This window comes from Crassostrea angulata, chromosome 6 (genome assembly GCF_025612915.1).
Source record: "Crassostrea angulata isolate pt1a10 chromosome 6, ASM2561291v2, whole genome shotgun sequence".
NCBI classification, from domain to species: domain Eukaryota; kingdom Metazoa; phylum Mollusca; class Bivalvia; order Ostreida; family Ostreidae; genus Magallana; species Magallana angulata.
This window is the reverse complement of record NC_069116.1, coordinates 1,551,194-1,623,282: the sequence shown is the minus strand read 5'-3', so window position 1 is coordinate 1,623,282 and position 72,089 is coordinate 1,551,194. Positions and strand designations below refer to the sequence as shown.

Sequence of the window (72,089 nt, the reverse complement as noted above, 5' to 3'; positions counted from 1 at the left end):
GTATGGGGAACTCTTGTTTTGGTAAAATAACATATTTGAATGTAAAGCTTAGCTGAGAATTATTTGTAACGAAGCATTACATTTGATACATCTATGAACTGTAACCATAACTTTGATGTGTTTATTGTTAACTACCGTGATGTAGCTTGTATTGGAAGGTACGGTGACAACTGCAGCAAAAGTTGTCCTCTCGGATACTATGGACGAAAGTGTAATGACACTTGTAATTGTAATTCCACCGTTTGCGACGAAGTGACAGGATGTTTAAAAGCTACATCAGGCAAGCAATGTTTTTGTTTAATACTTAGCTTTTTTCAAAAAATTATTTTATTTTTTTCCTTTTGTCGAGGGCAATTGCATGAGTTTTTGTCGCGTTTAGAATATTAATCAGACGAGTGTGCACATGGAGTAAAGAAATCTTGTGAATAGAATCGAAAAACTGTTAATGTCTTCACCAACCAACACATAAAACATAAATATACTACCTGATTTCAAGCAGTGTATTCTAATATTGTTTGAATAATTGAAAACCCTAGGCCTGGAAATAAGTGGTGATCCTCAATTCTAATAGGATTGCTTTCTCTGTGAGACTTGTTGAACATATCAATACCTGATTATTATTCAAGAGTGAAAGTGTAGCAGTAGCTAAGTACTACACCAATTCATGGTCTCTAGGTCAGATCACAACGATTGATTAATTTTATGTCGAAAGAAAAAAAAACCCAGAAAATAAAAATGTCAAATTTTAGCATAACTGTTTCATTATTTACGCTGATAATTTAAAATGCATTGTGTTCCTTTGAATATTGAATGTTTCTCTTCTGCACAAGATAGGGTCAGTATGGCATTTCTTACATTTAAACTTTAAAACATATGACTGTGCTTTTTTTACGCAGATACTGTGTTTACAAATCGGTTTTTTAAGAATATTTCTCTGTTTTTATTTTTTCCTGTTTGTAAAACACTGTTTTATTTAATCAAATACATGATCTTTTTTCTTTGATAACATGATTTGAAATTTGCATTCCAGATCAAACTGAATCATATGAGAATATAACATTCAGGGGTATGCCTCTCTCTCTCTCTCTCTCTCTCTCTCTCTCTCTCTCTCTCTCTCTCTCTCTCTCAATGACTTTTTAATACAGTTAAACGTAATGCATAAACTTAACATTTTTATCATTCAGTATTGAAAAGAATGATAAACATCAAATTTTTGGGACTGTTGTCAAAAGATAATCTTTCGGGTTTCTTTTACATCGCAAACCAGTTCCAAGGATTAATTTATACTTTCTAGATCCGTTACTTGTAAATAGTCAAAGTTGTTAAAACAATATTTTTTTTATTTTGGTATAGAATTGGATTTGTGCAAACCAATAGATTCAGGATTGATTATACGTCATACTTTGACCGTATCGGTATTCTTCCTTTCCTTACTGATTGGCATAACTGTAACCATCGCCTACAGGTTAGCTTTGTATTCACCACAAAACAGACGTAATCAATTGCCAAGTCGTCTATCTTGATACATATTTGCAATTTAAGAAGGGGTAAAGTATATGCAGTTTTACTTATAGATACACGGTTTATAATACAAGTACTTTATACTGACAGAATCTATTATTGTCATTTATTCAATATAGACTGAAAAGAAAAACCGAGACCAGAATCCCCGTTGTCAGCACAAAAGACAGCTTATTTCTCGGTACAGTCTCTCTCTCTCTCTCTCTCTCTCTCTCTCTCTCTCTCTCTGACTGACAGTGTACAACAGATTTTAAGCATTACAATTTCAAAGATCAATTTTTTGTGTTGTAGATCGCAATACTTGCGCCTCCTCATCGATCTATATCGATGTGATACACCCCAGAACTACACCAGTTCGGGTCGTGGAACTAATAGACCAAACAGATTACTCGGAAATAAACTGAGGCAAACTGTTCCCATAAACTACCAAAGAAAGAGTCTGAACAGTTATAAACCGGATGACACAACTAAAGTTTCTATTAGATTTAACAAAGAATATGTTTACCACAAAAAATTTCTAGTTGTGCTTCGCAATAGCTGTCACTGTAACATTATAGATATTGATGTTAAGGTGGCTGGCTTTTGTTTTCATTGCGCATGTTTTTGCGCAATATAGTATAATACATGGTACTTATACCTTTTAAAATAATGTTTCGCTACCATTTATGAAATTGAACACAATAATCAAAATATGGCTAAAAATATTAAGATTTTTTAGCGAAAATTTTATTTTTCAAACTTTTTCAAATATTCCGTTGTTTGGTAGGTGACAGTGATATTGTGCTTTCATGACGTTATGGTAATATGAGGATTAGTAAATGTACAATATTAGAAAAAATAATAAAAGTAAAAAGGTTACCTATTGCAAATATCAGAGTTATTGTTCTGTATTTTTTAATAAATCAACCATACCAATTTATATTTGTAATACGCCAAGTGTTTCATAGAAAAAGATGGTGCACTTTGATATTTTGAGAAAACCATTATAAAAAAGAACGTTATAAATCATATGGTAGAATTTGATATTTTTTTTACATATAAGGTAAAAAACGATATTACTAATGAAATATTACAATTTGAGAAAATCTCTATCAAAGCATTTTTTAAATCTGCTTCGAAGTGCGAAAATTGACATATCCTATGAATCATTATTGTAAATTGTATAGATATGTATTTTGATATGGCTCCCCAACAAAACCTAGACGGTAAATTTTCTTGAAACTTTTCAAATATACTCGAGCTTGTGTATAATATTTAATCAAGGTTTAAAATAAAAAGTTTTTCTATAATTGTTGTTGGTACGCTGTCTTGAATAACTGTTTACAAAGTTTTTGTCTTTAAACTGAAACTATTTTATTCAAATTAAATGTGTCCTTCCGATTATTAGCGTTTTGTTTCCATCCTGAATTAAAGGGAATGTCTATCATTTCAAGTTATAAGTTACTTGATAAATATTATAGAATTATAATGCAATAATTTTGATGGCACATTCAAACAAGCGCATATACTGATAAATTACCGAGATTTCTTCAGAATGGACAAATAGTAAATGTATATCCGTTCTTGATATTAATGTTTATAAAACATTCAATGATAAGGAAGGTTGGGTGGTCAACTAACTACTCATTAGATCTAGTTAAAAGATTTAGATAGTATTTCTTTCGTCATAAACATTTATTCAGTTGTGAAGAATTCAAATTTTTAACTTTACAATTAATTTTTTTTTCTATCATCTATATTTCGAGATCTTTCTCTACAGGAGGGTGATAAAGTCTAAAAATGGCCATGACCATCTAGCCTTCTTAAATCTGGTAGTTAGTCTACACTGTACCAGTGCCCCCTTCTGAATACCATGCATCTAATTAAGCAATCCCCTTCATCCTCACCCTCTTAGTGTAATTTATAGCAGTGAATTCATTTCAGGATCACCATTCTTTGAATGGAAAATAAATCGTGCAAAGAAACTATTTAGCTGAGGCGTTAATGACAATTAAAACTGACCGCTGAGATTGGTCACTCTGTGAGGTATATATGCATGTATAATTCAGAATGTAAAACTGATAACATGGAAACTTCGTTTGTTATCTACATATCTACGTATTCTACTACTCTGCATATAATAGCCTAACAAGTCGCTATTACTACACACATGATAGCTAAATAAGCAAACAATATGTCTTATACATGACGAGACCAGGGATATACACTTAAATCCAGACCATTTTCATCCTATCCTCGTACAGCTCAGACTGGTTCTGGTATATGTATTCTGCCTGGGGTACGGACACGGGTCCTGGAGCTGTACTCTGGTAGGTACCCAGTGGTTCTATGTGGCTGTAGGAGGGGTCACGTGTCTCCATCACAACAGCCTGCTGATTTCCGTGGCTCAGCTGATTGTAAATGTCCTTTTCGTTGTCTCTGTTTATCGGTCCATATATAAGTGTAATTAGATGAACATCGGTTTGAATTGGCATCATATTCGTTCTCTTTGCTGGGTTTGTCTGATGCATTGGCAATAGAACGCAGATTTTGGTAATACTCTTTATCAGGAGGGAAGCCATCTTGTCCTACAGCAAAAGAATTTTCATAGCGATTTTCCTGTAGAATAAGGCCGTCGTCCCTATGGCCGCTAGGTTTGTCTGGGTTCATACCGAGACTCTTGTCGATAGCGTAGTCGTACTCACTTAAAATAGGGGGCGCCACTGGTTGCTGGGGAAGAACTTCCTGGCCATTTCCGACATAAGAGTAGACATTTTCCTGTAAGAAATGACAGCATAAGATATATTCCTCCAATGTTACAGAAATTTGATAGATCATTATACAAACATTTTGTGTTGACAAAAACAAGGAATATCTATAGACCATTTACAAAATTTAATACACACAATTTCTGTATTGAATCCCTCGGCGGTGTCACGGCCGCGCTCCATTGTATGCGGTATGTTGTCTCGACTTTTGTCCTTTAATCTATAAAAAAAATACGGCTAAAATCAGATAATTTGAAGACATTTATTTTAAATATTAAGCGTCGTGAGAAAAAAATTAAAATCATTTCAGATTCACTCTATTTAGATTAAATACGAGCTGTGGCAATAACATGCTAGGAAGTTTCCAGTATAACCAAAGTCTCTGCTTTTTTTCTGGAGAACATCAAACATTGGTTACACAGTTGGACTGTAAGTCAAAGCGAAGTTGATTTTTTTTTTATCTTCTAACAATATAAATCTTAAGGCTTACGGCTTTTGTTTTTAAACACTTTCTAACCACAAGTTATAAATAAGTTGTTTATTATCCAACAGAAACAAAATGAGGAAGTTAATTACTTGCTACAGTGTAGCCTTGAACACATATAAACACAGAGAACAGACGCTTCAAAGAGGGCAATTTGGGGTCAAATGTAACAGTTTTTCATCTAGAATGTTTGAGGGATGCGTTACCATAATTTTTCAAAAGACGATTTGATATTTTTGTAATTTAAAATGGACATGCGTATGACTTACACTATAACGTTGCCTTTTAATACTAGTATTACATATTATAAAGACCTTATATCAAATTTAGAATTATAAATTACCTTTGACGTCTTTTTCGATCACACGTGGTACATATTGTCAAAGCGGCCACAACCAGTAGAGCCCCGCCCACCAGAGAGGCACCGACGAAGGCGACCCCCGGGGATTTATTCACGTCATCACCCATGACGTAAAACTGAGAAGACATAGTGATATAGGCCACAGACCAGTATGTCAAATAGTTCTGGTTCAGACAACGAAACGATAAATATCATTGATCACAGAAGAAATATATATCATCGACGTTTGTGTGTCCTATCCCTGTCAACACTATTAAGATCGGATGTTGAAGCTTAATTTGTCAATATGGTAGTTTGTCCTAGTTTAAAGTCCTTACAAACCTTTGCACGTTTCCTACTAATTGAAATGCTCTTGCTGGAACAAACGGTTTCTGTTTAGCAGTGACATCGACAACTGAAATAAATTTATCTGCATGGGAACGTGTACATATATACTGACATGCATTCAAAAATTGAAAACATTATCAAAGGGACCTAGAAACGATTTTACCCCAAGCTTTCCAAGTTTATTTTTTCAATTTTTAATGTCTAGAATGATATGGTTAATATGGGTATTTTAATACCTAATCATTTAAATGTCAAATATTGAGTTATTAGTAATAATTATTATTAATGTTTACATATCTGCTGTATTTATGAACCCATTGAATCAGTTTATTTTGGTTGCCAATTTGTTAAAATTGATTTAATTTCCTTAATGTACAACGTGTGTAAACCATAAATGCGTTTTATTACAATAAGGTTGCTATAGAAAATATCAGAGATTTTTATTACATGCATTTGGGTATAATTTTTTCCAGAACAGGATCATTTGCTAAAGCTAAAAAAAACCATTTGTGTGGACAGGCACAGAAAGCAATGTACAGTGTTATTAGAAAATAAGGTAATTTAATTTACCAGTCGATTGTCAATTTGACTTATTTGATTAAACTGTAGCTCCAGTGTTATTGTATGGGGTGTGAAATTTGGGGTTACAAAAATATATAAGTTATTGAACGTGTACATTTGAAATTTTTAAAATATGTTTTGAACTTAGAAAAAGTAGTACACCATCCTATATGGTTTACGGGGAGACAGGTCGTTTCCCTTTATGTATCAATGTATATACCAGAATGATTTCCTACCGGTAAAAATTATTTACTAACTCTGAAAGCAAATTTGTATCTGTTTTATATAAGTTTTTGGTCTTGCAATATCAAAGGGGGAAAATGTCAAACTCTTGGATTGCAGGTGTTAAGAAATATTTTAGATATGTGTGGTTTTTCAAATATTGGTCCGAACAAAATAAAGTTAATGTAAAGTGGATTTCTGCAATTGTAAAACAAAGGTTACAAGACCAATATATTAAAAAAATGGTCTAGTGAAATTAATGACTCGTTAAAAGGGCAAATTTACAAGATTTTTAAAAATTTTTTTAGCTATGAATATTAGATAAAAATATTGCCACATAAGCTCAGAAAGATTTTTTATAAAATTTAGAATCTCAAACCACCATCTCCCAGTGGAGACTAGGAGATGGCACAGTATTGAATTCCTTTAAACCAAAGAATGTGTCGATTGTGTAATTCAGGACCAATTGCTTACGAATTCCATTATACCGGTATTCTTGAATGCATGTAAAGAGCTTAAATAGCTTGATGATAAATACTGTTCAGCGCCAAATATTATTAATTTTTGTGAACTGATGTCTTGTTCAAATGTTACAAATCTGAAAAAAATAATGTTATTTTATTATTAAAATATACAGTCTGATATGATAGTCTGTCCTCCATTATTATACTTTTTCCTATTCAAGTTCACTGTATATATTGCATATTTATGCCAATTACTATTTATCTACTACTTATCTATTCATTTATAAAATGTACCTCTGACTTTTGAACTTTATATAATGATTTACCTCAGGTACCATTTCATGGTTTGAGCGAATAAACTGAATTAAATTGTTTGGTCCTAAAAATGTTCTCCTGAATTGTACTGAAAGTTGTAGACTGTGGTAAACACTATAATTGTTTTCAAGGTAATTAAGAAAAAAAATTTAGATTTAGAACTGCAAATCGTCACCTTCCCGTAGAAATAGGAAGGTGGAGTAGTGTTCAGATAAGTTATTGTAAATATGTTAGTGTTGATCATGTACCTCATGTACCAATCTATGGTTTGGAGCCAAATAAACTGAACTGTTTCCGTTCAACGATATGACCTCTGTATCACTTCTATAATGTTCAAATTTTGATCAAACATTCAAAATGTCCAAGTACACAATATTAATTTAATATATCAAAATGATGATATCTTTTAATCAATTCTGATCTTGAATCGTGTCGAGGTTCTCTATTTTTTGGTTTGTATCTTTAATTGCGATGTATTATACAATTTTAATGTTTCGAATGTGATGGTTGTCTCAAAAACTGTATGATGTACATGCATTTGAAGTGAAGAAAATTGTTTTAAAAAAGATTTGGTAATAAGACAGCGCAAATGCCCGTTGGTTTCATCGTAAAACAACAATTTTATTTTTTTCCATATACATGTAGATTTATTCAGGGACGTATATACAAGTATATACGTCCCTGATTTATTTGATAATTTTATAATACAAACTAGAAAAAGAACAATTTTAAACTAAATTTAGTTTTGAATATTTAAAAAAATAATGCTTGGTGAATTTTTTCGTGAAATATGAAAGAGTATTTCAAAGTCATACATTTTATGTTATGATAATTGAAGATAAAGAATATGTGTGCCCTTTGTACATGCAGTATAAAAATCCGGAATTTTTCCATTTGTCAGAACAAGTCTTCCTTTACTACGCATTGTTTATTTCCCGTTTTTATTTTCATAAAAAACACGTTGTGAATTTGTTCGAATGCTTCGATTATAATGTTAAAGGAAGGTATGGATAAGAAAGAGAAAAAGGCAAATCCAAAAGCACACAAAAGACTGATAGATAAAAACGTGAATGAGGAAACTGTCAATTACTATGTACGAATAGCAGCGACACTAGATGAGGGGTTTGAAGGAGACGAAGACAGAGGTACGTAAATTGTTGATTGTTGTCGTCAGTTTAGAATTACAAACTCTCCATGAACTCCGTTTATAGGTAAATCCATCAGCAATTTGTCTTTAAACAATATTTTTCAGAAAAATAACAGGCTAAACTCTGTTTCATTTACATGATATAGAATATGATTTGAAGTAAAATTAAAAGGTCCAAGATTGTCTTTTTGGAGGGGGGGGGGGGGTTGAAAGGAAAGAAAACAAATCCTTATAGAATTTATAATGTAAAATCTGACAATTACTTTCAGCGGTCTTGGCGGACCTTAAAAACAGAGAACTTAATTGGAAGCGATTTCTCAATAGAAAATAAAATCTGTAAAAAAAAAATTACAGTATATGTCGGGTCATAATTCCTCAACATAATAATCTGGATACTTTTTTCTCATGGATTTTTTTACTTGAATACCAGAAATACCAATAAGCTTTTAAAACAAATCTTTTACATTTTTCATCCCAGGGAACGGATCTTGTTTGGACATGGTATTTTTATGATATAAAATAAAAATATAAATTTTAGTACATCTATTAAAAGTGAAAGAAGAGAGAGTCTGGGGCAATACATGGTTTAGATTTATCCTGGGCAGAGTCTGGGGCAATACATGGTTTAGATTTATCCTGGGCAGAGTCTGGGGCAATACATGGTTTAGATTTATCCTGGGCAGACTCCTAAAATAGAGTAAATGGAAGTCAATGCTCAAAAATAAAAATACTCTCAAAATGGAGTTTTTACCGTGAGTTTTGTATCCCGTTTTTAGTCACTACACTGTTATGAACAACACTTGATGATTTGCTTAGTTGGCACTTGTAAAAACCTTGTATATATGGTAATTAGTCATATTCTATTTTTAAAATGCCACCTTTATTACCATTATTTCCATCTCCATACTTCCAAGTTTTTACTTGAAGTCTGATTTCTATAGAAATTTTCAAAAAATTGGTAATTTTCTAAATCATGAACACTTGTGAATTTTAAGTTTTTTATTTATTTATTTTTCCTGTTGTTTTCCAAAACATTTCCACATTTCTTTTGAGATATAATATTAAAATTAACTATTTATGTATCATTATGATTATCTATTTTTCCCCCACTTCTGAAAGTTTATACTCTACTTTTTAATCACATTTTCAGAGAAGGGAGGTAACTTACCATAAATTACATTAGCTACAAAATAGAAGTTGAGGAAATTGAAATGCATGACAGTGACAATGTTTTCGAGTCTGCCGAGACTGCTTAGCCCCAAGTACTAAGCCTTTAAGTTGCTCCTTGTAATTATAAATCTCAAATATTTGTATAACTGTACTTTTAGATTTTGTGAGGGGTTTTAAATGCAATGTAATGTTTCTGTTTTTTTATTCGTATCATCTTGGGCATGTTGAGTTACTACCTCATACTTTTCGAACTGTTGGTTCATTTAACTTAAATCAGCTTTCAGTTTACATAATGTACATAAAAAACCCTGCTTATATTATTGGATTGTTAATTTTACTCATCTAACCTAACTAATGGATGAATATGTATATAAACATGATGAATTGTTCATTTTTTGACTTGTCCTGTTAATTTGTGCATACAGTACACATAATTTTTTTTTTGTAGAGCTTTTTTTACGGAATGTATTTATTCAACTTGAAAAAGAGGACATTCACGTGTTTATGCATCCATCACTGCAGGATGTGTTGGTTAAGCTAACAGAACTAAGTAATGTCGAACAAACTATAAAACTCCTCCAGATTCTGAAAGATAACACAGCAGAATTATTAAATGATGGAAAAGCCAGGAAGGTCATGTGTAGTCTACTCCTACAAGTGGCGGAGTTTTCTGGTGGAGAGAAATCTAAGGAGCAGCAGGAGCACTTGGAGGAGCTACAGGAAGTGTTTTTGGAGATTTGTCAGAGTCTGAAGGGGGATGTGGAGAATGTCCTCGTGGTCAAGACTGTATTACAGGTTCTGAGTGGCCATGTCAACATGTCAGCTAAAGATATTGGTATGTCATTTAATGATTCAACTATGTTTTATGATATTGCCACCTTACATTGTATTTAATGAATTTGCAGCAGTTGTAAACATATTTCTAATTCACATACATTGTTTTCTGCAGTAAAAATCATAAGGCATATTGAATTGATTTTAGGAATGAAGAGAAATAAAACAACATGGAACTACACTCCTCCCACAGAATTTATTCAAACATTTCATGAAATGTGTGAGGAGATTTTTAGTTTGGATGACATTCAAGGTAAGAACTTTCCACATGTAAATTTAAGATAAGATGACACAAGATGAAGTCATCAAATGTAGAGGAATTTTATGAATATCATTGTTAATCTGGTATCAGTACATCAGCTTCAATGGAAAATTTTATACCAGGATTTATTTATGACTTGCATTTAAGTCAATACCAATTTTGTTGAAGTAATAACATCCAATCTGAAGCCTAAATGCTATCTAATAACATTTATAAATGATTCTAAAACATTTTGAATTACAGTTTTAACAGTACAAGATAACTACTTCTTTTCCTGTCTATATTGTTGATATTCTTGTTGGGCCAGGGGCAAGCTGGTATAAGAACAGAGACAAGTTGGCAATGTGTGTGGTTGAGGCAGCTTTGATCATGAACCAGAGGTGTACTTGATTACTTATTGAAGACCTAAGGATAGCAATGATACATGAGAAATCTTGATTTGATGGTTATCAGAGATTCTACTACAGTTATTGCCGAGATCAAAGAGATGCCGCGGACATTATTCTCCAATATACCACGAACGTCACCAGTAAATTATCAGATCAGAAATACCTATTTGTCTCGCACTGACTATGAAAGTACAACTTCAAACCATAAAAAGTTTTAAAACCATGTCAGTTTCACGTGTTAGTTCCAGTCAAAACGATGTGTATTGCCTCAAATGTTTATTTTTAAGAGATCAATGCGGCTGTTCCTAGCACCTCCCTAGCATTTTTCACTGCATGTTTTTACATAAAATATATATCGTGTAGTAGTAATAATCGTATTAAATTGCCCTTATAATATAAGGAACATGATTCAAAGATATTTTATAAATAAGATAAGAGTATTAAAAATCCAAAGAAATTTCTGTCGTCTGCATGTGATTCCTTTGATCGATACACCACAGGGGCTTGGTTGTTGGATAGTGAATTTCCTAATTATTTGTTCCCGAAGAAAAAATTGATTAAAATTAGTAATCTTATGTGTATTTCTGTGTATTGCAATAAATAAATTCACTGAAACCCCCCGTTTCAGTCATGTTAAAAAAGTGTATACCACAGGGGCTTGGTTGTTGGATAGTGAATTTCCTAATTATTTGTTCCCGAAGAAAAAATTGATTAAAATTAGTAATCTTATGTGTATTTCTGTGTTTTGCAATAAATAAATTCACTGAAACCCCCCGTTTCAGTCATGTTAAAAAAGTGTATTCAATGTACATTAACTTTTTTTAATGTACATTGAATACACTTTTTTAACATGACTGAAACGGGGGGTTTCAGTGAATTTATTTATTGCAATACACAGAAATACACATAAGATTACTAATTTTAATCAATTTTTTCTTCGGGAACAAATAATTAGGAAATTCACTATCCAACAACCAAGCCCCTGTGCTCGAAATGTTGTTTGAAATATAAAAGCCTCGGCTAACGCCTCGGCTTTTATATTTCAAAACAACATTTCTCGACCTCGGAGGTTATTCTGCAACATTCACGAAAACTCGTACTTTATTTCTTAAATAGATGTAAATCTCCAGACATACTAAGCACATAAAACAAAATATACATGTATATGAGTGTTCTCCAGAAGTGCCAAACAGATGTCTCTTAGTTAATGATTGAATACAATGCACATCATTGAATATGTAATGACATGTTATTGAAATACATAACAATATGGTAAATTTACCATAAGAAATGTTGATTTGCTGGTTACAGAGAAGGTGGAGCACAACAAGGCCAGCATGGTCCTGACCCACGTGTTCCCTCTCCTCCACAAAGTGAAGACACCCACCTGTCACAAGTTCATCAGGAAATACCTCACCTTGTCGGGAGTCCTGACCGACCACGAAAAGTGAGCCTTCTTATTGATAAGTAAAAATAAAGTCTATGTATTTAATGTATTGTGTTAGAATTTTATGGGTTAGTTAAATGTCTATATAAATTAGAACCAAAATAAAGAAATAAGGAAATTTAGCAAACTCATGATAATAAACAAATAATTAAAGCAAACTAATTTTCCATGCTGTTTTCATGCCATTTTAACATAAGGTGCTGTATTTGTTGATTTTTTTATAAAAGCTTTCAATGGCGTTTTATAATACTAATATCTTTACATAAGTTCATAAGGTCTTAGTTGCTTGGTGTAGTACAATATCTTGATACTTGACCAAGTTTCAGTTGCTTGGTATAGTACAATCTCGTTATACTTGACCAGGTTCCAGTGGCTGGTGTCTGACAGCAGAGGGTCGTTCCTGATGCAGACAATCATCGAGTGCTGCTCGGACGAGATCTACACTGAACTATACTCATCGGTCTGTAAGGGGCACCTGCTGAGTCTGGCCGTCCACCCTCAGGCCAACTTTGTCCTGGAGAGCCTCATCAAGGGCGCCAAGGACAAGGAACAGGTATAACTTATGTTACAGTAACACACTGTGTAACAAAAACTGTATGTGAGGAAATAAAATTAATGGCCGTAGTACACTGTGTAACATTATCTCGCAGTGCCATGCATAGTAAACCTCATGTAAGTAATTGATTTACCAGAAGAATTAGATGGTGTTGTTTACATTGCACCTGTATACTAGGAACTGTGTATTATATAAAAAGATATTAAGAAAAAAAAATCAAGTAAAATAATTCAAAGCTGATATTGGTCTCTTATTTTCGAAATTTTGTTTTCAAAAAGACACCTTATTCATCCATTATTTAGCATATTGGTGTGTCAAGCCATCTTAATTTTAAGTTTTATATGTCATTGTAAAAAATACATGATTCTTGTGAATGGTGTATTCACATAAGATTCACAAGAGGCACAGTTGACTGAGTTTGTTGTCTTAACAAGCCATCCCTGTGGTTTTGTTTGTAGTTTGAGGAGATATTTGTGGAGCTGAAGGAGAACTTTGAGGACATCCTGGCCTTCAACCATCTGAGGGTGATCACCAGCCTAGCCAAGGCTGCCTGTCAGCTAAAGACCTGTCAGATGAAGCTAGTGAAGGTAAGATCAGCTCAAGACTAATGAACTCAAGGTAAAATCAATTAAAAAGACTAGCAAAGGTAAGATCAGTTAAAGACAAACAAAGGTAAAATCAGATAAAGACTAGCAAAGGTAAAATCAGTTAAAGACAAACAAAGTAAAAAGACTAGCAAAGGTAAGATCAGTTAAAGACAAACAAAGGTAAAATCAGATAAAGACTAGCAAATGTAAGATTAAGCAAAACACTTGTCAGATGAAGCCAGTGAAAGTAAGATCAGCTAAAGAATAATGAAGGTAAAGTCAGTTTTGTAGACTAGCACTGGTACGATCATGTAACCCTGGGTATTTGGGTCGGTCTTCAGTCCGTTGTGGATATAAAGTTGAGATGTATTCAGTTTACTTCTTTATTTGATGTAATAAATTACAAAAAAGGTATAAATAAACCCTGCAGTGAAATAAATGTGAGTTAGGAAAGATAACTCTTACAAGCATGTAGTTTTGACAAAATATGAAAATATTCCTCTTTACAAACTAGACTCAAAAATATGTGTGTCTATATTTCAATTATCTGCTTATTAAATAAACAATAATAATCACATCTGTATAAATAGAACTGTACGTTATCATGTCAAACTTATTTCACATGAGTTTATAATTAAATTGTAGAAATATTAATCAGTTTCATAATAATACTAATACTATGATATATATTTATATATAACTATACATGAACTAAGCTTAAACCATTTTTAAACAATGCTTACCTCACATGAGGTGTAAAGGTTGATTATGAAAATTATTCAGGATGTAAAAATAATACTGTAGTTGATAATCTAAATTTAAGAAAATAAAATACACTTACAATGCTTTGTACTCATTGATCAGACTGAATTTTACTATTGAACAAATTTTCTGTTATTTAGTCATTTCATTTCTAAGCCAATTATATAATATCTTAGATATCTTTATAAATAATCTCACAATAAAACTGTATTTAAATATAAGGTAGTATAAAAAAATTGTAAATTAACTGACCTGATAAAGAATGTAAATTTCAAGTAGACTTCCAAATAGGAACTGGTTTAACAAAGAAATTTCCCACTAAAATTGTCACATGACCAATAAAGTAACAGCTGACCAATTTTATCCAATAGAAATACAAGAATACAGAAAAAAAGGGCATTCCTTATAAATATAGATTTTGCATTGCCAGAGTTAAAAATAACAAATGATAGGACTCTTACATTAAGGTTAGATAACTGTATTAAATATTTTTGTTAAATATTGCATTGACTAAATAATAATAATATAAAAATAATACACTGTACCAATATTCAAATATTTTCATGTTAGAAAAAGATTTGAACATACATGTAATCACCAAAATTATGCAGTAATACATATAATATAATAAACGTATTTAATTCATGAAATTTTGCTCTACCACAATCAGTTAAAGACTAGCAAAGGTTAGATTTAGCAGAAAACCTGTTGGTTACTGGTGAAGGTAAGATCAGTTTAAGACCTGTCAGATAAAGCTAGTGAAGTTAAGATCAGTGTAAGACCTGTCAGATGAAGCTAGTGAAGTTAAGATCAGTGTAAGACCTGTCAGATAAAGCTAGTGAAGTTAAGATCAGTGTAAGACCTGTCAAATGAAGCTAGTGAAGGTAAGATCAGCTAAAGGCTAGCTAAAGAGCTAGAAAAGGTGAGATCACTTGAAGACTTGTCAGTTGAAGTTACAAATAGTTGAAATTAGAGAGGGTAAAATCAACCGGTGAATAAATTGACCGACTGGAATTGTTTGAGTAATGCTTTTTCTTTTATCTGTCTCTGCATTCTTTTTGATAAATATAGTACACTGTGGTTTATGTATAGAAGTTTCTCTAAGTTTTCATTGACCTAGTTATAGAATATTTGACTTTTTTCCTTAAGTTTTCATTGACCTAGTTATAGAATATTTGACTTTTTTCCTTCAGTTTTCGTTGACCGAATTATAAAATATTTGACTTTTTTCATTAAGTTTTCATTGACCGAGTTATAGAATATTTGACTTTTTTCCTTAAGTTTTCATTGACCTAGTTATAGAATATTTGCCTTTTTTGCTTAACTAACTAACTAATTAAAATTTATTTATTTAACAATGATTGATAAACAAGTTCTACAACTTATATTAATATCTCTCGTTGGCACGGAAGTTAGTGCAAGGTGGTCATTTGTGTGGATTGAAGCTGGAGTACCATGATAAAACCCTAGCGGGCTACCACCATACCCTTTCACATACAGCCACTGTTGATCTCGGGATCAAACTCAGGTCGCAGCGGTGATAAGCAAGTGCATTGGCCAATTTGCTACTTGGACACAAATTTTTTGCCATCTATGATTAACTAACATGAGAAATTGAATGTCTTTGTAGCATTTATTGAGGGCGTTTCACTGCTTTGAGCCAGAAGATCGACAGATAATGTTTGTTCCACTTCTGGCCACCTTGACTACTTATGAAGTGCATTTTGGAATTGAGGAGGGTTCAGACAAACCAGAAAATGAGGTGAATTATCTATGGCACACTGAAGGATCCAATAAAATGAGTTTTATCATCTCTCTGCTTAAAAAAGAAAGTATTTAATTCGCGTTATGGCTTATGTTCATGATCAAAATATTGATTTTACGATCAGTAAGAGTTTCCAACAAATTACAATGTACATATACCTTTTCTTTAATTTCCATTGGGTCATTAAATATTTATTTTTATCTGATTTAACCAACCACTGCAAATCCATTGATTTGTTAATTTTATTTAGAGAATTGGCCATCTGTAGGTATCAGGACTGAGTTCATGTAATGTAAATTTCAGGACTAAATATTCATGATGAAATATCAATGAATACGATCTAACTATAAAGTAATTATTTGAGCAAGAAGCATCTCTCTTTATATATATATATATCAGGGAAATTTCAAATAGTATTTTGAGGCTTATTTTGTGTTCTAAAAGAATTTTCATTGTAATGTTTTTTTTTCAGAATCCAACACTAGGGAAAGTGAACATACATGGGTCTCTCATTTTACAAACATTACTTGAGTTTAAGAATCCAAAATATGTTGTAAACAGTCTACTGCACATGACCCCGAAGAACCTGCAGTGCCTGGCCTGTGACCCCTCAGGGAGTCACATAATGGAGGTTTATTTCAAAAGCACCACTGTCACAGAGAAAAATAAAGCAGCTATGGTTGACAGATTACAGGTAATTACCATAGTATATAGTTGAGATATTATTTATACAGTCCATATTATGTTGAACAAGTTATAAGAATGGCTAGGGGTATTATTATTCATAAAAAAAATCCAGACTCTGATACCTTTTGACAGAGCTTTGAAAGGTATGTGTCATTTGCTTTGTTTAATTCAAATGCTGAGAAATACCATGCCAGTGTTGGGTAGCTGACTGTTGCACTGTTTTACATTATTCAGTGGTCATGGTGACTGCTTTGTTTTACATTATTCAGTGGTCATGGTGACTGCTTTGTTTTACATTATTCAGTGGTCATGGTGACTGCTTTGTTTTACATTATTCAGTGGTCATGGTGACTGCTTTGTTTTACATTATTCAGTGGTCATGGTGACTGCTTTGTTTTACATTATTCAGTGGTCATGGTGACTGCTTTGTTTTACATTATTCAGTGGTCATGGTGACTGCTTTGTTTTACATTATTCAGTGGTCATGGTGACTGCTTTGTTTTACATTATTCAGTGGTCATGGTGACTGCTTTGTTTTACATTATTCAGTGGTCATGGTGACTGCTTTGTTTTACATTATTCAGTGGTCATGGTGACTGCTTTGTTTTACATTATTCAGTGGTCATGGTGACTGCTTTGTTTTACATTATTCAGTGGTCATGGTGACTGCTTTATTTTACATTATTCAGTGGTCATGGTGACTGCTTTGTTTTACATTATTCAGTGGTCATGGTGACTGCTTTGTTTTACATTATTCAGTGGTCATGGTGACTGCTTTGTTTTACATTATTCAGTGGTCATGGTGACTGCTTTATTTTACATTATTCAGTGGTCATGGTGACTGCTTGCAAGCTTGACTTTCATGCTGAATAAGTATGAATGGGGAACATTGAAAAGGATCTTTGCTTTTCTTATCAAAAATAAGAATGTGACAGACGAAAAGCAAAAGATATCTTGCTTAATCCTTATGGTTGGGTTTCTGTTAGTTTATTTAAGAACTTTTTTTGCAATCTGTCCATTAAAACGAGACGTTTGGAATTTTGAAATTGTACAAAAGTTACAAACTGGGTTTTTAATAGCTGCAATAATTTAGCCCTCCCCTGATTTTTTTTTTCAGTAAACATCAGATATAAAAAATCGGAGAGGGCTACATTATTGCAGCTAGGCATTAAAAACAAGTTGAGAGATTATCTCAGCAGAAACAGAGAAAAAAAAAATCCATAATGTGTTGCTTTTCGAAATAACTACAGAGTAATCAACAATTGAATATGTATAAAAGTTATTATTTCCTAACATTGTGCCAGGCTTGCTGTCTGTGCATCAGTATGTTTGTTTGTGTGTCTGTCTGTCTGGCTAAAACCACAGCAAAAGTCTATACAGGTAGATACATCTGTTTATTTACATCTACCAAGTATTATTCCCTCTATTTCTTACGGAAACTTATAGTTAATTGATAGCTCTATAGAAACAGTCAGACTGAAATCTACACGCTTCATGTATTGATTGGTCGAAATCTACAACGACTGAAACTGACAAGAGACTGAAGGGACTGAAATTGGCGCGCCATGTGTATCGATTGGTCAAAACCTACAGCGACCTAAGAAAAATCACGGACTGCACGAAACAATCCTTATGATGTCAAACTCAAGGTCTCACACAGGAGACGATTTCGCTGTTTCTTTTAGCTAACGTACTTATGTACATTAACAGTAATTTAGTGGATTTTACTTACTTTTTATAATCAATTTATTGATTATTTAAAAGAAAGATGTTAACATAAACAATAAAATGCTTTCTTTGATGATACTTTGGTTATGTATTTTTTCTGCAATATCGCTACCTTCATATCTCAAATGAATCATCAAAGAATACATTTTTTTGTTTGAATATGGTATACAGATTATAAGTACAGGTAGTTTGTTACTGACCCCTTTCAGTGGTTGTACAAATGGTTGACCTACATATAACAGTAAGCTGACAGTGGCAGATCTGTATCATTAATGGTGCAGATAAATTATTAGAGAGAGAGGCTTTGTGCTGTTCTGATCAAAAATAAGAATGTGACTGATCAATAATAACACAATTGGTGCTCTTCCCTTAGGGTTATGTTCATGTCACGTGTCTGATAATTTATTTAAAAACTCTAAAATTATTTGCAAACTGTTTATTACAATTTTAAAGGTCTGTGGAATTTTGAAATTGCACAACTAAGTATTTAGCTTTAAAACTAGGTTTTAAAAGAAACTTGAGAGAGATAATCACATGATAAAAGCAGTAATAGAGAGAATATAAAAAAAATCGTCTATTGCTTTTCGAAATAACTACAGAGTAACCAATAATCGATTATGTATAAAAAAAAAATTTCGCATTATGCCAGGAATAATGTCTGTGCATCAGTATGTGGGTCCGTGGGGTCTTGGTTGTGTTGTCCACTGCTTTATGTGGGGCTAGTAAAAGGTTACTGTCTCAGTTCTCTAAGGAACATTTCATCCCTACTGATTGTTTTTCCCATTTTTTTTAATCTTTTTTCAATTTTTCAAAAATCTACTTATATAAAGAAAATGTTTACAAGTATTGAAATCAAAATCTACATTTGCCTCTCCTGTTCTAAAGAATAAAATTCAGAATTCAGATATAAAATTTATTACAGATCATTTCACAGCAACTTTTTTATTAGTTTTAATTTCTGGTGATTTTCTCAACTTGGGGTTGGGGAAGGGCAAAGTCTTATTACAAATAATTTAACTACAACCAATGACTAATGATGATTTAATTATGAATTGTGTGCGTCTTATATTTGTGACTTTTATTGAATAGTAATTTTATAGTATCATGTTGTACATGCAGTCCAGGTCAGTAGAGAAATTATAACCAACCCTGTAATACAGGGTGTGACTGTTATTTTAATACTCTCAAACAATAAGTATACAAAAATCCAACCAAGATATTCAGCTACATCGATTAGATAGAACACAAGTCTGTTCCCTTAAAGAGTGTAGCGCCGTGTGGTTTGTAAAAAAATGTTATTTATGTCTCTGGTCACGTCACACCATGTAAACAAAAAACACACGTTGACATTCACACATGGACAGAATGCTGTATGATAAATAAACAAACACACACACATAATTAAAAGCTCCGAAACAGTAACATTTATTACTTATACTAGTTACACACATGCAAATGTATTGGTTTCTTTAAGAAGGTTGTCATTATAAACAGTATTTATTCCTTTTTAAGGAATATGGGCTTTCGACTTTTACAATAATTGAACCACCAGTGCAAGTTTCTTTTATGTAGATGTGCTTCCATTAACAATCGCTTTATTTGACACTAGGATGTACCAGAGATATTGTTTTCTTTGAGTATGATATATCTTTGATACATGTATTAGTGTCTCTGACATATGATATATCTGTATTAGTGTCTCTCACAAAGATATTTCATAAATGTTGGTATCTTTGACTAGGATATCTACAAGTATAGCTTCCTGGACTAAGAAATGAATGTCGGGTTAATTGTCACTCGGTGATATACTTTAAAATCAATCTTGGTTTCTTTGACTAGAATAAACTACTGTGCAGATGTTATCTTTTTAACCAAGATGTACTCACAGATATTAGTTAATTTGACTAGGATTCACTACAAATATTCAATTTGGTTTCTTTGACTTGAAATTACTACAAATGGTTTATTTGACTAGGATGTACTACAAATATTCAATTTGGTTTCTTTGACTTGAATATACTAAAAATGGTGTGTTTGACTAGGATGCACTACAAATATTGAATTTGGTTTCTTTGACTTGAATATACTACAAAAGGTTTTTTTTTTGACTAGGATGCGCTACAAATATTGAATTTGGTTTCTTTGACTTGAATATACTACAAAAGGTTTTTTTTTTGACTAGGATGCGCTACAAATATTTAATTTGGTTTCTTTGACTTGAATATACTACAAAAGGTTTATTTGACTAGGATGCACTACAAATATTGAATTTGGTTTCTTTGACTTGAATATACTACAAAAGGTTTATTTGACTAGGATGTACTACAAGACATAGCCTGTAGTTCCTGTGGGTCCTGGATAATTGAAACCATGTGGACAGAACTCCCTCTCCCTCAGAAAACAGTCATTGTTAAGGCTCTAGCCAAGCATGACAGACGCTTAGCAGGTGATCAATATGGTCGATTCATCCACAGAAACTGTGGTGTGTCCACGTATATCAACAGTGTCAGGAACTGGACAGAGATGCAGACCAGCAGTCAAAAGAAACGAAAGATGTTTGAAGACATACTTCAAACCTCGGGTCAGTTAAATTATATACATGTATAGTTTCCCCCGTTTCGAACTATTTGTGATACCATGTGGTACAATTTATGTAACTTATATTATAATTTTATGCAATAACATTTCGGGAAAATAGCAGCTATTTGATTAAATGATTTTTGATAAAACTAACAATCTTGCCAAAAATATCCGCTAAATAAAACATGTTTAAGGTTTTTTTGTGCTGAAAAGTTAGACATGCTTAATATTATTCAAGGGGTTCCATAAAGTTATGTAATAAGCACTTAGCGCAAATTATGAAACAATAGTTTTCTAAAAGATGATTGTTATTTAACTTGATTGTTTATTATTTTATGTTTCAGGTACAAAGACAAAGAAAAAGAAAGAATAATTTTGTAAAAAAAAAAATGACCTAATAAAACAGATAAAGAAATTTTGTTTTGATGGATCTCTTTTTTTCCCTCAGAATATGGTTGATTTTTAAAAACATATAACAAATATACAGCATTTAAGGTTTTTTTTTAAAGACATGGCTTTCTTAAATCTGTTGATCATGTTTGTCTTCGGTTTAGTAATTTGAAAAAAAAAATGCATTCTCTTTACTTTCTGTTTATAGCCACCATTTGAAATACAAACGGATGTAATCTACAATTCTAACAAGTTATTGATCGGTCGAAACCTTCAGCAACATAAGAAAAATTGCGGACTGTAAGAAATAATCATGCTGATGTCAGAGTCAAATATCTATATTATACGACTTATCTTTTTCTTCTATATAACGTACTGATGTGCATTAACTATCAAAACTTTAGTTACTTTACTTACTCTTTACGATCACTTCATCAGTTAAAAAGAGAAAGATGTGAATATGTAAACAATTAAATGCCTTTTTTGATGATTTATGCGAACGCAGTATAATTTTTTTCTGCAATGTCGTCATCTTAATATCCCGCACGAATCGCAATATAAAGCATTTTATTGCTTAAATATTCCTCTTCGATCATGTTTGCAGGGATGAAGTTTGACATGCACATTTCATTGACATTGTAAGGATCCGCCCAACTCTAGTAAGTTCTTATTTAAAGTAATGTTAAGTTTTGGATAGCCCCCCCCCCCCCCCCTCTTCTAAAATAATTTAAACATGACAATTAACAATAAAGTTAAGACATTCATTTCTTTCATCTGTAATTTTAAATTAGATAGAAGCTGCCGACTGGCTATGTATTATGTATAACGACTGACTTCAAAGAAATTGAACAAATGTATTTAAAAAGAACAAGGAAAAATGATTTCGATTTCTATGATTGGATTTGAATGTGACAAAACCCTACTTCGGGGACTATTTTGTTCATTGTACTAGAACTTTTAAGTGAAGTTGTTTACATATTTATCATAAATTAGAATCAACATGAAAAAGGTAAGTTTTACAAGTAAATGTAAAAACATTGCCGTCCAAAATGATATTAGGTTGGAGTATAAATATTTGAAGAAAATTGTAATTAACATTCTTGGATGATTGGTACATGCATAAGATAACTGATGTTCTAGTTTTAAAGTAGTCTCTTTCTACTTGACGAGGTATATAACTCACGCACATATTTAAAGAAAATAACCCGAACGTTAGTGTTACTAAAGAAACGAAGAGAATTTTATTTCTGTTCATTGCAAATGGAGTATTGAAAGCAACAGAGAACGGAGTTTAACTCCAACCACTAACTACGGTATTTTATTTTGTTTTCAAATGATTATCTTAATTTCCTTTTCAGATGATTTTTTTTTCATGTATAGTCAAATATATAGTATTATTATTGCTATTATATTAAGGTATTATATCACAGCAAGCGCTGTTGATATGCCAGGAGTAAATGTTATACTATCTCTGCCCTATATATGCAAGTCATTTTTCCGTCAAATACCGGTATGCCAACATGCAAGATAAATATATTGACATGCAAAAAATTAAATTGTAATTAAATGAGAACTATAAAAAATCTCAAATATTGCCCAAATGTGACTTCAAGCATGCTAGATGCTTCTTGTTTAAGTTGACATGCAACTTATTTATGTCAACATGCTACTTGGTTATGTTGACATTCAACTTAGTTATGTTGACATGCGAGATAAATATGGTACCATGCAACTAATTTATATCAGCATGCAACTTAGTTATGTTGACATAAAGCAAAATATACAAACCAACCAAATTCAACCTGACACAAACAACCAATAAAAACCAAGATCACAAATATCCACTGACCAACTCATGATCAAGCACTGCCCTTAGGGTATATGTACAGGTGTATGAATTAAAATAAAGGGTGGATCTAACTTTTTATATGTATACTGTTTAGATTTAATAACTTTATGTATTTATTCAAATCAACAATTTTCATACTCTTACATTAAGCAACTGGTTTTTTTTTTTTAAAAAACCCTGGCTTTTTAAAATCAGTTTTGCTTCCTAAAGGAATCGATTGTTCCAACAAATGATCATGCAAAAATATGCTCAACGCATTGGCATGCCTTCTTTTACACTCCCCAGGTTTTGATATTGTGATAAAATAACCAGATAAAAATCTTTCACAGAGAATTGTTCAGTTTGTTCGGTTAGCATGTTTATCTCGAATGTGAACGTAACTTAGTTGCATGTAGACATAATAAATTGCATGTCAACATATTTATCTTGCATGTCAACATAAATAAATAACATGTCAATATGTTTTTTTTTACATGTCAACATAACTAAGTTACATGTCAACATGTTTATTTCGCATGTCAACATAGATAAATTATATGTCAACATATTTATCTCGCATCTCAACCTAAATAAGTTACATGTCAACAAGTTTTTCTTGCATGTCAACATAAATAAGTAACATGTCATCATGTTTATCTTGCATGTCAACTAAAATAAGTAACATGTCAACATGTTTATTTTGCATATCAACATAACTAAGTTACATGTCAACATATTTATCTCGCATGTCAAACTAAATAAGTTACATGTCTACATGCTTATCTCGCATGTCAACATAAATAAGTTACATATTAACATGTTTATCTTGCATGTCAACATAACTAAGCTACATGTCAGCATGTTTATCTGACATTTCAACATAAATAAGTTACATGTCTACATGTTAATCTCTCGAATGTCAACATAAGTAAGTTATAAATCATCATGTTAATCTTGCATGTCAACATAACTAAGATACATATCAACATGTTCATCTCGCATTTCAACATAAATAAGTTTCATGTCAACATGTTTATTTCGCATGTCAACATAAATAAGTTACATGTCAACATGTTTTTCTCGCAGGTCAACATAAATAAGTCACATGTCAACATATTTATCTTGCATGTCAACATAACTAAGCTACATGTCAGCATGTTTATCTGACATTTCAACATAAATAAGTTACATGTCTACATGTTAATCTCTCGAATGTCAACATAAGTAAGTTATAAATCATCATGTTAATCTTGCATGTCAACATAACTAAGATACATATCAACATGTTCATCTCGCATTTCAACATAAATAAGTTTCATGTCAACATGTTTATTTCGCATGTCAACATAAATAAGTTACATGTCAACATGTTTTTCTCGCAGGTCAACATAAATAAGTCACATGTCAACATATTTATCTTGCATGTCAACATAACTAAATTGCATGTCAACATGTTTATCTTGCATGTCAACATAACTAAGTTACATATCAACATGTTAATCTTGCATGTCAACATAACTAAGTAACATATTAACATGTTTATCTTGCATGTCAACATAACTAAATTGCATGTCAACATGTTTATCTTGCATGTCAACATAACTAAGTTACATATCAACATGTTAATCTTGCATGTCAACGTAAATAAGTTAAATGTCTACATGTTAATCTCACGCATGTCAACATAACTAAGTTACATATCAACATGTTTATCTTGCATGTCAACATAACTAAGATACATATCAACATGTTCATCTCGCATTTCAACATAAATAAGTTTCATGTCAACATGTTTATTTCGCATGTCAACATAAATAAGTTACATGTCAACATGTTTTTCTCGCAGGTCAACATAAATAAGTCACATGTCAACATATTTATCTTGCATGTCAACATAACTAAATTGCATGTCAACATGTTTATCTTGCATGTCAACATAACTAAGTTACATATCAACAAGTTAATCTTGCATGTCAACATAACTAAGTAACATATTAACATGTTTATCTTGCATGTCAACATAAAAAAGTTTCATGTCAACATGTTTATCTTGCATGTCATCATAAATAAGTTACATGTCAACATGTTTATCTCGCAGGTCAACATAACTTAGTTACATGTCAACATGTTTATCTCGGATGTCAACATAAATTAGTTACATGTAAACAAATTTATCTCGCATGTCAACATGAATAAGTACTTGCATAAGTTAACGTAAGGAAGTTGCATATCAACCTATTTTTCTGACATGTTAACATATACAAATTGCATGTCGACTTAAATTAGTAGCATTTTTTAATACTTCTTTAAGAATTCTTGTTACCTGAATTCATCATTTATATGCACTAAAGAGAAAAAAAGCCCTTTTAATTATCACTTATACAATCAATGCCTCCTCTTGCAGTTTTCAAGATAGGAAGCTGTTCTTTTGCAGATCAATTGTACATATATCAGAGGTGTGCAATTCTATGATTTTGATTTTTATAATTTTGGGGAAAATACAAGCAATTGAACTTTGTCATGTTTTGGCAGAAAATTGCATATAGGGTACCACTATTCTACGAATAGTTCCATCGACATTTTTCAAGATTTTTCTTTGGCTAAGGAAATTGTTCTTTTGCAGATCAATTGTACATACATCTGAGGTTTGCATGTTGCTAGGATTTTGATTTCTGATGAATAATGGAAAATACCAGCGGTATTGCATATACAGTACCACATTTCTCTGGATGGTAGTGCACATCAATTTATAGCTGACAAATTAATTATGGATACTGTTCACAAAAAAAAATCGATTTTCTGTTACACAGCTTTTCTCTTGTTCTTGAAATTTGTCCAGCAGTATAACCACAATTATTATGTATTATTATCCATATAGATGCAACGCTGCTTAATGAAAAGAAAGGTCCTCAAAAAGTTGCTGAATTCGTTGCAAAATCCAATATAAAAAATCTGATAATTGTTTTAAAACCAAAAAGTACTTTTTTAAAGATTGACATAATGGACAAATATTGATACATGTATCTTTAAATGTTCCTCCTGATGAAATGCTGATATTGATTAATTAGGTGGGACTCTTAAAATAATGTAATTTACAATTTATCGAATTTGTCGAACATTCCACTCTATAAGCGGTTCTTTAAATCATTTTAAAATAATTTTGAAAGAGCATACGGGATTATAAATAATTTTTCTAAGAGATTTTATAAAATTAATGATTTTACATTCATTTTGAACACTTATTCAATGCCATAAAAATTATTACAGTCTTATTATCGGAAATAAATTCTCATGCTTATTTGCTTGTTGTTAATTCTAATATTCGGTGTATCTGGGATTAACACTCTATAAGCGGTTCTAAAACATCATTTCAAAATAATTTTGAAAGAGCATACGGGATTATAAATGATTTTTTCTAAGGGATTTTTATAAAATTAATGATTTTACATTCATTTTACTTTTTTTTCGTTAAACTTCAATTGTTCACATTTTCTGATTAGAATAATTTTTTTTACATCATTTGTCCGATATTTTTTATGGCTTTCGTGTTCTAAGTAAATATAAATGACTTCAAGCAAGTTTTGGATTCTGCTGATGGAATGCAGTTTACTGGTAAAATGAAAACGATTGCAAAACAGTTTTGAATTGGCAGCTTTTTTTTTTTGGAATTTTGGATTTTGAAGATTTAAGAAACACTTAAAATTCAAAAGCTAATATATAAGGTCAATTGTTTTGTACTAGAACTTAAAAGAAGGATGGGGCAAATACCTACTTATTTACATATGTGCTTATTTCCTTTTCCAGAGTGATATTTGGTTATGAATATCAGAATTTGCGAGAGACAATGTCTGCAGTGGTCATCTCATTTTTGTGCATCACTTTATTAAAAGGTAACTTATCTTCCTCTTACGTGCCTCAATTTGACTCGTCATAACAAGGTTCCATTGTACCGCTATTTTCTAGGACTTCGTTTGCTTATGATTGTTAAAGGTATTGTAAACTTAAATGTTTTACGGCGCTACCGTTGGGACGAGCGCAGCAAAAATTGCACAGTCATATTTTTTAAGGAGAATCGATCAGTCTGTAAAATGTAATTTGTGTTTACTAGTAATTTGATCTAAAATGTAAACAATAAATTTTCTTTTTCTTTTTTACCTTATTGGTATTTGACTCTTTTCCCAGGTTCATGATTATTTTATATATGGCTTTTTGAAACAAATACAAAAACTCACTTATAATTTTGATTGCATTATCGATTTCCTTTTCCTGAAAACTGAGTTATTTTAATTGAATAATTAATGTGTTCAATCATTATTGAGTTTGATAAAAAAAATTGTTTCGAAAAAGAAATCAATGTTAATTGAATTAAACTATTAAGTCATGCTTTTTTAGTTGACAATTGACCTAGAGCAATGGCTTGAATTGGATTTTTAAGTTTCAGTTGCCAAATCTGTTTACATTGTGGATTAATACTGAACAGTTTATTATACATGTAAACATGTGTAGGTATTAGATCTAAACCACAAGTAAATGTCATGACAAAATTTGTACGAGTCAATTCAATAACTTTTATTAATGTTTTTTTCTCAAAGTTAAATGTAATTAATTTAATCAAATTTTCAAAGTTATTGTAATTTAATAGCGTGCCAATGCCTTTGTAATGATGTTTGTTTTTACATGTAATTGAGGGTTTTAAGCATGTTATTGTAGTTTAATAAATACTTTCAAATGTAAATTAGCACATCCCTGATATTCAAATCACATATCACTTTAAGATAACATACCGGTATACAGGAAAATTATGGATGTTTCCTTACAATTACACATTTGGTTATATTGTGTTATCAATCTATTCTAACATTATCAATCGTTTAGAATTAGATGCAATTTTGATTCGATCAACACCCAGCTACGTAAGTAATTGGACACCGATGACAGCCAATTCTCCTACCGCTAAAGTGACCCTCCGGCATGACCTTCAGGAAGATCCTGCTTACGTCAAGGTCGAGGCACGGACAGAGAATGGGTTTATATTTCCCGCGTTTGGATCCGCCCAGCAGGATGACGACACTGGTGCTATGTATGGGGGCGTGGTGTTTGTCTACAACAGTACTCATGTAGACCTGTTTGTTCCTGTTCGGAATAATGGTCCAACCTCAGGCCAAAGGGCCGCGATTTATACAGGTTATTGATGCCAATATTTTATCGGATTGTTATCTGTAGGTTTTTTTTTGACTGAATTTGGAGTATTTAAAGCGTTCAATCTATACAATTCAGATGGAAATTGAAAGGAAACGTTAAGCATTCTCCCACACCCACACTACTTGCATTCTAACAAATAAAAAAAACCGTACAAATAAGAAAAATGAATTCGATCATGTTGATGTAAGAGAACACATTAAAAAAGAATGAGTTCTTTTTTTTTAATGGAAAAAAATATGTCATTATAATTTTTTTTGCTTAATCATCTGCTGTTTATATCTTAAATAATATGTAATATTGTGATTGCGTGGTAAATTTTAGGAGACCCTTTGTCATGGGCCGGACCGTATTCAATTCCACGGATTTACATGTCTGTGATAGTAAGAGCAATGGTATGGAGATCACGTGACCTACCAGCTCCCTCGTGGAATGGAAGTCTACAGGCGACTGAAGGTATGCTACCCTGGGTGGTTATTATTGATATATTTGGCAGATAAGGGGTACGTTCATTTGTTTGATATTAATTGATTAAATTTAATATTTTTTTTTTTGCATAGGCGATTGCATAAATGCTACCCTGGAACATTCTCTGATGAAATATCCTGATATGCTTGTTGTAAAAATTAAAACAGAAAAAGGATCGTATCAGGGGCAAGGTTTGTAAAAACGTTTTATCGTGTAAATATGCTAAAATTTTTGAATAATAGTTAAATCTTTTATTATTTTATGAGACCAAATGATATTTATTAAGCTTGGATACTAGGGTTTTACTGTCATAAGATAAGTTATAATAGTATATAAATGGTGCCTGTTTGGGAGGGTAACAGTTGAAATTGACACCCCGAGAAAACCATTGTCAACCGACGCGAATTTTGTTATACTGAATGTCTTAATTTTAAAGAAAACACCACTGCTTTTAGATAGGAATAAACGTGAATTCTAATAAAAAATAAGGCGAACCGTACGCGCATGGTTTCCGCGCATGTAACAATTCGTATTGTTATACTTTCATGTTAAATACTGCAATCTGATTGGTTTCAGACGCAGTTCATAATTTTTTCTATTACCCTCATCGTTAGCAACGCACTTAGCAACGGGTAACATTAAAAATTGTTACATGCGCGAAAATTATGCGCGTACGGTTCGCCGTTGAATTCACGTTATTCCTATGTAAAAGCAGTTGAGGTTTCTTTAAAATTAAGACATTCAGTATAACAAAATAAATAGTGCCTGTTTGGGAGGGTAACAGTTGAAATTGACACCCCGAGAAAACCATTGTCAACCGACGCGAAGCGAATTATTTATATAATGTTACCCGTTGCTAAGTGTGTTGCTAACACTGAGGGTAATAGAACAGATTATCAGATTATCAACTGCGTCTAAAAAAGTATAACAATTCAACCTGTTTAACCCTAGTATGATTTTATCAATTCCGTTTTTTCTTCTTCCGATATAATTTATATATATTAATATAATTGAGTAAATACAAATTAAAATGACTAATTTCAACCCTCAATACTGTTTCTGCTATATTAAATTCAATGCATTTTAGCTTTGCTTTCAGTAATACGTGTTTTTGCTTCAGGTCTTGCGTCGACAGGTGACAGTCTAACAAGAGCCGCTCAAGTCGGAGGGCTCCTTTATGGGTCGAACGAATCACATGTTCGTTTATGGACACTTTGCGACATAACTGAAAGTTATAGTGGTAATTTTTATTGCCAACGCGTTTTAAAAATATCTTGGTTATATAATTCAAAAATATCTTGGTTATATAACTCAGGCGCAAACATTCAATACTATTGTGTATTATCATAGATTCTGACCACGGGGCCCACGTCCAATTTATAGCTACAGAAGAGTACAAAACCCTTGTATGTCAAATAAACTGATGTTTATGTTCTTTAAGGTTTGAGCTTGCTGTCGGTTTCTGATGGATGGGGACAGCGAGGCATGCTTTTACGAGGATTTCACGGCTCTATAACAGTCACTGCATGGGATTTACAAGACCGTTCTCAGAATCAAGTCTTTAGTAGATTTAATCTTAATGACGTTGAATCTTCTTCCTATGGAATAGATTCAGTTCATTTACCATCACTTGATGTGGTTAATGTACAGGTAATGAGAAAAAAGTACATTTAAATCAATAATGCGATGCTATTAGAGAGATGTGTTACTGGATGAGTTGCGTCTTGGAAAAGAACTACATGTAATGTCCCTCAAACTTGACAACTTTATTTTATGTAGTTGGCATGTTTATTGCTTATTAATAAAAATTATGTGCGTGATGCGTTTTCATACGTACTCGAATAGGTTTCGGGTCACGTGATCAGGTAATATAGATAGTAGGACCATGCGGTGGCATGGTACTCTAACCTCGCTATAGCCAGTTGTGATTTAATGTAAAATAGCAGATACTATGGAAAGCGTTGATTTTGGGCAGACATAGGTTAATATGTATTTTTTATTAAAATAAAATAAACGCTTGTGAGCAGCGTACCTATGTAATTTAGCACTTTATTGTTTTATATTCGGACGAATGTAGTGAGGGAGAATATAAGTTATGTTAACAAGTCAGTGTCAATAACTTAGTTCTGCCGCTTTACAAGGCCAGTGTTGATAGTATATTCATTTTTCGGGTGGTATCATATAATATTGATTTGTAGAAAATAAATATTTTAAAAAGTTTTTTTGAAGGTGGCACAACACTTTTAAGTGTCTTTATGGGTGTTGATTTTAATCAACTCTCCTATGCAGTTACTCGGACAAACCGAAAGTGAAACGGTGCATGTTTGGACCTCAGCACAAATCATCGCTGCTGACAAGACTTAGTTCATAAAAATAATTGATAAATTCGATGTAATGTATGCTAAAGCATTGTTTTTCAAGGAAACTTATTTATAAATACCTTAAAAATAGTCAGATTTTAAATGGTACGAACAATTTAGATATTTTTTGTAGTCGTATGTATTCCTACGCCAGAGTTCAATATAGTCTCGTTCAACTCGACGCTCTGCTGTCTCCGTAAATCTCCGACAAGCAGAGAGTCTCTCTTCCTTGTCGGAGATTTACGGTGTCAGCTGAGCATTTGGTTGAACGAGACTAGAGTTTAATATTGCTTGGATCCAAACAATTTTCGAGAAATATTTCTATTACCGATACATAGTTTGATTGAATATTTTATCTTTAAATATTATTTAACATGATTCATATGGTGGTTCCTCGACATTCTAGTCGAAAAAGTCCAAAAATTCATATTATAAAGATGTGCGTAATTCAAATACAAATTAGAAACTACATGTACTCCTCATGCAAAATAACATATCATTGATTTTAAAATAAATAAACATCGACAAAATCAACTCCCGTCAGTTCTTCAGTACTTTGATTTTAATTTGTGATTTGTTAAGCTTCACATTTTGGATGGCGCAAACAAGGATTTCCGGTTTGATGGCGTCGGTTCTGTGATGAATGAAGCTCCTTTATATGGAGGACTTGTGTACGGTTACAACGATTCCATGGTAGCGATCTGGGTACCCACCTCTTTTAAACGAAGCAATGGAAAGGCGGCTGTTTTTATGTTGGGACAAGTATGGGGATGGGCGTTCAAGGCACAGGCGACGAACAATGTAGATGTAGTTGTCAAAGCTACAGATATACTTGGTAAACAGCACTTGTAATGTAAAAAAAAATAGCTCTTTAGCAAACATGCATTTATGGTTTTAAAGATTTAAGTTCATTCATGGCTTTTAAACGTTGCCGTAATGTTTCTCAGTATACACAGAATTAGATTTGAAATATGTCAGTATTTAAGTATGTACTTACTAGTATAAACGCGGGGGAATATGTCTGTTTTAGTGCCAATCTGTCTTCTTGATTTTGATTTATCCACAACCATTATAAACATCACATCAAAATATGAAAGACACAACGCCTCTGTCTTTGCTGTTGGCGACACGTTGAGTTTACAGTGTTTACCGGGATACCGTTCTGTGGAAGTTAACAGTACTATAACGTGTGAATCACACAGCGGGGGTAGCTGGAACCCTGAACCCAACATATGTGAAGGTAAACAGTAGGAATATTATATGTTGACGATAAAGGCTCAGTGAGATTGAAATATACAACAAAGTTCTAACATTACATTGGTTTCATGAAATGATTAATAACTAACCATTAAAGAAAAATGAAAGATATTTTCAAAGATTCGCAGTATGGTAAAATTTAAACTTGTACAATAAAACAGCACGAAAGAGTAAAACGTGATGTTATATTGGTACTAAGCGTTACAAAATATTTTGAAAGCCATCACTTGCCCTAGCCCTGTAGTACCTAACACACAAGTCATTCACCTGAACGATTCTGTCGGTGGAAGTGTTACTCTGTCCTGTGTGGCTGGCTTTGACCACGTGGGAGGGAACCTGGAGCGCACCTGTCTGGACACGGGTACCTGGAGTGGAGTGTCGCCGATTTGTACAGGTACGATGTTGTTTAAAGAATATACATATAAATACTGGGGAATCACTAGAGTTCGTGGTGGTTCAATTTTCGTGGAATTCGTGGGTACCCCTCATCAAAGAATTAAAAATTGATCCCACGAACTTTAAAACTAGCGAGTTATGAAAGTTCTTCATTTCTTTCTTTAAAACCTTCCGCAACAAAATATAGCCCCTTACTAAGCTCTATAAAAATGTAATATTTTTAACACAATTTTATTCAATAAAGTTTATTTGACATTGCAAAAAATAAATATTACACTAAATTTAATATGGGATGCAGAATTTTCAGACTAGATGTGATCCAAAATGGCTACCCAAGACCTAAGGAGCGAACCTCTTTTAATTGTTTTGTTAATAAAAAAGATTATCTATCACACATTTGGAGACTTGGCAAAACCGTTTGAAAGTGTAAAAGGGCGAAAATGGGCAAAAATAACGTTTCATATAGTATACACTGGACAAACGCTAATTTTTTGTGACGATGTATCAAATTTCATATGAAAAAATAATAAAAATGTTGTTTCCTTTTTTTTTTTTTTTTACATGGCTATAGGATGTTTTTGTCAATGCCCAATACACAAATGGGACGGAAATATCAATGAAACAGCATGGCTACTGCAACGAATACAAGAGTTGAAAAATCAACTAACAATCTCGAGAAATTCTACAACTAAGGCTATGCGTCGGAAACATTGTGCGTACGACCCACGTGCCTCTGCCAAGGGGGTAGGGGCTACTTTTGGGGCTGGACTTCTAATTTCCATTGCTACTTTCCTCATAATTAGTGATCTACCAATACTGATGTTGCACCTTAAACAAGCAAAGAACAATTTTATATAATTTACTTATTCGCAAATGCTTGTGAATAAGAATTTGAAAAATTGCTTGGATTGGACACTATACTGTGTTATTTTAATTTCAAAGTTCCATTGTCGCTTTGACTTGTGTAAAAACCAGGACAAGGAATGGAACAGCTTTGTTTCAAAAGTGCCACTTATAATTTCACTAGCCTTTTCTCTGTTTCTATAGTTATATTTTGAACATGCAAACAGTCTAAAAACCAAGGTGCTTCTGCCATTTGTGGTTGGATTGACAACTTTTCCCCCTTAGTTATCAAAAAGTTCATTCTTATTTGAACTCATAAGAAATGCGTACACATTTTATTTTCGACGAGATAAACGAGATTGCACGAGATACACAAGATTTCACGAGGTACACAAGATTTCAAACGCATGAAATATGACTGAATGTTCACTGAAATAATGAAATGGTATATCACAACAAGAGAGTTACCTTTTAATACCTTCCTTTATCGTTGTATTTATTTCTTTCAAGTTAATTAATTGTATGAAATAAGACATCCCTGTTTAATCTTCAAAGGCTGATTTTGCGTCTACTTTAGCTTTGCTGAATATTTTATTTTAATATCACATCAAGAATTAAGATGGAATAACGCATCATCACAAAATGGATGGCCTTCAATCGAAACGACATTTCGTTTTAATAAAAGGATTTTATTGACAGAAAAATGTAACTTTCTCCATGGCCGAAGGGATAAAGTGTCGGGCTTGTGTTCCGTATATTTTAAGTTTGAATCCCCCAGTTTCTTTTGTTGTCACTTATTGAAGTTAATATTTAAGATATTCATTTGTTATCCCTTAACTGCAAAATTTTCCCTTATTTGACATATGCATAATTTATTTATCATTATATCTTTTTTATTCAAATAATTTACTGTTAATTTCTGGAGTGTTATTCCACCTTAACCTTTTAAAATTATTTGATAATAAAGAATATTCGGTTTCTTTGAAATTAATACTTAGTACATTATCGTCCCTTTTAATGTCTAAATATTATCATGATTACCTCAATCTTCTTTGAGGTACAACATGTAGATAACATGCGCTTACCAAACTGAACTAAAATGTGTTTTTCATTTTCAATTATTAATGTTAATTATTTAAAGCTGACAGGAACTTTTAAATACGCTTCGTTACTCTTTCTTCTCCAATATATGAAGTTTTTGATTTCTAATTGTTAAGCATACATGTATATCTTTACTACTGCCACATGAGATTCGCTGCATTAAAGTATTTTATATTAGTTACCTGAAAACGTAGCATTGGCCCCAGATACATTTAAATATGTGTTTTGAGAGAAACAGTGAAAGTGAATCAAACAGATACCTTATAAAACAGACTGAAATCCAGATTCGCATGAGTGAACAGTGGAACGGTTAAAAAACTGTCATCTTTTTTCTTCTGTTATAACGTCATGAATTCTCAATAGAAATGAAATTGATCGTGCAGAAACATGGTGTTTGTTGAGCCCCCTCCCAGTGATAGAACATTGTTTCCCAATGTTTAAAGAGTTATCAATTATACACAGAATAATTAATTAAATATTTTGGATCGTAATACACTTTTTTAGAATATGTTAAAATTAGTATTTTACAATGATATAGTTTTTTTTCAAATTGTGCTTTGTACCAATTAAAAACATCTTAGGCCCCCCCTTTTTTTTTTATAACGAGTGGGTATTAATCATTTCTCTTCCTCTGACAAAAATGGCGTCGACCAACAAAAGATATATATTGACTTCAAATTCATAACCGGAATATATGACAAAAATATCCCTGTTAAATAGAATCTTAATCTGTCAAGAACTCGTATTTTTGGTCCTGAATAGGTTAATTTTAGAACATACTCTTAAAATAACAGAATATGTGTTGATACGTAAGAAACGTTCATATTTTGCCTCGGCTTTGGCTACAATTTACTGAACATGTATCATTTTGTATCCTCTCAGACTAAATGATCATGTGATTTCGTATACAATAAAGGTTTTATAACAGCTAGTTTAAGAATCATTTTTTAACAACCACCTCTTGTTTTAAGTGTGCTTTATATAAGCAAAATATAGGCCTGCGCAGAGAGAGGGAAACACGGTTGACTCCAAGAAAACACGCTAACCTTGCGACTTTTTCTAACCTTTGCATGAACAAAATTCACTTAAAATTTATATTAATCTACAGTTATATTTTTATCATGCTGAAGAAACAACAACTCGTTAGACAAAAAGTTTACTGAAAATTCAATGACGAGAAAAAATATATTGTGTAATGTCCTCGATGGATTACACTTAAATCAGATTAGTATTTTTCTATTTCTTTAAAAATAGTTTATTTGCATAGTTCTTTTGAATACTAACCACCATAATTTAACAATTATACTGGTTTTACACAAACAAAAGACCAGCAAAAAGTTTAATCGTGTTGCGGTCAAGCAGATGTTTTTCACAATAAAGATTGCGAAGTTTATACGCGAAACATGAAAATTGCAATCTTGCTTGATCTAATGACTCTGGACTGTGTTTCGCGAACATGTTAAAATTTCTTTCGTTTCCAAAACAACTCCCAGGAAACATGGCATCAAGATATGGATTCCCGTGAAAGAAATGCGGCAGATTTTCGGCATTTAAACTAAGACGAAGGAACTCCATTAAATATCCCAATGCATCTGTTACACTAGAAATAGTAGATTCCTGTTCAAGTATCGACAAAAACAAGATACCATAATGACATAAAGTTTTCAAATGGTAAGATTGCAACACAATTCTGAGTTTATCGGTTGATTCTGGTTCAAATTGTCGCAATGATCCTTTCAGCACTATACATGCCGTCATTATATAAAGTTGATCTGGATTTTTCTGCGCAATATCAAATATACATTTCTCATACCCACAAGATGAATTTCGCCATATTAGGTCTCCATCTTCTGATGAAATATTTAGATCCCCTTCCTTAAGCCACTTTATAACACCATATCGTTCACAAGATACAAATCTATCGTTATCGGCATAGCACGTATAAGTGTCAGTTGATAATAAAAAACCTGGAACTAAGTCAATTTCGAGATTCACTTCGTTTAAATCTGACGAATCTTCATTATTATATCCAGAATCCAAAAGATTTTTAAAACCATCAAGCCCATCTTTACTTTTAACTTTAATTGTTATTTTCAAATTGGGCGACTCAGGCTTTAGCACTATGGAGTATTCGTTATAAGTATTTTTCGTCACTCTCTTGAATCGTATATTAAATCTGTTTTTGATTTGATCAAGAATGAAAGTAAAGACTCTTGTCTGAAGATTTCTTGCATTTATATATGTTTTTTCGTTTTCATGATAAAGTAAGTTGTATCTAGCGCCCCACAATGGAAATTTCAAATAATTCATGATCTCCATCTTTTTAAGTCCAGGGATGGGAGACCCATTCCCTTCACAAACGACTCGCTCAACCATGCATATATCTTCTATGTAAAATGGTATAAGTAAATCAAATTCCAGTGCATCACACACCTTTAAACCATCCCTTGAGCTGCCTTGTTTTTTTAAAGTGCCTCCAAAAATGAGTCCAGGGAACCGCTCGTTCGCTACTTTGACCATCTCTCCAACAACGACATCTAAAACCCTGTCAACAATTTCACAACTCAACTCCCAGTCATCTCTTTCTATATGTAGACGATTATCGTCAAAGAATTCTTCAACTATTTCGTCTTGAATTCCAAAGCAAAATATTGGCTTTCTCCACTCGTTGAAATGTCGTCCAATCACTGATCTGTACCAAACACATGAACATTTATTTATATGAAATGAAATATTAAACAAGTTATTTTTGTTATATCATTTATTTAATCAAAAAAATTAATTCAATAATAAATTGAAATCAACAGATAAAATCAAATTGAAATATTCATCAAACGTAGTTCACATGCAGATGCCTCTATCAAAACATAGAAAGTAAGACTATAGTATATATCATACCTAACAGAGGTGCCGATAGGCTTAATTTTGTTACATTGATATTACCAGATTTTGACCCGTGCGTGCACGGGTTGACATTGCATATTATATCGGACATATACGAAATAGATACATCGACACACCGTATTGTTAACATTTACAAAACCAAGCTTTAAGACTACAAACAATTTGCTATTAATTTCACTACGCTCTGCTTAGTTAGAATAATCTAACTGTGTCTCGGAACAGGCCTTTACCACAGTTAAAATGCCTCCCATATAACCGTGATGTAGCGAAAAAAAATGCAGAATCGCTGCGTAAGATTTTGGAGAAAATTAATGAGGCTGCATTGAAAATAACAGTCAAATTTTGATTCAAAAATTTAATTCAATTTAATGAATAAGAATTCAACACTTTTTCACCAAAGTTTTTTACTCGCTTTGAATTTACACTCCATGTTGACATTCGGAACTCTCGGGATATTTCATATTAAATGCACTAAGATAAAGTTTTCTCCCGTATACCTTTGATGAACAGAATATAAGACACATTTTCTGGGTTTATCCATGCAAATATGATATTGTGGAAACATAAACTAAAGAGCCTCCAGTGATTTAGCATGAATGTAATGCGCATGTGCAAGTTTGTAAAATCCAAAAAATCGAGATAATTTCTGGATTTTTAAACGAATTTTCGTTGATTATTAATTGGCGAAGCTTGATTGAGAAATAATAAAAACATATTGGTAATCTTCAAGTACTAATGATGTTTAAAATATATAAAACAAAAGACAGTACCGTTTTCTCGGTATTAAAGCTCAAAAATTCGAGTCTATTATTTTAATATAGTAGTATAGATAGACGTAGCTATAGAATACAATGATCTGTGCATTAATTATTAATATTTACGAATTAATGTCTAAGATTTATAACCAATCTGTCGGGAAATTAAAAAAAAATGAAATTAAAACACGCTCTATTATGCATTATTACTAATGCGTTTCCCTAGGAAACTAAATGTATAACTTAATATAGCGAGAGGTTGGGTGCAATTTTCCAAGCGTGCGATTATTAATTCTACCAAGTGTAAGATCTCAAATAAATTATACTCATGAGTAAGATTTACATACTCATTGAAAGATCCTTTTTTAATCCTTGTTTTCCACAACAGATAAACAATAAAAGCAGTTTCTAAACAAAACAATACGAAAATTTCCAAACACAAGACAAACAAGTCTACATCGGCAAGTCTAACTCTACTCATCGCCAATTATTTCTAGGTCCTTTGTCCAAGTCCTCTTTAGGTTATTAGTTAGCGTATATTCCTGAATAAAAAAAAATTACAAAATATATTAAAAGCATGAAAAAATGACAATAACAAACTGTCAACCATCTCAAAAATCCATAAAAACGAAACACAAATTCAAAGCAGAGCAACACGGACCTCTAAAAATATAGAGGTAGAATCAGGTGCCATAGAGGAGAGAGTATCCTCTGCTGACCGGTCACACCCGTCGTGTGTTCTTTGTCGTAATCGGGGAAAAACAAAAAACTCCGCAGACGATTAAGTAATTAATTATGGACGATAATAAAAATTCATAATCAAATTATATACAATGTACTAGATATTGCCATGCACATATTAGGAAATTAAACATGCTGTTTTACTTTATCCATAGAACATTTGAATATTAGCATAATATGTTATACTGTAATCAATCGTTACCGCTGATACTTTTTTAGAAAAAATTAGAAAGATACTATGATCAAAATATGCAACATCGCAACAACAACAGCAAAAAAGATACTATGATCAAAATGTGCAACATCGCAACAATAACAACAAAAAAGATATACTATGATCAAAATATGCAACATCGCAACAACAAAACAGATACACCCCACACAAAAAAATTAACCAAAACACATTACATAAAAACAAAATAAAATAACACAAAAACCCCGACTTATCAATCAAATAATATGAAATGTAAAAAAAAAAAGGCGAAAGAAAAACGAACACTGCGAGTTTAAAATAAACCAAAACAACAAGTTATGTTTCGCAGGACTAAAAATATGCCATTGTTTAGAAACACGCAACGAGAGGTAGATTGCATTTAGTATACGATTCGGCTACAATGTAGTGTTTTTGCAAACATCATTTTTAATAGTATACAATATTTTGTTAAAAATTTCACAATTACCGAACAAGCAATTTTTAAAAGAAGTTTAGTTCTTTTACACTGTATCAATATGATCTTCAGGTTTTGTGAGTTATGGTGAACATCTCGCCCCCCAAGTTATCTTGACACCAGTCTTAGATAACTCACCCTAATAAAGGTCTTATCGCCCCTGTTTCGAAATATTGTTTTTCAAAAAAAAAAAAATGTGTAATACAACCCTATAGTTGTTTTGTCTCGTACATTAAATCAACCTCAAAATGATGTACATAAACATATTTCTTGCAGATTTTGTTTAGCATTTTCATGAAAATTGAAGGAAAAGAAGAATGCACTTTGGCATGCTACTCTGTAATATTTTTGAATATTCATTCATTAACAAATTATAAACATCATATTTCAGTTAAGATAGAAAATCTATTGCTTAATTTTTTAAACAATATTATTCTCTTACTAGAACGGCCTCTTCCATTATGTATAACCGAAAAAAAGGAATGATGCAAAAATATTTTTGAAATGGTCCCTACTAAAAATCTTTTTCTATTTAATGTTACTCTTTGATTTTAATACATCTTTAGTTGCTCCAACTCCTTAGACAAATCTGGAGAAAATCACCTGTAGAAATAAATTGGGTCTGTCGTCCTAAAGGGGAATGTGCGGCCATCTTCTACATTTGAGGATAAAAATGAAAACTGGCTTGATTTTGTCCTAATTTGACAAAACTGTTACCAACGCAAAAAACATATAAAAGCAATAAATATGAAATTCTACAAGTTGTCGGGTATGCAAATTATGCATACAAGGACAGACAGGACAAAGCCTTTCAAATTATTGAAACAGCTGTCAAATTGCACAGCTAGAGACTTATTTTGAGGATTTAAAATAAGATCTGAAAAATATTAAGGGGGTTCTATAAAACCATTTGTTGAGAAAAAGTTTGAATCTTGCGCATTTATGTTATAACTTTGCCTCAACATAGGGTACCCTATTTTTATCAGTCGGCATGGGATCTATTTTTAAAAACAAGACAAATCCAATCTATCCTTAGAATTCCTGTGTTGGTGGAGACACATTGACGTTACATTTAAAAAAAAAAAGTAAATGTAAACTCAAAACAATCCGTGTTGAATTTGATATACATTTTATTAGGAAGATGTTTCAGTTAATAAGTACAAATTGAAGTAAACTCTCTTTAGAAGTGGGGTAGGGGTCCAAAAAAGTAACCTTCTAAAAAAAATATACATTATGTTTCAATGAAAATATATTCTTAATGTACGAAAGCCGAGAAGGATCATTCGAGATTCGAGATTCGAAATACGAGATTCGAAATACGAGATTCGAGATTCGAAATTCGAGATTCAATATCTAAATTAACCAATCAAATCAAGGATCTGAAAATATGTATCCTAGCGACATCAAACTGTTCTAAATAAAAATCATACGTACATGCTCTTATATACAAATAAATGCTATGTTTACTTCTCCCTACCTAACTAAATAATTATTTGTATTTACTTTTACACAGAATATCTAAGTAGACTAGTAATAATGTAGTGTGCTTCGCGGATCTAAGTGATTTTGTTTGCCCTGGTGCATTTCCACCTGATGCGTTTGAACCCTAAGCTATTTCGCCACCAGTAATAGTTTAAAACCCGGGTTTATTCACCCCTTTTGTGTAAAAATGCGGTTATGGTAGAGAACTTCATAAGCGTGGCTAATTTTTTCTGTAGGGGGGCCTAGGCCAATTTTAAAAAAATTTACTATGTAAATTTAATAAGCTCCAATTTTCCCGAGGAGGGGGTCCAGATCCCCTGACCCCCTCCTTTCTAGATCCCCGCATGAAGATTAGTACATGTATCGAAATAATCTAAATATAAATAATCTGTCCTGTTTCACTAATAAATATAAGCATTACTTATCGTTTTTATGTATGCATACAGTGATACACTAGTACTATGATTATAAACAAATCATTGAGATATTATCACATCATACGGAATTATTAATAAATACAATTTTTTTTCCTTTTCCTCAGTTAACAACTTATTTTGAGTCTTACTTTTGGAATTGTTTTCAATATAGAAGGATACCTACTCTCTACAATTAAAGGTAGGGATGATAGGGTGCCAATTTGTTCACATTGCCGATTTCTTGTGCAGAGAACAGTAAAACCTTTTATTTGATGGTGCATGAATATTTCAAAATTAATTGTTGTACATATATTTTATTATAATTCATTCATTGATATATCAACAAGAAAGAATAAAAGCATATGTTTCACAGCCAAGTTAAGTTTCTCTGTAGTTTCCTACCCCCTACCCCCCACCGCACCAAAATTGACAATAATTACATATAAGTCATACAAATGTTTACTTTTTTTGTAAGTAAATCTCTAAAGATGTAAATAAGCACTGCAAACAAAGATGTGTGTATTTGATATACTACTACATTACACTTAGCCAGATAAAATGTAATCAGGATGAAGCTACAAGGGGTGAGTGGTGCAAATATACCAATTTGTCGCCATACACACAGAACACCAAATAAAGAAACTGTGAGTGGTGTGTGGAATGCATAAAAGATGGCGGCAAATTATCTCAAATAATCAGTGCAAAAACCCACATATAGGCTGTTATTTGTTACATATCCTGCAAATACATTGATAAAAAATGTTATCGTCCCATAACATAGCCGATTAAGTTAATGTGTACATATGGTCCACGTACATGTAATTCTAATATACAAGAAGGCGGACGTATCAGGCGGGGATCAAGAAAATTAAATTACAAAAATGATCGGTTGAATTACATTAAATGCTTTGAAAATTGTTTTAAACTATCGCACGGGTCAAAATGCGTGATAGAAGCTATGTACAGTGTAATTTGGAAACTTTCATTTTATATCAATATGTAGTATTACCTATTATAACAAATGAGAGTATAACACAACTGCCACAAGCAATACATGTCCTTTACCGGCACCACCTCCCTCCCCTTAAAAAAATGAAACAATTAATAGCTTTAAATCCAGTGGATGAAAGAAAAGGAAAGCAAGTCGAACTCGATGAGTGCTAATATCTGTGTTGAATGAATGGTACAGTAGGATATGCGCAAAAAAGTCCCGTCTACTCTTTCCTACCCTATAATTATTGGAATATTAAATCCGATTATAAGAGTCAAATTAAAATTCAAGTACGGATATGTACCTGTTTATCAAAAGTAAAACTACTCATAATTTATCTACAGTGCATCGTTATGAAGCTACACAGAAAGTTTTATATTAATTTGCCGAGCCAAATAAAAAAAAAACCCTGGAAAACGAAGAGAAAACAAAGTGGGGACAGAATAACTGACAAATTAATTAGGACTATATAGCCCCCCCCCCCCCCCCCCCCCCCCTCTTGAAATGTATATACTGAAAACAGATTATTGGCGTACAACATCCGCACACAATTTAAAGAAAATTTCATGTTTTTTTTATCATTTTCGCTAGCTAATGTAAGACATCACAAATACCCCAAACCCCCTCACGGAAAAGGAAATGCTAGGTGATGAGAGAGAGAGAGAGAGAGAGAGAGAGAGAGAGAGAGAGAGAGAGAGAGAGGGAGAGAGAGAGAGAGAGAGAGAGTCGATGTAAATCACAGGTGCGCTAACACCGTTAAAATTAAAGCTTGCTAGTTGGTCTGCCCTACCCTAGCTACCTCCTCTCTTTTCTCGTTTTAGAGGCTTCATTATTGTCTATATATGCTTGTAACAAATTAAATCAATTTCAAATTCTAAATTAAACTGAATTTGACACTACAAAACTCTCTCTCTCTGTCTGTCTGTGTCTGTCTGTCTCTCTCTCTCTCTCTCTCTCTCTCTCTCTCTCTCTCTTATCGACAATGGCATTGCCATACCCTACAATACACTATTCTTATCTGGATTTTTGTCTTTGAGGTTGTAAATCATTATATCTTCTATGGTTTAAAACTTTATCATAACCTATATATTGACATGTCGATTATTTCATTGAGTTTCGTTTCATAGCTAAAACATTTAGATTAAACAGATCTTTCTTCGCGAGCCGATTTTTACCCAGTTGGGGCGAATACACTTCGGGTTAAAATTGTTCGGGGGGGGGGGGGGGGGAATACACACAGGGCAAACAAAACCACTTAGATTCGCAAAGCCAACAGTGTTATTTCTAATTTAATTGTTTATACTGTGTGGGGTTAATTCATCAATGTTAATTTAACCATTTTATAACCACTATATAAGAGCTATTAAGACATTTATTTGTAGGAAAGAGCATGTACGAATGATCTCTATTTAGAACAGTTTGATGTTGCTAGGATACAGGTTTCAGATCCATGATTTGATTCGTTAGTTTAGATATTGAATCTCGAATTTCGAATCTCGAATCTCGTATTTCGAATCTCGTATTTCGAATCTCGAATCTCGAATGATCCTTCTCGGCTTTCGTATAAATGTACCGCCATAGACATACACAAATATATGTTGTGGTTTTTAAATCCCATTTTAAGTATAGGGTACCCTACTTTGAGACAAAGTTACAACTTATAAATACGCTAGCTTATAGAGACCTTTTACTCTACAAGTGGTTGTAGAGAGAACACCAATGAACACTTCATATTTTTCAAAATAAGTCTGTAGCTGTTCAGTTCGTTAGCTGTTTTAAGTGATCGAAAAAGCATCGTCCTGTCCTTGTATGCAATAATACTTTTTAAACAAAAAGACATGTAGGACTTCATATTTATTGCTTTTATATCTTTTGGCAAGTTTCGGGCAGAAACACGCCAGTTCAAGAAATGTTTACATTCTTATCTTCAAATGTACAAGATGGCCGCACAAACCCCTTAAGGAAAAACGTTTGATCAAAATGAAGAACAGATTAAAAATCATAAAAATTCGTTAATTACAAATGAATTCATAAATAACTTGATAAATTCAAACTGAAATTGAAAGATTTGTATATATATAAAAAGATATTTAATAAAAACAATAACGTTGTAAAAAATATAGAAAATTTACTGTTCATTGAGATGTACAGTATGTAATAAATTTGTACAACAAATTAAAAATTATAATTTCGCTTCAATGGGGGAGAGTTGTCCTCAACAGGGGGGAAGATGTCTTTTGTTGTAGACTGTTGCGACTTGTCTTGTAAAAGTGATGTTCTTATTTCTTTGTGAGATATATTGCACAAAAGTAAGTATTCAATAAACAATTAGATATTTAAGTACTTTAACCAACTTTATACCAGAACAATCTGGTTAAAATTGTGTTTTACAGGTATTGTAGTATATTGAAGTAATGCTATTTTTACGTGGTCTTTGTACGGAAACCTTGGCAAATATTTAAACAGGCACCTGTATCTAATTTAGTCAAACTTACTTCTGTTTAATGTGATACGGGACATCTGTCGATAATAATGTAAATTAAAGTACATTAATATTGAAATACTTCCATCGGTTTAGAATTTAGCGCTACGATACAATTTCGGAAAAGAAGCTAATTATATAATTACACTTCGTTTTAATGTTTATTTCGATAAACAATACGTCACAATATGGAATATCTCATACCTTCTAATAGGAAAATGCGCTATACCTCATTTTTTTTTAACTATCTTAACAAATATTAGAAAAATAGTGACATTGCTAGATCATTGCTCATTATTTAGACATAAATCAATGATATTACTTTGCTACAATTATGACAGAAAGAAACACGTAACTTACAACAGGGCCGAAGAATAGCTATAGAATATAAAAATTTCGTTTTGAAAACTGTACAATGAAAAAAAGTAAGCGCGTTTTCTTGAGAAATCTCAAAAATAAAAGGGGAATTCTGAATTATTAAAACATCGTCTGCAATGCGTACATTTTAACAATGTTTTGACAAAGTCAGTTTAATCTTTGCTTTATCAAATGTTGGTATTGTTCAAATGAACCATCATAGAATAAAAAAACGAAAGTGGCATGCAATATACAATATGGTATACATTAAAATTGAGATTTAAGACAAATAAATATTGTTTAAAATTATTTAATTTTAACAAAATTAAGCATTAATCATCATGCGTTTAAAGGCGATAATGTTTGTTAGTGTTTTAATGTTAGAGAAAACGAAAGTGCATACCTTTTCCAAGCACTATGGCAACGCTGGCATAAGTATGGTGTGTTGATGTTGTCTCAAATAATGATTTTGGATCTTGTCGCATTAGCCAGAACGAGATAGAAGTGTTGTACCGCGCTCCTTAAATGTTTTTGACAAATTTGATGTATCTTTTGACTTTACATGAATTAATTCTTTGCATCAGAAATTTGTTAGAATAAGTTTCTAATTGTGTATAAATATTTTTCCAATTCAACGTTTTGTTCTTGGGAATTTATTCATTAAGTGCTTGTTTACGATATGTTTCGTGAATGCACGTATGTACATGTACCTACCCAACAGTATTAACATTGCTACATGTTCTACCTGCTTCACCTAGACTAGCGTCATGGCAGTTTTCAAAACCGACAATTAAACTTTGAACATATCAGAAGAATTAATTTTAAATAAATTAAATAAATGACATTTTCATCCATATCTTTTGTGTGACTTTTGGGATAACGAAAGTAAGGTAGGAAAGGGAATATGTGGGCATTGAATGTATCTTTCAATGGCTTCATAATCTGCTATTAAATTAGTTAATTTGTTGTTTATCCAGTAATCGGTTAATTTTCTATCAACACTCTCGCTTTCATCACAGACTGCTTTATATGTAATTCCACGCCGTTTTTAATCGATCTACAAATCCGGAAGAACATTTAAAGTTTAAAACAAACCTTCAACCTCACTATAATTCCTTGATCGCACTCTTTAACGTTTTTTGGAATAATCACTGGACTCAGCCGCTTCAATCACTGCTGAACGCTGCTTGTAAATCATCGTCAGCGTACTCGGGGTTATCCCAAAATGTTCTAGTAAGCTTTTTTCAGATTTAGGCTTTGTTTTCTTATCAATAGCTTTAACTAGTTCGTATTTAGTATCCAAAGGTAAAGTTTTTCTTTTTCTGAAGGGTTCCCATTTTACCTGTAGCCTCAATACGTCCTTATGGACGTCGAAAGCAAGGATTCATAAGTGAATAAATCAAAAGGATTGCAGAATCTTCATACAATGATACACGAGGAACCAGGCCCAACAAAGTAGGAACGAAAAATACACAACAAGCATGGCTGAGTAAGAACATCCTGGGGCAAATCTTCAGCACAGTGGTCGAGAAGATGCATATATATATATATGAAAGTTACCAATGTGGCCGTCCAAAGTAGAAGCAGAACGTACGTAAAAGAAAACAGCAAGCAGTGTGCTAAAACAAACAGGTTTCGAGAATTAAGCGCCCGACAATCTGATTCTAAATTATTTTTCCGGACGTGATGTTTCATCCGACATGGGCACTGAATAGGAAACGTAGACACTTATGGTCACAATATAGCCCGCCTTGATCTACCTGAAACACATTAAGGATGAATAATACGGTCCCGGCATGTCTGTCAATGATGTTGCTATACGTTATGTATATGTGCTTTACTCGAAAGTATAACAGTTATGAAAAAATTACATATCCTCTCGGTAAATATAAAGGGGGTGATATATGAAAAAAATTAATTTCAATGCAAAAAATTCATTTAATGCAATACTAAATACTTTCGTTTATTTAGTGACTATAGTCCCGGTATTACTTACGAAACTTGAGTATTGAGGTACTTCATAAAGAAATTGATCAATGGTATAGAATCAATATTTAATGTTGAAATCGATTGGAAATTTTCATGATTGTAAACATTTATTTCCAACTGATGATCAAACCAAAAGGAATGATTTAAAAAAAAATAAATACAAACAATTATTAAGGAAACACAATTAATGTATGCGGTGGATTTTGACTGATGTTGGAATGACAAACCAGATAAAAGTAAGCATCAACTGGTACTAAATTAACTAAACTTATTGATGCATGGGATACAGAGCATCCCGAATCAAGATGTGATACTTGGTGCACTATTCAAGATAAACATTTCAGTCGAAAATACAAAATACTATATTTTCATGAGTAAAATCTTTTGCTTCTAGCTTGAAAATATTATTAGAAGAAAGTTGCGTTGAATTTTGTAATATCTTTAAAACATCCAAAGATTAAGTTATTAGAAACTGAATATATAATTTTTTGAAAAACAATGATATTATTGCAAAATAGTAAATGTCCTAGATTCTAGATTCTAAACAAATAATTAGGAACTTTTTAAATGCAAAGTCGAAGAATTTTTATGTTATATGCAAAGCGCAAGCCAAACCCCCCCCCCCCCCCCCCCCCCCAAGAAAAACCCATAAAACATGAGACAAAAAATAGCCTTAATCAAAAATAGATTTTTAAAAGAATTGAATTTAGTCAACATAATACCATTTTTTATGAGAATTTAATAACTTTAGGACATTGAATTGCCTATATGACAAAAAGATACAGAAGGTCCAATAAGGTCTAAAGCAAACTAGATAGAAGATGATGAACGGATTACAAAATATTTCTTAATCTTGGAAAACCAAACCTCGAATATAATTAAAGAATAAAACCATCAAATGGAGTACTTGTAAATACCACAAACTCTATTCTAAGAGAAATGATCAACTATGACAATAATTCATTTATTTAAACAGAAAGATTGTGGTTTATCAGTATTAAATGATATTAGTAATAAACAGATGATGGGTGCATGTATCTACGTCAAAGTGGTTGCAAAGCAACCGTTTGTGGGTGTTTATTGATATTTATTCGTATATAAAGTGCCTAAATTAAAAAAAACACATTACAAACCTTTTAACAATTGGTTAAACGACGAAAATTGTTGTATATCGCTATAAATGTACTTGTCTTTATTTATAATCAAGGACACACTTATCTTTTCATTACTATGGTACCATTGGATGTAATCAATATTTCATTAGCAGTCATTATTCCGTATTTTTATTACTGCACACAGACCATCATGGTACACTACAGTTGTTGTTACACTTTTGTGAAGATTGTATAGCTGATATTGCTTTTCAAACAAAATGAATCAATCATCTTTTGTTTATCTTTCTATATATATCCCAAATCGTCATAACAGTTCTGTAAAATAACACTCTGCATAACGTTTTTGATGATTTTAATAAAAAACAATGTAAAAAAATATATAATTCAATGCTGTTTGGACAGAAAAATGGTGGTTCATAGGTATTAGATAACATTAATAAAGTATCAACGTAAAGATGGGTGCATAACATATTAGTTGCATAGAAACCATGTTTTGATGTCTTTTGAAATACGAATAACTGGCGGATTTCACAAATGTTATGTATATTACGCCATACGTTCTACACACTGCGTACTTTTACAAGCTGTGCAAGACGTGTAGAGGAAAAATTAGGTTCACAGAGTTAAAAACTTAAGAAATCAAAGTACTGACAGTACTGAAAAGCGCTACCCAGCTTCTCTATGTATATAACAGATCTATGTATATGACATTTCAGCTTCTGTATATTTCCTCAGGGGCGGTTATTCGATGCACCAGAAGTAGAAGTTTAACGACAATAAAGCACTGAGCTATGCTTAGCGCTCTAAAAACTATAGATTTAATGTAAATCAGATGTTGTTTAAGTGAAACAAGCGATAAATTAAGGACGACTGTGCGTCGTCTGGTTTCAATGAAACTATAAATTTATTTAAAAAATAGTGAGTGAATGCTGAACATGTTGAATGTGTTGAATCTAATTATTCTGATATGCTACAAACAGTTTCAAGTATATGTACTTGTAAAATAGCTCCACGCCTACCCATAGACGTACACGTATCAATCCCAAACTTATATCCAATCGTTAATATGACTCAATTATAAAGAAGATGTCGAATCTTCAAACAAGGTAATAATGAATAATGAAATGGAAAATGAAATTATCACTTGTGTTGGTTCTGTTTGTTTGCCATTATATTTCTGTTTTGTCATGAAATATTTACATTTTGTTATACTTTCATGTTAAATACTGAAATCTGATTGGTTAAGACGCAGTTAATAATATTTTCTATTACCCTCAGCGTTAGCAACGCACTTAGCAACGGGTAACATTAAAAAATGTTACATTCGCGAAATTATGCGCGTATGGTTCGCTGTAGAATTCACGTTATTCCTATTTAAAGCAGTAAAATTTTCTTAAAAATGAAGACATTCAGTATAACAAAATAAATAGTGCCCGTTTGGGAGGATAACAGTTGAAATTGACACCCCTCGAAAACCATTGTCAACCTCCGCTTCGCGTCGGTTGACAATGGTTTTCTCGGGGTGTCAATTTCAACTGTTACCCTTCCAAACAGGCACTATTTATATAATATTACTATACGTTTACTGGATGTTATCTATTTTTCATAAGCAGTTCATCGATTTGTCTCATTATATTAATACTGTAGATAAAAGAAGTGTCACTACCGTTATGGAACACTGCAGCTAATGTTACACTTCCTGTGAAGATTGTATGGCCGATAATCGATATCAACGCTACAAATCTTGAACAAAAGTCAAGTACAAAATTGCGCAGTCATCGTCAAATGAAATACACGCTATCAACCTTTCATTCTTGTTTCATTCTAAATCTCCTAAATGATAACCCGCGCGAGCGCGGGAATTAACAATTAACAAATTAATTACATTATGCAATAAGTTGAATCATAATTTTTTTCCGTATATATTATACCAGAATTTTTCTTCATGCGCGGATCTAGAGGGGGATCAGGGGTCCCCCCCCCCGTAAAATTCAAATTTCTTTTAATACCATTAAAAAAAAAATATATGCCTCTGCCTCGAACCCCCTTCCCTACCCCGGCAGACTGAAATAATCGCCTCCCCCCTCCCGTGAAAATTTTCTGGATCCGCGCATGTTCTTTATAGTTTTATAAACCTATTCTTTTCAAATTGAAATAAAGAACAAACAAAAAGTTTAACCTGAAAATCTAAACTGAATTGGATGATATATACATAACATGGCCTTAACTCTTTTTGTTACAGCTGAGTGGAAAAATTAAATTTGGTATGTTTTAGTATCTCTTTAATCCATGGATACAATCCTAAAAAAATAACCAACAGTCACACAAAACATTAATCAATCATTGATATTTTACAAGAAAATTGAGCTGGAAATTCAAACTTAATTCAATTTTTTTTTTATAAAATTCTATCCGATCCCGATTGATAAAAACTTATTCGGATAATATTTTTTTTATTAAATACAACTTTCACAAAAGAAAGAACAAATCATAGTGATATAAGAGACATATAAACTTATAATACATTTGATTAATACATTTCTCTAATATAATATAATTATATAGATGTATATACACAAGTGTACATTTTCAGCAGTATAATCTTATTATCGTCATGATGTTGATATTTTTGGGGGGTATATAATGGGGGCGGCGAAATGAAGAAGGGGTAGAAATTGGGTGATTAAAAACATGCATATATGACATGTACATTTGCATAGACACAAACATAATACACATACATAAGAAAGTGTGTTTCGTTAAATCAGGATTTACCAGCATTTGATTTTGATTCAATTCACCCTTGGGGAGGAAGGAAAGAATAGAAATACAATTAAAAATAAAACAGGGGGTAGGGGGAAGGTACAAAAATAAAAGAAGATGAAAGCAATTATCTATGATTCTAGCTTTTGAAAGATGTTTGACAAATAGTTATAATACTCTTTGCATTTGCAGTTTTTAAGAAGAATATATATTCAACATAGAGTCTGTTAATAATGATATGTTTCAGTGCCTCTACGTTTAATTGTTTAGAGAAACTAAATTTATATTTATTCGGATAAAATATATTTAGAAATTAATTTAATTTTTACAAACCAAACTGCAGTTTACTCAGAGAAATCGATATGCGTTATAAGATCAATTCAATTTTAATGTATAATACATTTTAAAACAAAGAAAAATAAAATTCATATAGAATTGGTATATGTGCAGAACTTTACATGATTTTGTCTGGGATCAGTATAATTAAAATGGATATCAGTTTGAGTTTAAGATTTCGTTATTTTTCTTGACTTTCACATTTCCATTTTGATTTCTTGTTTAGTTATAATTGAATGGTAATTACAACCGACAATCAATATGTAGATTTTACTCATAGATTTAAAAATTAAAAACAATTATCGATTTTCATTTCATAAATACGTTTTTAAAAAAATCATAAAATGTAATTGGCCGTATTTGACCGTTGAATTGAAAATTCACCAATTGAGACCAAATTTTACATCTGAAATATCAATAGCAGCCAAAACTATTTTTTCTATTTTCTATTTAGAAAACAAAAAAATCATACAAAATAATTAAAATCCTATATTGGTCTCTTTCTAGCAAAATCAAATTTTAAAATGGATTCTAATATATTGATGTGTCGAGTTACCCTACGAAGAAAATAAATAAAGAATGGCCTAAATATTTTGGAATCTTTAAGAATAATTCTTGGTCTAGCTGTTTTCCTTTTTAAATGCTATACATAGGCTGATCTGACATTACTATTGTACAATGCTCCATGTAAAACGACCTCTTTCAACAAAACCATAGGCAGAACAGTCAATGATGATAACATCACTGCTATTGTCTATAAACATGCCATTTCGATGGATTGAAATTAATCATTAATGAATTATGAGGGATTTGATATATCATTGTTGTTCGCAAAAATTCTTCATAATCGGAAACAAACCTTGGCTATGCAAACGTATTTAGTTTTGTTTTTTCTTTGCAGACTCTTAATTTTTGGTAAGTTGATTCAAATACTTTGTGTCAATTTTGGTTGTTCAATTTAATATCGACAGAATTCTCTCTTAATGATAAAGAATGCTATATTTCATCTAAAGCTAAGCATAAGTAATTGATGTTAAATGCATTATACAAGTTGCTGTCCTTTAAAAAGGACTACAATACGTGGACCATTTGCATGTGTTTCCAACGAAAACGTGAAAGCCTTAAGATTATCAGAGATTCCACCGACTCTAGCCCTCTGCTTTTAACCACTAAATTTGTACGTTGTATTACGTATATATAGCCCTGACTTTTTATGTCAGAATTTAAAGGGTTCATACTTCTAAAATTATTATGATCTATCTATGAATGAAGTTTACATGTATAGTATCAGGCATTCGGTGAATTCTACTATATATTTACGCACACATTACGATTCGCACTACTTCGTTAACTATGCAGTGACAGCTTTGTGTAAGTTAAAAATTTCATATTTTGATGCATTTTTCTTGAGATTTAAACTTTTATACAATGACATAATTATTCAATCATACTTAAATGCTTAAAAAAATTTAACTGGGAAGTACTCTAGCCTCGCCTACTATAAAAGTAAAGTTAAGTTACATGTGTATTCGGAAAACAACAAAACATTGCAAATCATGCTATTTGATGCATGTTGTAGTTTCGGAATAGCATTTACTTATTTCATTATACTGATAGTTCATATCACATGCCAATCATTTCTTTAAAAGGAATACTTTGATTCTGTACTGTTTACCGACAACTTTACAATTACAGCGCCTTTGAACTTATGTGTGCACATGGCACGGAATCCCGATCCAAATTCAGATAAACATGTGCTAGCCTGGTTCCCTGAGCTACCCATTTCGCATTTCGCTCATGCGCAGGCTGAATTTTCCCCATAGCATCCGGTTTAACCTCGCTTATATATTTTCTGCCTGGACCTCACGGTCCACGCAATAAAATATCATTTGATGATATCATAGGTAAGATATAAATCACGTGATTTCTTCACTTAAACTTTTGTTAACATTTCTACTGGGCTGTTCATCAAGAGTCAATGCACTGACCTATGCTCTAGTTGCCAAAACGATATTTTGATTCGCTAAACAATTTATCATTTTTAGACGGGGTCACGTGACCCCGTCTATTGGTTTACTGTCAGCCGAAGTCTCAAACCGGAGGGCACGCGTAGAACACATGAATTGAGTGTACGCGTAAGAAAATAGTGCAGAAAGTTTTCATGCATTTCAGTAAATATGTATTATAAAAACACGCATTAAATCTGTTTAAGTCCTCTGTGTATAAACAAAATTCTATTTAGAAAATAAACAAATAGTTTTATTGATCAAAATATTCTTGCTCGGGTTCAAATGTGGAATGAGTTACGTAACTGAATGCACAGCGCCGTTGACGATTCAGTTGGTTTACGAGCTCAATAATCAATAGAAGAGGTTGATGGTGGAATCGAAATTAAAGTTTCCAAAGCAATGTGCCATTTTTGAAAAGTTGTGAATTTTATTTTGACAATCTTTCACCTTAATACTACCAAACTTCATGCGCAAGCTGAGGTTAAAATCGGGACGGTTAAACAGATGTTTAACAAATTAAATAGGTGTTTCATTGGCTTCCAGTCTACTTGTGGTATGACTGCTGTTCGTCTCTAAAGGAATTTTGCACAAAGAAAAATAAAAAAAAATCTGAATTTGCCTTCTCGTTCATTGCCTCTTTAGTTGATTAAACTGAATTTAAATTTTAAACAATGCATTGTAAGCAAAATCTATAATAGATTATACATTTTTGAAGACTTATACATCATATTATATATACAATCTTATCGATTGAAGAACCAAGTTAAATGTTAATGTTCATTTTTTCCGCCTAAGTTGGAATCAGGCTTGGGGTGAATTACATTGTAAAATAATGAATTACATTACCATTACTTCATGAATTAGGGCATTTAAACTACCATTACTTAATTTCTTGAAGTAATGCATTACATTACCATTACATGAGTAAAGTAATGCATTACCATTACTTTGTGAAAGTCAATAAGTTTTAAAAAAGTAATTAAAAAACTAAATAATGAGTTTTTGTAAATATTTCATAAATAAAACATGCTTAAAATATTTACAGGTTCATGTTCATGTTTACTATCAGGTTTAAATTTAATGACTTATACAAGATTGCTGTTGCACTTGTAGTAAGGTTGGTCCAGTAACATTTACACGCTAATGGCGAAATTGACAATCTCTGTTATTTATGTATCTGATTTTCGGAGTATGATTTTTAATGAAAGGAACGGTTGTATCGTAATTCGTGTGGGTGATGCACGATTTTACACAAAAAAGTAGTAAGTTGCGAACGGATTTATTTTTACCTATTAATTTTGCATGAATCGCAAATGAAGAAAATCGTGTCAGATAAGTCGGTCTTAAAAATCAAAATGGCGACCGTGACACATCTTTTTATTGTCTCAGTTCTTGGAATCTTATTGTAAAAAAAATGTTTCTTACGTCAGGTGCCCGTGTTTGTTATCGGTATACAAATGTTCACTTTGTTTGTTAATTCAGCAGTTTTAGAGTTTTCGGGGGGTTTTCATAAAACTTTTATTACAGATACCGCCCGACTTGTGGATTTTCCCTTGGATCACAAAATTGAATAAATCTAATGATTAAAATTATCTACATGAACTTTGATATAGTTGTTTGATTTTCCCGGTTAGTAGTAATTTTTAAAATTTTTCCTTGGGGTCTTATTTTACATAATATACCTTTGTGTCAATTTTCTACAATTATGAAGGCCGGAATAGAGTAAAATTGAGATAAAGTATCAGACAATTACAAAAAAGCCGAATTAACATAGATTGTAACAAATAATTCAAACTTACAAATTTTGGAAGCATATTTGAGGAAATCCAGGACAACTACAAATTCAAACTTACAAGACCCCGTCTTTCAGTACTCTCAGTACTTTGATTATATAATGAGGTACAATACAACAGATTGTGGATTCAGTTATAGATACCATAAACGACACCTGATTTGAATAATTAATAGTCGATGAAGTCCATGAAAAAAAAAGTTAATATTAACTTTACTTATACTTTCATGTTAAATACTGAAATCTGATTGGTTTAGACGCAGTTGATTATCCGTTCTATTACCCTCAGTATTAGCAACACACTTAGCAACGGGTAACACAACGAATTGTTACATGCGCGTAAATTATGCGCGTACGGTTCGCCGTAGAATCACGTCATTTCTATATAAAAGCAATACAAAAATTCTCTTAAATTAAGGCATTCAGTATAAAAAATAAATAGTGCCTGTTTGGGAGGATAACAGTTGAAATTGACACCCCATGAAAACCATTGTTAACCTCCGCTTCGCGTCGGTTGACAATGGTTTCCTCGGAGTGTCAATTTCAACTGTTACCCTCCCAAACAGGCACTATTTATACATTATAGTTTTTCCGTTTCTTAACTGTTCATCAACAAACTGTCATTTGGTTACAGGCTTGGGGCAATGCTAAATGTAATGGTAATGCATTACAATGCCTTAGATATTTTTAAAGCAATGCTAGTAATGTGCAATTCCACAAATTTGTCATTAAAATTAATAGATATGTGATGCATTACTTTCCGAAATCTAGTAGAATGCTGGAATTAAATGACATTACTTTGCATTGTTATGATTATTTATGCATGTTTTTAAAATTGTGATGAATTGAACGACTGTAATTGAATCTGATTAAAAATTATTTAAAATAAGAACATAATAATACTTGAAACAAAAACTATATAGTTGCATTATTAATAAATATATAATAGTTCATTTTCAATTTGTCAATTTAATTAGATATAACAGCACAATTAATAACATTTTTAAAAGTATTATTATACAGAGTTTGAAACCATTTGACATTTACTCCAATTAATTGCTTTTTTAATTAATTCTCTACTGTGATGAATGTGTCAACAACACTCATTTCAATGCCCTCAGGATAACATTAATATAAAAAAAATCTGTTGTTTTAAAAAAGTACTAAACACCTCTATCATCTTCTCTTGTCTATGACCTACTTATAGTTGTTTTCTATCATATCGCGGGTTTATGGTATCGCGGTTTTTTGTGTAGGTATAGAAGCACGCGCTGAGGTTGACATTTAACGTGGGGATATTTTTCAGACATAGTAAACGGAGTCACGCTCAACATCACTTAGGTAAATAATAGAGAAAATTCACAATACCGTTAGATAAAATGATTTATCTACCGCGATATCATTGGACCGGCTCATATATAGAGGACAGACATGCACCTTTAAAAGCTAAAATGAATATGCTGTCCAACCATGGTTTCTTGAAGCTTAAAAATCAATTCCTTTAAATAACTTATTTAAAAATAATCTCTCTCTCTCTCTCTCTCTCTCTCTCTCTCTCTCTCACGCACGCACGCACGCACGCACGCACGCACGCACGCACGCACGCACGCACGCACGCACGCACGCACGCACGCACGCACGCACGCACGCACGCACGCACGCACGCACACACACACACACACACACACACACACACACACACACACACACACACACACACACACACACACACACACACACACACACACACACACACACACACACAATATTTGTGTTTAATACATTTGTTTAGATTGAGAGAAAATTCAATTTCTCTTAATTTGTGAACACTTGATATATCTTTAGTTAAAGATTGCTAAACAATATCTTTTGATACCAGATTCCACTGCTACTGTTAAAGATTTTTTAATACAGCTGGAAAGTTTTTCAAACCCAACAGGATGCAGTTAAAACATGAAGCCTTTGAAACTTTCATGATCAAAAAGTGTAACAGTTACCTTGTCTAAGCCTAATAGTGAACATGAACCTTTACACATATTAAACTATGTTTTATATGATGACTCTCAAATTTTATTTGATCATTAGAAATGCAATTCTAAACAATTGTAAATAATAAAAACAGAAAAAGAATTTGACCAGAATTGTGACCATGCCCCTTTAACTTTCAAACAACTAACCAACAAAGATATCGAGCTTGTGTTTTACTTCCTCAGTGTTGTATCAAAAACGTGATTAAAAAGGATAGTTCCTGTTGATTTTATTGCGATGAAGATGCGTGTGCAAGAAGTTCTTGACAAAAACCATTTGACAAATAATAATAAAATAATTTCACAACTTTAAGAGACTGATTTGCTCCACCCTTGGATATCTACGAAGTGCATGTGCAAAAGCGTCCACCAAGAACAAATTTCATTATAGCTTGGACAGTCCACTTGATAACTTTTTTGAAATTTTAATTATAGAGTAAAACGCGGTTAAAGCGAGGTCCTAGGGACCAATGGATTTACTTCGTTATATCCGTAATTCGTTATCTTCGTATAACGAATTCGTAATAATAACTATAGCGATATCACAATATACATGTGTTTCCATTAGAAAGACTACAATTTTTGCTAATTGAGGCTAATTGAGGCTTAAAATAAAAATACATTCCAATACCTTAAATATTTTGTGATTAAGAATTAAAAAAAATTAACGTAAAAATAAATTCATTCAAACTATTATGTTTAATGGTAGAGCAAACTTTTTAAACTGTAAAGAACTTCGTTATAAAAGTGTAAAATTTCGTTATTATTCACCTCTACGTGACTCAAAATCAGTTCGCTATATCCGTAAGTCCATTATATCTGCATTCGTTATAACCGAAAAATTTTGCAAAGATTTGTCAGGAATTTTACACGCGACTCAAAAAAAACTTTGCTATATCCGAGAATTCGCTATATCTGTGTTCGTACTAAACGAGTTTTGCTGTAGTCTGTCCCAAGTCATTGCTTCCATCATTTTTTGATGATTTTTAATAAAAATACAAAACCTGTGAAAGAAATATAGTTGAACTCGATAAAAAGGAATATATCAAAGATATCTTCATTGAACAATTATCATTTTTCACTGATAAAAGTTCACAGAAACGAAAACAAATTTCTTACGGAGATTCATAATGGGAAATGTATACATCTTTTGCACGTAGAAAGTACTCGGGTTACCTCTCGACATTTTTCAACGGGCGTAAAAATGGCTGATGCAATGCAAAATCCCCATGGACTTTTTATTTTTGGAGGTGTATTGGAACCTGAAGCGGTAGAGGGGGCGTTCAAAACAGATAATCTGGACATTTTTCATATTAGTGGATGAACGTAGTTTGAGCACAAAGGTATTTATGATTATCGAAATATCAAGCAAAAAGTGGTGGAACCAAAAACTCGGGACTGAGTATAAATATAGTTGCTTGGACGTTTTCAAAAAAAACAACTTAGTAAATTTAATGTTGTTACCAACTGTTGGAACTATTTTGTTGTTGACATCTTAACTATACATGTATATGTACTATGTTTTATGAAATGGAATGAGTTGCATGTGCATGAAACGTTATGATTTTGATAATGAAGATCAGTTCTATACAATTGACTTCAAAGAAATAAAAAGGTTATATACCATAATGTTTGAGAATCATTTGACCATTTGAAAAACAGTAGCGGAAAAAAACTAAACCAAACTTCTCGTAAAATTTGAGACGTATGATTAATTGTGATCTTTAAGGATATATTAAATGCTCCATCATTCATATTTTGTAATAACATTATCATTAATATGTGGCAGAAACTGTCACTTAACTGCATACTTGAACATCAATATGTGGAAAAGGAGTTGCATTTTAGGCTACCAAAGGACGTCCTCACTTCAATTCTTGTACTTGTGTGTATGTGTGTTTGGTAACATCTCTCCTTAAATGTAGTTTATAGCCAAAGATGACATATGATGATAACAAACAGTGTTCAAAATCAAAAGTCCAATGGTAAAATACAAAACAAGAGCAAAGCAAAAATCGATCTAAAATAAAAATTAGAGATAGAATCAGATGCCATGGAGGATTGGGCATCCTCTTCTGACCGGTCACACCCGCCATGTGCTCTTTGTCCTTATTGTGAAAACGGAAAAATCCGTAATCAATTAGACAATAAATACCGTCTAACAATAAGTTAGAGATACCTCAGTCAGCATGCGACCCAGTGCAAGATTATATTTGCTGACAAGGCCGTTGTATCGACCATAGTACTTACGAAAAGATAACTTTAACGGAGACTGTTTTAGTCCTGTTTTATTATCTTGTCTGTCATTAGTCTGCAGTTTATTTGAAATCGTTCATACGTAGAGCATGCCCCTTGACAAAACCTCCATATGTAAGAGATGAAGATATAGCTTTAACAGAAATAAGCGAAGTCATATCCACTGTCATGTCTCAAAACACTGCTCATAATCCTACCATTTTTATTTTTCGAAAGTTTGAATAACTTTTGTTATTTTTTAATTGTACAATTTATTTCAACAAAATAAGGAATATCAGTTTGTTTGAAGTATATCAAATATCAATATATATATATATATGAATAATGAAAAAATGACAATAACAAACAGTGAACCATCTCAAAAATCTATAAAACGAAATACAAATTCAAAGCAGAGTAACATGGACCTCGAAGAAGGTAGAGGTAGGATCTGGTAACGCCAGATCACCAGATCTTAGAATCCAGATCTCTCACCATTGCATTACATGATTATTAGACATTTAAAAAAAATAATTCACCCCTGTTATCCAAGGAAGGTATATATTAATAAATATTAAGCCAATATAGAAGCAATAATTAAAATTCTGAAGGATCTTATTATTCTTTGCTTTTTGTTATGTGAAAAATTAGGAAAGTTTTTTTTTTACTGTACTTACACATTACATTATTAGTACTAGATGCGTAACAATATTGATCAATTATCTTTACTCTTTTTATCAGTTTTATGAAATCTATATTTGAAAAAAAAGAATCTATCGTTTAGGTTCAAATGCAAAATTGATTCCCTCTACACCAAGCTATGTGAGTGAATGGAAACCGATGTCCGCCAACTCAGCCACCTCTAGACTTGTCCTTCAACACGACCTTCGGGAGGATCCTGCCTATGTCAAGGTGGATGCGCGGACGGACACTGGGTTTATATTTCCTGCGTTTGGATCCGCCCAGCAGGACGACGACGCTGGTGTAATGTATGGGGGCGTGGTGTTCTTCTATAACAGGACGCACATTGATATATTCGTTTCTCATTTGGGTAACAGCAATATATCAAGAAAGAACTGGGCAACAGTATATACAGGTTAATCTTTTAAAACTACCGTTTGTCTGCTGACAGGTATTAAACATACATTAGTCACGTGGAGACCATGTTTATCCCATACACAGTCAGTATGAAATATATATCCCCTTGAGCATTATGACGCCATTCAAAGTGTGTTATGACGTCAGCTCTCGTATTGAAAGTGAAACTTGTAACTTTGTTACAAAACGCTTGATATTCATTGTTTGATTATCACTATGTCATTTACACTAAGGTAATCGGTAAGATGTAATTATTACATAGTTATGTAGGGATCGGGTACGGGATGATACCTGGTTAGTAAATATCATACCTGGCAAGGCGAAAACCTATATAGATCAGATACAACAATATGCTTGAGAATGATTTAAGTATTTCAATTTTAGACGGGGTCACTACTGAAAGAGAGTGCAGAAAGTTTTCAGTTATTTTAGTTAATACCATTAAAAAGGCATTTTAAATAATCCTTTTTCCTCTATATATAATCTAAATTCTTTAAGAAAACAAAATATCTTTGATATTGGATTATATATTCTTTCCGAGTATATTAGCATTCTCTCACCAGAAGTCGTTCTTCGCAAGCTGCGCAAAGCTTGACCTTTGTGGAGAGACTGGTTCATCAGGTGCAGCGATTTATTGAATGAGTTCCGTTACTGTGTTTGCATAAATATAGAAAGGTATCCATTTTCGTGAATTAAGTGAAAATCACAGTTTCAATAATACGTTAATTCGTGGACAATGATCAATACAAATTATGAGTAGAAATAGCACATCAATAAACATTAAAAGGGCATGGTCACGATTTTGGTCAAATTCTTTTTTCTGTTTTTAGTATTTACAATGCTTTTGGAATGCCTTTCCAATGACCAAATGAAATTTGAGAGTCATTAGTACAGTTTCAAGCACGATACAGGGCTCACAATTTTTATCTTGTAAACAAGGCTTGTGTCCTGTTTTTGTTAACATCAGTTCAAATTACCGGCTAAAGTTCTTTTCCAAGCTGATTTTTCTACTCTTTATTAGTTTTTAGCATAAATTAACATATCCTGACGTTTACTACATTCATTTTAGGTCTAAAACTGGAGTTTTGACTTCAACGTTCAAAATGTAAACAACGGCTTTGTTTACATAGCAAAGAATTGTAAGCCCTGTAACTCCACCCCTGCGAATGTTATTGTCATTTAAATTTTAGACCACGTGATTTTATTTGACCCTTTCAGTTTCGCAGTAAAAATCATGCCTCGTGTTTAAAGTGTATTTCATAGAATCATAGAATTGTAGTGAAATATAAAATCTAGAGGTTTATTGATTTTAAACTTGATCTTCATTAATTGGTGGATAAAATGTGTTATATAAATAAATGCGACAATACAAAGAATAGTTTTTGTCTGCTGTTGCAACAATTAACATTCTTGTAGAGATCACCCCTGAGGATTAATTTTCGATCTGCGCCTGACCTAGTAATAGCATCAATAGTGAAACAGACTGTACTATTTTATGCAGAATGTTCCTTGAAAATGGCTCGATATACGAAGTTTTTATGCAAAACAGACACCCATTATTTTTCTAAAAACATGGTATTGCACACCACAAGCATCAAACATGGCTATGATTTTATTAAGCAACCCAATGTTTATATTTTCAACCACCTTACACGTGGTTGAACACGAACGATAACTCTGTTCTGAATATTTTCGTTTAATGTAAATAACCGCTAGATGGTGAAAAAAGACTTGCATCTTAAAAGGTTTTCATGTTTTAACATTAATCTAAGTAGGATATGATATGAAAAACGACCATACTTACGTATTTTGAGAATATAATCCGAACACTTATACTTCCGCTCGAAATTTCACAGGAACTGAACAAATCTCGGTGAAGTCTCGTGAACTTTCATTCGAGCACCTCTGGATTTATTACATACTTAGCAACGATAAAGAAAACATTCCGAACACATTCGCAGAGGTGAACTCGCTTATAACTCAACGAATGACACTCAAAGAACCTGGGGGAATAAGCCGAGGCATATGCCCATAAGTGGCCACAACCCTATTACTAGAATGTTTCAAATGACAGTCACGTGTTTAGAATAATATGTGTATTAACTTCAAATATTTTTATTCATGTGCTTACATATCTCCGGAGAATTTATCATGTGCGTGTAAAAAGAATAATTCCAATCTTTCGTCTTAAAGTCTATAATTTGTACCCGCTCAACAAAGTAACATGTTTATTTAAAAAAAACAATATACTAATTAAAGATTATTGTACCTTCTTTAGCAGTTAATTAAAAAACTATAAAATGATTAAATGCATGTGCTTTATTCATAATAACGCAATTTTTGCTTTCTTTACGTCAAATGAGTTTTTCGAATTGAAACAAAGACATAAAAAAAAATTTTACAACACGATTCCTTGGATACGAACACCTGTTTCTGCAGACTTATGTTCCTGGACCTCCTCGCTAACCGCTACACCAGGGACTAACTTATTTTACTCCAATGAAATAACATACTCAATGTAGTATTGCGCAGTATTGCGCAAGCATAATTCGGTCTTTGCCATTTGATGATCATCTTGAAAATTGAGGGAAGAAAACTTGCTTTTTACCATAGAGTGGGTCTTGGTACCATTTTTTTTTTGAAAATTGAAAAAGATAAACATTTACATGTTTTATCAGTATACGTTCTTTAAAAAATGGTATGATGACTCTATAATAAACTATAGTCTGAACATCCGATTTCGTTAGCATTTTGTTGCTCAATTAGCAGATACATATTTTGATGTCTTAATATCAATTAGATTTAAAGTCAATTCTTGAAGGTTTTGGCAATACTGAATGCATATGATTACATATGCTTTTGTAACAAAAGTAGTATTTGTAAGAAAAAAAAATTGTGGGTTTTTCAGATGAATTTAAGTGGGTTTATGCCTCGGCTTATTCCCCCACGTTCTTTTGGTTGCCTATTAAAGTTGTCTTACTGAAGCATTGTAAACATTAAAATCGTAAATATATTCTTGACCAAAAATGTGACCATGCCCTTTTAAATCTAAACAAAGAACTTCATGAAAATATTGTTATTCAACGATTATTGATGAAATCACAGTAATTGGTGGACAAGCTCATTAATAATTAAAGATGTTGAATGCTGAAACGCATTTCAAACCTTTGCATTTCTCTAGCCACAGAAGAGTTCAAAAATTGTAATTTTTGATTAAACATTCTATCACCTAAATGCTCCAAAATCAAGCGAAAGCTATACATCTGAACGGAGAAAACAGTTATCTTACAAACATAATTACTTCAATTTTTTCTACATTATTTATCATAAAAATTCAAAACTACGCAAATTCTTTCCTTACCTCCTCGTTCAATCACCCTTAAGTGAATTAAACTTTATTTCAATTTTACAAAAGTACATTTTAACCAAATGAAGAAAGATTATACATTTGGGGTGGTCATGGTATCAATCCTTATGCAATCATATAGCTTAAAGAACCCAGTCATATGCTAATGTTTATGTTATCCGGCTCGGTTGAAAAATATATATAATTGTCTTACACGCACTGAGACATACGTTATACCTACTTTTGTGCTTCATAACAGAACCAATAAAAATTTATATTTTATATAATTCCTTCATCAATGTCAAAATATTTATGACCATGAACTCAGCTGATCCATTTCTAATTGGTGAATGTATAACATCAATATATACTTATGAAATACCCCGGAATATGGTTGAACATTTTAAATTCACATTGTTGTAGCAAATAGAAGTTACTGTAGTACTTATTGCAAATATAAGAAAATTATAAATCGTAATTTATATCCTAGTTTTGAAACCTGATTTTGTATTCTCTTTTTTACTGATGTCTGTAGACATGCACCTCTTGGAAAAAATGTTAGAAATACGCGTCAATTCTTTTCTTCCAAAACAAGCATTAACATTGCGCTTAATACACTAGGTCTCGTTAAATTTAATTTAATATTTTTTGAAGGGGGCACCAACCGCGCCAAGAAAACCGTGGCAGATTAATAATCAAAATGGCAGCGGCAACTACCCTTGTTAGTGTTTCTTTATATATACAAATATAACTTTGTACAATACTTCGGCAGATGGAGAGTAACATGCAGTCAGTGCTCGCACCTCCGACTCTTAACCACATGGAAAATTATATAACTTATATAAGTTTGCAGACTTTTCATAAAACTTATAAATCGGATATCAACTTGTGTTTTTTCGTTGATCACAATTAAATTAAATAAATATAATTATTTGAATAAATGTAATCGCTTTGATCTTCCGACTAACTTTTTTCAGTTTTCCTTTGGGCCCCTTTTTGAATAAAATACTGTTGTGTCAAATTTCTAAAATTAAACAGGGCTGTCCTAGCTGACATTCAGTAAAGATTTCAGCCGGAAAATCAGACTGAAAGCCGAATTTTAACATAAATTGAAACATTCAACCGCAGCTCAAAATTATTTTGAAGACAATTTGGACAACAATTATAAATTCAAAATTTCAACACCCTGCCTCTCAGTACCTACACTGATTTGATTTTATAGCTACCTTTCGGTTTGTTATTTAAAAACAGGTATTTAACGCTCAAAGTATTTGTTGTTGTTCTTATGATAAAGGAGCAGAGAGTAAGTGGATTGGTCCTCAAAACATTTCTCGCGTGTACGAGTCCATTACTGTTCAGGCTAAAGCTTGGAGATCACGTGACCTGCCTCCACCTACCTGGAAGAGTCAAACTATAGATGTTAAGGAAGGTTAGTTCGGACAGCGTGGTTGCTACCTAGAGTCATATTCTTTTATTGTTATGCTTCTTATGTCAAACATAAGTTAATTCAGTTACACTTTCTGCCAGTTTCTCCAAGATTACAATTACAGGTAAAAATGTCGACAGCTTTGTTTCAAAATAAATCTCAACACTTACAACAAATATAATACTATCGAACTGATTAAGACCTATTAATTTGATGCACCACTAAAAAGTCACAACATATCTCAAGTCTAACTCACCTGTATACTAAAATGTTTGCAAACGTATCGTTTTTGTTTGGAGGTCGCGATGAAAATTTCATTTTAAATGTAAGAGAGTCAAGCTATTTTTTGTGAAGATATCGACGATTATAAGAGAGTCTTCATAATAAAGAAATGAAATGTCTATATTTGTATAAAATAGTTTCTGATATTGTTGTCAAAATACTTTTATTCAATTTGCTTCATAGAATGAAAAGGATTAAACGTTTAGATATATCAAAACACAAATGCCTAGTTAATATTACAGCTATAATTTTATTTTTTTCTAACAGGTGGCTGTTTGAATGCATCACTTAACCATACACTTAACAAATATCCTGACCTAATTCTTGTACAGATTCGAAACAATGGGCGTATTTTTCATGGACAAGGTAATATGTCATATTAATAATTTTATAAACAATAATTGTTGTAGTTTGATTGCGGTATCGATGATGCTTAATGTTTATACTCCAAACATTTTTTTCTGGGTTCATACTACGATTACCAAACCACATGTATTTCAAAATATTCTGTTTAGAATAGTAAGATAATGACCTTGTAATGTATAATCAAAAGTTGCTGCTTTGATAATGATTAAAACATAAAAATTGCCATTTGGTCAGCATGGATTGGTCTTTTTGTCTGAAGATTTCTTTATGCTTGTGATTTTCATATTCATGGCTTTCCATGGTTATTTGATTAAATTGTTCTATTCATTACAGGTTTATCTTCACTAGGCTCTCCCACAATCACATTTCTTCACTTTGGTGGGGTACTTTTTGGAACAAACGAGTCTCATGTTCAACTCTGGTCGGCTTGTGATACAACAGGGAAATTAAAAAGTAATTTTGAAGAAATTTCCAAGTTTGAAATATAAAACTTATTACACCTAACATGGTTACATGATCAATAAAACGCATTTCTTCGTAATTGGGATTACTCAGTAATTCCATATCGAAGCAAAATTTTGAATACTTTCCTTCATCAAATACTATGGACCTGGCTGTTTAAGTTAATGAATATTTACATTCAGCATGACTTTTACAAAAAAAAGTGTTTTTTTTTCTTCTAAATATACAAAGATCAAATGTATGCTGTATGTTGTATCTTGAATTTTAAATCGTTTAAATCGTTTTATCACGAAAGACAAATTAATACCATTTCATTATTAAAGGGAATCAGACACGATTTGACTTAAAATTTTCAAAATTTATTTTTCCGTTTTCAATGTTTATAATGATAAATATAGAAGTTTATAATGCTATGCCAAAATTTGGAAGTAAAACATCAAGTTATGAGCAAGATACAGAGTTCATAATTCTTTGTTTTGTTAACAAAGCTCGAATATTGTCATTTTTACATATGTATAGTATTGGTGTCAGTTTTAAATAAATGTATCTTTCTTTTGTTGATAATAGTATTTAAGAAGATACTGAATTAGTTTAGATTGTCTTTTATGTGTCATTTTGTCTAAAAAATGGTAATTCTCTACATTACATTTTTTGTAAACAACTATAGAACTCGAGCTTTCTTTACATAACAATCGATTTTTACCTCTGTATCTCGCTTGTAACTTGACTTTAACATTAAATATTTTGGTCAATCATTTAAAATGCACCAGTTATCCATATTATACATTAAAAAAAAGGATAATTTTTTTATTCTCAAATCGTGTCCAAGTCCCTTTAACAAAAGGAAAGTAGAAATGTTTCGGCTTTTTTAACATCCGGTTGTATCAAATGATTAGCGGGTTCAAACATTACGTAATAAGAAATTCAGCGTACCATATGCGTCCAAAAAAGTAAAAATCATGTTATCGGCTAAGTAGATAAATACATAAATATCAAATAGGGTCATAAAACGTAGCCTATGTTGTGACTTTGTTTCAAATTTAAAAGGGTTAAATGCTGAGAGCGCAGTGTGTACTAAATGTTTAGATGTTACAGTACTTTTGTGTAAATTTGATATGATAGATTTTTTTTCGTTCAATATTTTAGAATTATCACTGATAGCTATTGCCGACGGATGGGGAGAAAAGACAAACTTTTTACATATCAAGGATGGATCAATCACAGTTACTGCTTGGGATTTGACAGGATTCAAGGAAAATGAAATTGTAATAAAAAAGCGTTTGCAAGAAGTTGAAACCGCAAAGTACTTGCTCACTGAAAACTTAGCTACAGGCAATTTTATCAATGTTCAGGTATTATATTTGAATTGCACGTATTAACTTAATATGAACAATAGAAGTAATGTAAGCCAATTTAGACTAAACACCGACAAACAAAAGTTTCAACTTGAGTCTAAGTTATTGAAGATTGTCACATGCAAATTTTAAAATACTTGATCAATTACTGTATTAAAAGAAAATTATCGCTTATTTGAGATTCATTCATTTTGATTTTGACAGTGATTATACCTGTATTTTCTGATTTTTTTTTTATCAAAATATTCTGGCTCAAGACAATCACTATATAATTACTAAATACGAGAACTTTGATGTAATTACTTGTCTTAAACAACAAGTTGTTTATTATGTGAATTAATAGGTCTAATATTTGAATAAAACATTATATATCATCTAAGAAGAGAGATTAAAGTTAAGTCAATTTCTACCTCATTTCAATCACGAAGTTCTATATGATACGATACAAATAAAGAGGAAAAAGTCATCTACTGGTGATAGATATGACATGTATATATTTAATTTACAATTGCAGCATTTCGCTTCAAACTTAAACAAACTGCTACGGACTGAGATTGTTTGTCTCGCATTTTCCTTCACTTTGTCAAAACTTACTTGTCGATTTACCGGACATCCGCCGCTTCCTTCATGTTCATGTTGAACTGTTACTATAACGTTACCAATGAAGTCTTCATGACGTGACGAGACATACACCGTTATTCCGTCCCCTTTTTATGCCATCAAATATATCGGCGTTCTATGATAAAATCCCTTTGAAATTACTTATCCCTTCAATGCCTGGATTGCTCCATCATGGTGATATAAAAATACATACAAAACCTAATTTGTAATGTCAAATTACGAAGTTTCGAGCCCCTAAATTATAAAGGTTAATTCGATAAATATATTGGTTTCCTGAAATATTGCGACCAAATGTGACAACTATTGCAAAGTATGGATTAGTCTATCGGCACCAAATCATCGGACTCTGGCGCAGACAATCGGGCTTTAGCACGACCATCGTATTTTGCGTGACCATTGGACTTAAAAATAAATTTGGAGTCCTACATAACTACATGTACTATTTATAGTTTGCACGTGCAATTTTCATCTTGTATCCTCATATTTTAAAGCTTCACGTGCTTGATGGTGCAAACAAGAATTTCCGGTTTGATGGCGTCGGGTCTGTGATGAATGAAGCTGAACCATACGGGGGACTCGTGTACGGTTACAACGACTCTATGGTAGCAATCTGGGTACCCAACCCTCTCAAAAGGAAAAGTAATGAATCAGCAGCTGTTTTCATGTTAGGAAGGATTTGGGGATGGAATTTCAAGGCACAAATGACTAATAACGTGGACATAGTCTTAACAGTCATGGATGTGCTAGGTATAATATAGATAATAATATATCAAAGTTTTTGATTGTTCTTTTTCCATCGATAAACTAGCGTAGGGTTAGCAAGAATGGACTTTGACTTATTTTAAAATGGTAAATAACTGATGTATTCGTTTGTTGATTTATTTTTGACATGTTTAATGTAACTGACCATAACACATTTGAGTCGTGTAACATGTTTGATTAATGGTAAAAATTATATCAAGCGGAGTTAATGATAGATTATATTTCTATAGAATAACCATTTTCATACCCTTCCGATAACTAGTACAATATATTCTTGAAACTGCATAGCTATGAAGCTGTAATATATTGAAAAAGCAGATCCTTTTTATTGTGCAGCAATTTATTAGCCAGATTAGCTGTCTATTTTATTTCCAAAAAAATTAATTGATATTGTTTTTTTATCTGTAGTGCCAATCTGTTTACTTGAGGTAGATACGTCGACAACACGCATAGTTTCTTCATTCCAATATGAAATTTACAATACTTCTGTCCTAAAATTTGCTTATGGTGATGAAATCACATTGACATGTAAACGTGGTTATAAAGCATTGGATCCAATTGTGAAAATGATGTGTTATCCTGAGCATAACGGTACATGGAGTAGAACTCTTCCTTCCATATGCAGAGGTACATGTATATACTGGGCATTCATTACATTATTTAGCCAAATATAACCGCAAACTTTCTGATTTTTATAGCATCAGTTGTTTATTCTTTTTTAATTTTTCATTGTTCTCAGAAATTGTTTGTCCGGATCCTTTTATAATGAACACAGACATGTTGCATTACGATACCTCTTATGGAGGACTTGTATCATACACATGCACTGCTGGATATAGATACATAAGTGGCGATCTCCGACGGACATGTGTTGGAAATGGTAGTTGGAATGGGACAGAGCCTCTGTGTAAAGGTATCTTCAATGTGATTTGCAAATATATATTTGAAGTGTGTTTATTTTAAAAACCATTGATTTTGGGGTTTTTTTGGCAACTAGCTATTGGGTGTCCAAGACTTAATGTTCCGAACACCAATATAATCAACCTAGACAGCTCACCAGGTGGTGTAGTCAGTTTCTCCTGTTTGGACAAGAGACGTCACAGACACGTAAGTGGGGATCTGATACGTACATGTAATGGGAACGAAACGTGGACTGGAACTCCACCTGTTTGTAAAGGTAAGCAATACAAAAAAAAACAATTAATATATATTTATTCTCTATTTGTTAATCATAATAAATCTAAATATTATAAAGATGTATTTATTACTAAAAACAATTACATCATTTATACTTGTTTCTAAATCACATTGAATATATTCGACGTGTGTTTATCTTTTTAGAATGTAAGTGTCCTTGTTCAGCTATTGGCTCGGCACCGATTAAATCTAACGACACAGAGAAACTAAATCAACGAATCAAAGAATTGCGATCCATGTTGTCTATACAGAAAAACATGACTGCTAAAGCTAGGCTCTCAAAGATATGTGCATCTGATCCGCGACCATCTGCCAAGGGAATGGGGGTCGTCTTGGGAATAGGAGTTTTAGTTGTTATCATTTCAAGCATTGCTCTCTTGGATCTACCCAATCTTATAAATGCAGTCAAATCAAAGAAGCAGTGAAAAGAATTCGCAGAGTTCATTTGTTGAATTTGAAACATTATAACTGCGTGACAAAGATATGGAACAAAATTAGGACAAACCATACTTAAGTGAATTGGATCCAAATTTATTTGTTTAAATGAAGGTCACGCTTTCTAAATAGTGAACATTTTTGAACTATAATAAATGCGAAGTTATTTTTCAAAACTCTTCTCCTCTAAAAACCATTTGGCCAGAAAAGCTGAAACACGTGGAAGGAACTTTAGCTAGTGTAAACTCAAATGATTTTTCCAAGGGGTATGGTACAGCCACAAAAGGAACTAATAAATAGTAAAAAACATTAAAAATCTTCGCAAATCAGTTTGTTTTAATGAAAGTCACGCTCTCATAAGAGTGAAAACATTTTGAATTATAATAAATGCGTAGTTATTTTTCAAAATTCTTTTCCTTCAAAATTATTTGGCCAGAATAGCTGAATCATGTAGAGGCATCCTTAGCTAGTGTGGATTCAAGTGCTTTTCCCTAGGGGTTTGGTAGGGCCACAAAAGAGGGTAATATGTAGAGAAAAATCTTTCAAAAATCTTCTCAAATCATATTGCTAGAAAAGCGGAAATTTATGTGAAGGAATCAGCTGGCAGTGTAGATTCAATTTTGTTCAGATCCCCAGGGGTACGATGGAGGCAACAACAGGAGGTCGAATTTAAGCAAAGGAATACTGTGGAATCATTTAATTTCAGGAGACAATTTTTCGCAGATCATGGGTTTTTTGCTTATTTTATTTCATTAAGAAAGAATTTTTTTCTACATCTGTCTTAATGGAAATTCTTAATTCCTTGCTGAGGGTTACTTTCGAATACCACGAAAATTGTAATGATTCCACAGTATAAAGATAAATTTAAGATCGTTATACTAGGGGGTAGGTTGTGAACACAACTAAGCAGGGAAGGGGG

General features: G+C 32.3%; 5 protein-coding genes and 1 pseudogene across 6 annotated transcripts in view; 4 read left to right on the top strand and 2 right to left on the bottom strand.

Moving 5' to 3' along the window:
* The window catches only part of LOC128188895 (uncharacterized), a 2,423-nt gene extending 362 nt beyond the window's left edge, over positions 1-2,061 (top strand). Inside the window, exons 3-7 of the mRNA XM_052860207.1 lie at positions 146-280; positions 1,031-1,066; positions 1,354-1,465; positions 1,641-1,702; positions 1,813-2,061. Coding sequence (XP_052716167.1) covers positions 146-280; positions 1,031-1,066; positions 1,354-1,465; positions 1,641-1,702; positions 1,813-1,925 — 458 coding nt within the window. The 3' untranslated portion in view covers positions 1,926-2,061. The remainder of the gene's footprint in view (positions 1-145; positions 281-1,030; positions 1,067-1,353; positions 1,466-1,640; positions 1,703-1,812) is intronic.
* Positions 2,062-2,255: 194 nt separating this feature from the next.
* Positions 2,256-5,429, bottom strand: LOC128188894 (uncharacterized; annotated as a pseudogene).
* Positions 5,430-7,925: 2,496 nt separating this feature from the next.
* LOC128190402 (nucleolar protein 9-like) lies at positions 7,926-21,335 on the top strand. The gene is made up of 10 exons (XM_052862443.1): positions 7,926-8,147; positions 9,768-10,154; positions 10,302-10,406; positions 12,116-12,251; positions 12,615-12,804; positions 13,266-13,394; positions 15,787-15,918; positions 16,394-16,615; positions 20,653-20,917; positions 21,261-21,335. The coding sequence occupies exons 1-10, from the start codon at positions 7,994-7,996 to the stop codon at positions 21,287-21,289; spliced, it is 1,749 nt and encodes a 582-aa protein (XP_052718403.1). The 5' UTR covers positions 7,926-7,993; the 3' UTR covers positions 21,290-21,335.
* Positions 21,336-27,912: 6,577 nt separating this feature from the next.
* On the top strand, positions 27,913-34,053 carry LOC128190626 (uncharacterized). Its single transcript, XM_052862744.1, has 9 exons — positions 27,913-28,318; positions 28,658-28,789; positions 28,894-28,992; positions 29,922-30,041; positions 30,243-30,451; positions 31,744-31,996; positions 32,192-32,401; positions 32,639-32,812; positions 33,386-34,053. The coding sequence occupies exons 1-9, from the start codon at positions 27,940-27,942 to the stop codon at positions 33,670-33,672; spliced, it is 1,863 nt and encodes a 620-aa protein (XP_052718704.1). The 5' UTR covers positions 27,913-27,939; the 3' UTR covers positions 33,673-34,053.
* A 1,921-nt stretch (positions 34,054-35,974) lies between these two features.
* Positions 35,975-45,985, bottom strand: LOC128186800 (uncharacterized). 2 transcript variants are annotated; one of them, XM_052856698.1, is made up of 3 exons: positions 45,958-45,985; positions 38,765-38,959; positions 35,975-37,450 (listed from the first exon to the last, which is right to left on the bottom strand). In XM_052856698.1, exons 2-3 carry the CDS (start codon positions 38,896-38,898, stop codon positions 36,070-36,072), a joined length of 1,515 nt encoding a protein of 504 aa, XP_052712658.1. In that variant the 5' UTR covers positions 38,899-38,959; positions 45,958-45,985; the 3' UTR covers positions 35,975-36,069. The 2 variants fall into 2 exon arrangements, with proteins under 2 accessions (XP_052712658.1, XP_052712659.1); XM_052856699.1 differs by lacking the exon at positions 45,958-45,985 and adding an exon at positions 39,079-40,477.
* Positions 45,986-60,242: 14,257 nt separating this feature from the next.
* LOC128190662 (uncharacterized) lies at positions 60,243-71,298 on the top strand. Its single transcript, XM_052862781.1, has 10 exons — positions 60,243-60,264; positions 60,605-60,916; positions 65,559-65,693; positions 66,240-66,338; positions 66,672-66,791; positions 67,947-68,152; positions 69,268-69,523; positions 69,947-70,165; positions 70,278-70,451; positions 70,880-71,298. Exons 1-10 carry the CDS (start codon positions 60,243-60,245, stop codon positions 71,158-71,160), a joined length of 1,824 nt encoding a protein of 607 aa, XP_052718741.1. The 3' UTR covers positions 71,161-71,298.
* Positions 71,299-72,089: the final 791 nt, after the last annotated feature.

Excerpts from the sequence above, each read along its gene's own strand:
- LOC128190402 (XM_052862443.1), top strand. The coding sequence starts at position 7,994 with ATGTTAAAGGAAGGTATGGATAAGAAAGAGAAAAAGGCAAATCCAAAA. Across the intron at positions 10,407-12,115 it reads TAGTTTGGATGACATTCAAG|AGAAGGTGGAGCACAACAAG; the intron begins GTAAGAACTTTC and ends TGCTGGTTACAG. Across the intron at positions 12,252-12,614 it reads GTCCTGACCGACCACGAAAA|GTTCCAGTGGCTGGTGTCTG; the intron begins GTGAGCCTTCTT and ends ATACTTGACCAG.
- LOC128186800 (XM_052856698.1), bottom strand. The coding sequence starts at position 38,898 with ATGAGTAGAGTTAGACTTGCCGATGTAGACTTGTTTGTCTTGTGTTTG. Across the intron at positions 37,451-38,764 it reads AAAAAAGGATCTTTCAATGA|ATCAGTGATTGGACGACATT; the intron begins GTATGTAAATCT and ends TGTTTGGTACAG.
- LOC128190662 (XM_052862781.1), top strand. The coding sequence starts at position 60,243 with ATGGACCTCGAAGAAGGTAGAG. Across the intron at positions 69,524-69,946 it reads AACAGTCATGGATGTGCTAG|TGCCAATCTGTTTACTTGAG; the intron begins GTATAATATAGA and ends TTTTATCTGTAG. Across the intron at positions 70,452-70,879 it reads GACAGAGCCTCTGTGTAAAG|AATGTAAGTGTCCTTGTTCA; the intron begins GTATCTTCAATG and ends TTATCTTTTTAG.
- LOC128190626 (XM_052862744.1), top strand. The coding sequence starts at position 27,940 with ATGTTTCCTTACAATTACACATTTGGTTATATTGTGTTATCAATCTAT. Across the intron at positions 30,452-31,743 it reads TTGATGTGGTTAATGTACAG|CTTCACATTTTGGATGGCGC; the intron begins GTAATGAGAAAA and ends TGATTTGTTAAG. Across the intron at positions 32,813-33,385 it reads AGTGTCGCCGATTTGTACAG|GATGTTTTTGTCAATGCCCA; the intron begins GTACGATGTTGT and ends ACATGGCTATAG.